The following is a 72,089-nucleotide window of genomic DNA, read 5'->3' as shown; positions in this document are numbered from 1 at the left end:
AAACAATAGGAAGGACTGGACCCCTTTTGTTATCACTCGTTTTATTTAACAATCGTATCAACAAATTCCTTAAAAAACACAATTTTTAAATCCTGATTACCTTACGTAATAAGAATAGTAAGTCACAAGAATTTAGTGAATCAACTACCATGGCCTTTTAGGAAACAAAGTCTATCTCATGTATAAGAAAATTTTAAAACCACTGACAATTATGCGCCTGACGGTTTAAATTAAGACCACAACATTTCTGACTAGTCTTCGGACACTGAGAACTGATGTTTTCAAAACATTTACCTTAATAACAACCTGCCAGTGATGCACCCAATAAATAGCAGGATGAAGTTAATACAGAGGCACTTGTTTCACAGGCAAGAGTCAATCAATATCACTAAGGCTTACTAAGGTTTGCAACTTTGGCTTCAAGGCCCAATAACACTATTAGTCATCTCAAACTCTTACTAAGAGTAGCACGGCAACAACCTTTCACAATTGTATGTTGCTCTTGAGACAAGGTTTAATAAACACAGGGTGGTCAGAAATTCCCGTTACAGACTTCTAGGACTTATAGAGGGGAGGGAGTACATCGTATTTTGAATAGGAACCCATGTCCGGAAACGTCATCCAACGAGACTACGGAGCGTCAAAGTTATAGGTTCGGTCGTCCGTAAATGTACGCATACATGGGGAGATTCCGTGATGGTGTTACGGACTTTCTGGGATGATGGAGAACGATAAATGTATTAATTTGAAGTAAGGATCCCTGTACCGGAAACGAATGAGTCGAAAGCTACAAACGAAAGCCGTTCTGACTCTTCTGAGAGTTGAATACATGTACCGGTTCTTGTGTTGCGAAGAGTGTAGCGTTGGGAACTTTCAGTCGTGATAGTGTGGACAAAAACGAGAAAAAATGTCCAGTAAACGTGTCTTAACAGCTATGAACACTTGCTAAGTAGAGGAGATGTGTTTCACAATAGCGAAGATGAACGAATGGTCATAGCTCCTCAGGTACGCAATTTAGAGCCCACGTTTATTGGACATTTTTTCTCGTTTTTGTCCACACTACCACTACTGAAAGTCACCAACCCTACACTCTTCGCAACACAAGGACCGATACATGTATTCAACTGTCAGAGGTATCAGAACGGTTTGCGTTGGTAACTTTCGACACGTTGTAAGTAGGCTGTTTAAGTTTTAGTATTGGCAACGTTACGTAGCGCTCTGTATGAAAATCACTGGCTGTGCTGTGTGCAGTCTGTGGCTAGTTTGCATTGTTGTCTGCCATTGTAGTGTTGGGCAGTGGCAGTTGGCTGTTAGCAGCGCATAGCGTTGCGCAGTTGGAGGTGAGCTGCCAGCAGTGGTGGATGTGGGGAGAGAGATGGCGGAGATTTGAAATTTGTAAGACTGGATGTCATGAACTGCTATATATATTATGACTATTAAGGTAAATACATTGTTTGTTCTCTATTAAAATCTTTCATTTGCTATCACTATCAGTAGTTAGTGCCTTCCGTAGTTTGAATCTTTTATTTAGCTGGCAGTAGTGGCGCTCGCTGTATTGCAGAAGTTCGAGTAACGAAGATTTTTGTGAGGTAAGTGATTTGTGAAAGGTATAGGTTAATGTTAGTCAGGGCCATTATTTTGTAGGGATTACTGAAAGTCAGATTGCGTTGCGCTAAAAAAAATATTGTGTGTCAGTTTAAGCACAGTCATATATAATTGTTCAAAGGGGACGTTACAACGTTCGTTTCCGGTACAGGGATCCTTACTTCAAATTAATACATTTATCGTGCTCCATCATCCGAGAAAGTCCGTAACACCATCACGGAATCTGCCCGTGTACACGTACATTTACAGACGACCGAACCTATAACTTTGACGCTCTGTAGTCTCGTTGGATGACGGTTCTGGACATGGGTTCCTATTCAAACTACGATGTACTCACTCCCCTTTATAAGTCCTAGATGTCTGTAACGGGAGTTTCCAACCATCCTGTATAATAAATACCCAAGTAAATATAATTAGCGCCAGAAATAATTAGCGAACAGTGGCGCCAGGTCGCTCGACGGTAGAACGAAAACTTAACTTGGAGAAGCCAAGGCCAAAGGTAGAAGGCGGCAGTTCGTACAAGACTCACTTCTCGAGCTTCGACCCGGAATCACCTCCCAAAACCCAGGATTTCACAGCTCCAGTACCCATAGATGGAAATGTAGCACTTACTCCAAACCACCAGCCAGCCAGCTGTAACATTTAATAAGCTCACAGAACAGGTCAGCAGGGACAATGTAAGCAACCACCAAAAGATATTAAATAACAGGTTAAATTATTCACTAATGAAACGGCACACTGCCTTTGCCCCACTACGGATGAACTACACAGGCAAGGTACAACCAACAGCGCAAATCTTCTCAATAACCTTAAGGAGAATTGCCTGCTATTAGTAGATATACACTCCTGGAAATTGAAATAAGAACACCGTGAATTCATTGTCCCAGGAAGGGGAAACTTTATTGACACATTCCTGGGGTCAGATACATCACACGATCACACTGACAGAACCACAGGCACATAGACACAGGCAACAGAGCATGCACAATGTCGGCACTAGTACAGTGTATATCCACCTTTCGCAGCAATGCAGGCTGCTATTCTCCCATGGAGACGATCGTAGAGATGCTGGATGTAGTCCTGTGGAACGGCTTGCCATGCCATTTCCACCTGGCGCCTCAGTTGGACCAGCGTTCGTGCTGTACGTGCAGACCGCGTGAGACGACGCTTCATCCAGTCCCAAACACGCTCAATGAAGGACAGATCCAGAGATCTTGCTGGTCAGGGTAGTTGACTTACACCTTCTAGAGCACGTTGGGTGGCACGGGATACATGCGGACGTGCATTGTCCTGTTGGAACAGCAAGTTCCCTTGCCGGTCTAGGAATGGTAGAACGATGGGTTCGATGACGGTTTGGATGTACCGTGTACTATTCAGTGTCCCCTCGACGATCACCAGTGGTGTGCGGCCAGTGTAGGAGATCGCTCCCCACACCATGATGCCGGGTGTTGGCCCTGTGTGCCTCGGTCGTATGCAGTCCTGATTGTGGCGCTCACCTGCACGGCGCCAAACACGCATACGACCATCATTGGCACCAAGGCAGAAGCGACTCTCATCGCTGAAGACGACACGTCTCCATTCGTCCATCCATTCACGCCTGTCGCGACACCACTGGAGGCGGGCTGCACGATGTTGGGGCGTGAGCGGAAGACGGCCTAACGGTGTGCGGGACCGTAGCCCAGCCTCATGGAGACAGTTGCGAATGGTCCTCGCCGATACCCCAGGAGCAACAGTGTCCCTAATTTGCTGGGAAGTGGCGGTGCGGTCCCCTACGGCACTGCGTAGGATCCTACGGTCTTGGCGTGCATCCGTGCGTCGCTGCGGTCCGGTCCCAGGTCGACGGGCACGTGCACCTTCCGCCGACCACTGGCGACAACATCGATGTACTGTGGAGACCTCACGCCCCACGTGTTGAGCAATTCGGCGGTACGTCCACCCGGCCTCCCGCATGCCCACTATACGCCCTCGCTCAAAGTCCGTCAACTGCACATACGGTTCACGTCCACGCTGTCGCGGCATGCTACCAGTGTTAAAGACTGCGATGGAGCTCCGTATGCCACGGCAAACTGGCTGACACTGACGGCGGCGGTGCACAAATGCTGCTCAGCTAGCGCCATTCGACGGCCAACACCGCGGTTCCTGGTGTGTCCGCTGTGCCGTGCGTGTGATCATTGCTTGTACAGCCCTCTCGCAGTGTCCGGAGCAAGTATGGTGGGTCTGACACACCGGTGTCAATGTGTTCTTTTTTTCCATTTCCAGGAGTGTATATATATAAAAAATTCAATTACTGGCAAGGCCAGCGGGCACTCCAGTCTTAGTCACAATTAAATTACATGAACTCTCATGCCCCACTGTTCAGTGAAAACCGTAACGAGCACGATTCTGAAAATTTCACTTCAAGCTTTACTGGGGCTCAATGCGCTAAGGCCACCAGTATATCTGATGAACAGATTACGGCCTTGCAACTGATTACGTATTACATCAAACAACAATTACCCACGAGCTGGAAGAGGCACGCTCGTGGTTCAAAAGTGGCTCTGACCACTAAGGGACTCTACTGCTGAGGTCATCAGTCCCCTAGAACTGAGAACTACTTAAACCTAACTAACCTAAGGACATTACACACATCCATGCCCGAGGCAGGAATCGAACCTGCAACCGGAGCGGTCGCGCGGTTCCAGACTGTAGCGCCTACAACCGCTCGGCCACTCCGGCCGGCGCACGCCCGTGCATTATATTAATATTTAACATCTGTCTTAAACACCATGAACTCTTCATCGGCACACCATTACTTCCATTGTAGCACCCATACGCTTACGGTTACCAGAAGTGAGGTAGCAGCCCTCAACACTTTTACACTCATGCCCTAAGTACAATTTCACTAAACTTTTCGCTGGACGTCCGATATGGCTTGCGTCGGGCACAGCAGGCGACAATGAGGCAGCGGACGACCGTAGACAGCCGAGTCCGGGACTAGCAGCACGCAACTTAAGGCAGCAACAAGCCTACTCAAAGGCGACAGGAAAGGCTCTCCACCAAGCTGCCCCACACACGTGGCCGGTTCCCCCTCCACTACAAGCGTACCCCGGCCTTAGGTAACATCGAACGCCAACTGTCCACGTCCTTGGCGAGAGCCTCCAGATAACTTCTCCAGCAAAGATAACGCAGCGAAGACTCAGTACGTACCACAAGCAAAGATGAGAGCGCCAAGGCGAGGTACTTGCAAATACGCTGGCGCGCCTGCAAAACGCCACGGCTCACCCTTGTATATATCAAAATGAACTGTGTGTTAAAATCTCACTTACTGTCAATGTAGGAGGACAACAAAGCTTTTATGGAAATAACAACCAGTTCATCGTTCGAAGGAAAATTTAATTCAATATAATTACCAGACTTACCGTTAAGTTTAATATGTGAATAACTACACTATCACACGAAGTCATTTTGATACTTTTAGTTCTGAGCATGTATGTCGACAAGAAATTAATATCGCAGAAGACTTAATGAAAACCCTGTGGTGACATTCAACTTTCATCCGTATAGCATATATAACAGTATCAACGGTTCTTAGTTTAAACTTAGGTTACTTCAAGAACTTTTACATTCATTTATAAACATTTCTCGTAGTAGATAAATGTTATTTAAAATAATCGTGACTAATGTCACAAATAATCCATTTACAGGATGTTGAAAAAAGCAGGACATTATAAAGAGGTGTAAGAAACACTGCTCTGAAGTATATACTTTGAGAGGTATACTGGCTGATTCTGTAACGTTTTGCGTCAGAGCTGTTTGATTCATGTGTTAAATCAGTGTCTATTGACGAAGTTACCGACTAATCATCTATTGAAAATAAGTTTAAAGCTAAGAATAAGGTGTGTGATGAGAATCCTATTTATATTGGTGCTGCGGTTAGAGGCTGTGAACGTAAAGCTACCGATGCAGCACAAAGTGAAGAGAAATATGTTCCGTAGAAGATGAGAATATTGTTGATTTAACAATTTGTAAAAGGAAAGGGGGGGTAACATTTTCAATTAAGGTGTATTGTTACAACATATGTCTACGTTTGCGATTATTTACCAGAAAAAGGAACACATGAGATACTACCATGGCTCCTTACGATTTGCATACCTACAACCAGATACAGATGCAACAATAGATGAGCTAGCCATAACATTCTACTGAAATAAGATCAACGCATCAGCCGCCATTACTGTATTAGAAGAACTATTATGAGACTAATGTCAATGACTTCAAACGTCGGTATAGGGTAGCATATAGAGACTATGGTTTTATGCCAAATGGAATAAGGTGTGGAATCCGGTATTTTGATATTAGGTAAATGTACAGACCTCTCTGGTATGTGTATTACATCTTCAGTAATACAAGCACCTCAAAAATCCTGAGTCACATATGTTGCCATTCTAAAAATACTTCTTTAAAGAGGACACAGTTTGCAAACCGCCCCTTTAAGGCAGCAATGTTTCTGACGCGGTTTCATGTTATTTGTTGCTACAAAAACACAGGCTTCTGTTAATAGTGTTCTTCGGTTGATTATCGAATCAGATGTTCTTTGCGAAAAGTGTTAGATACTGCGTCACTAGTTTCCGGTGCCGCAAGGTCTAACAGTCTCAAACAAACGCGAGGTCAGCTCCGCACTGTACTGCGAGCAGGTAGGAGGTGCTTCGGTCCTGGGGACCATCTCGGCTTCTGTAGTTTGTGGATCCAATTCCCGGAATGTCCAATTCCTCTTGCTCGGCGGCAGGGGAACGGGGTCGCCTCCCAGAAGGAACTGCAGTGTCCAGGCGGCGGTCACCGCCTCTTGTTATCACCGCAACACGCGCCGCGTTCACTCCTCGGGTGCCTGAATGTGGTTAGTTTCGCAGAACATGTTGCTAACATAAGGCGCCTTACGCATTCCATTGTATTAAATTACATATGCAGCTCACCTTTCCCGACGGCGCAGAACATAAATTACGTTCCTAATCCTGACAGCCATGAATTTCTGCACTTACCGGCTTCTGAAATAAGCACCATAAGTGCGAATCGTTTCGAGACTGTATTAATAAAAAATAGGTGGGAAGCTAAATTGGATGTTTCAATGTAACGGGTGTTCCACGTAATCACCCCCTCCTCACACACACACACCTCACCTATCACTTACACACAATGCACAGAACATCCATATACCCATTTTCAACTGTCAGGGAAGTCCTTCCTTAGGATTTAGTTGAACTGGCACAATTCATTATTTCGGTATCGGTTACGTAGTTAAGTCCTTGCCCCTTCACGTAAATTTCTGCACACTGTTGTTTTGTGGCAGGTTAGTATTGATAACACCAAGTCTCGTCAACCGAGAAGATTTTTCAGAAAAGAGTTCCCCGTGTTTTGCATTTTCATGAAGTCACTGCAGGTGTCCGCGCGTCGCTCTTGTTCGGGAGTCAAGATGTGCAGGATAAATTTTGCGCACCCTTTTCCTTCCTCAAAGCATTCCGGAGAAGGTCATGAAAACTTCATTTAGAGATGTTGCTCTATTGCAGTTTGTGACACAACAGCGTTGAGACACTATGGTCGCAGGTGCACCACTCAACACCGCCTGCTCATAAATGACTAATCGAATTCATGTTTGTTGTTACATGCCTTAGTTTAAGCTGCCACCATAGCTAGCGCGCTGACGTCGCTCATACTCAAATAATGAAATAGCTCTCGGGACCTTTTGAACGGACAATAAGTTGAATGATACACCATAATGATTGAAATGGTCGGGAGGCCCCTTGCGGGGCAGGTCCGGCCGCCTTGGTGGAGGTCTTATTATATTCGACGCCACATTGGGCGACCTGCGAGCCGGATGGGGACGAAATTATGATGAAGTCAACACAACACCCAGTCCCTGAGCGAAGAAAATCCCGGACCCATCCGGAAATCGAACCCTTGCCCGTAACACGGCAATCCGTCAATCTGACCACTCAGCTATCGAGGCGGACATGATTGTAATGAAGATACGGCAATCAATCTCAAATATCTTTTTTCATAAATCTGTTAATTGCCTTGCTCATGTATATCCGTACATATTATAAAATGTATTTATGTACGTATGTTCGTACATACGTATGTACGTACTAAGTTCTACATCTCCTCCTTAACAACTAGGCCGATTCCAACCAAATATGGTACACGTCTCACTTACTGTGTGGATTGAATCGCTGGGGCTGGGTGGGGTGTGGCGGGGGGGGGGGGGGGGTTAAAGCAGTTTACCTAGGAAAGGGGCGGATGTGGGGTTCCAACTTGGTGTAGATCACAATGAACTTTTTGCAACTGTTAGCGAATGATCGCACTTAGTGACTTACAACAAACTTCAAAAATAATTTCAAACTTTTACGAAACTTTTCCCACTGACAACCTCTACAAAAAAGTATAGGGAGGAAGCCTGTTGCTTGCTACATTTTCGTTGCTCATGCAATGAAACTGCCACACCAGGCAGCACGTCTTAATTTATTACATTTTTACTAACAAGTCTATTCGCAACAGATTTCCTAGACTGTATAAAAATATACTACCGAATATATCTGCAAAATTTCATCATTTTTCGGCACGTTGTTAAGGAAATATGTCATAGAAAATTGGCTGCGCGAAATCGTAGCTATAGGATTAAATTCTCTACAGTTTCCGGTTGAAAAGTGCTTACAGTTATGAGTATATGGCTGTGAGCACTATGGGACTTAACATCTGAGGTCATCAGTCCCCTAGAACTTAGAACTACTTGAACCTAACTAACCTATGGACATCACGCACATCCTTGGCCGATGCGTGATTCGAACCTGCGACCGCAGCAGTCGCGCGGTTCCGTACTGAATCGCCTAGAACCTCTCGGTTACAGCGGCCGGCACAGTTATGAGTGAAGTACGTCAAATATATGTAACATGTGCGTATTCTGGCGGATAAATCTCCTCCTCAACCCTGAGATCATATCTACCAAATATGGTACACATATTACTATCTCTAAAGAAATACTGTGAGGCTAAGAACCAGTAACTTCATTTTGGGGTGGAGGTGATAAAGTGGAGAGAGGAGAGGAGACGAAGAGATGAACAGAGAGGGGGAAGGCCGGCCAGTGTGGCGGAGCGGATCTAGGGGCTTTAGTTTGGAACCGTGCGACCACTATGGTCACAGGTTCGAATCCTGACTCGGGCATGGATGTGTGTGATGTCCTTAAATTAGTTAGGTTTAAGTGGTTCTAAGTTCTAGGGGACTGATGACCTCATATGTTTTGTCCCATAGTGCTCAGAGCCATTTGAACCATAGAGAGAGGGAAGGAGGGCGTGGTCACAGGCTGGAGAGGGGAGGAGGTGGGGGGGGTGGGAGACTTGGACAGAGAAATGAATGACATTTACTGAGAGAGAAGGAGGAGGAGGTAGGGGAGGGGGAAAACAGAGAAAGCGAAGAGTGGATGAACAGAGTGAGGGGGAGGACGAGATAAACACAGAAACGGGGTGGGGGAGAGGAGGAGATGGACAGAGAGAGGGGGCAGGACGAATTGATGGGAATGTGGGACTTCAAATCTCCCGACCATTCTGGACTCTGTACCAGACAGGAATAATTGATTTAATAGTGGAGAGCTACACGTCTCGTATGAGGTTATTTGGTAAAAACAGAGGCGTCGCAGAAATGGTCATCTAACTACAGTGGCAGACTCCACAGGACAGGCATTGTGCTTCACAGTGTGGTTTACTGTTTAAGTTCCGAGATCGTTCGTTCCCATTAGGGTTAACCAATACTGAGACAGCATTTTCTCCATCGTTTGTCGCGAAATTACCGTAATGCCAACACTAGACAGTTTCGAGCTTACACGGCGGCTTACCAAAAATCATTCTTCCATTGGACCAGTTGCGACTGCAATAGTAAAGGTTGGTAGTGACGCAAACACCATTAGTTAGGTTGCGGACAATTGCTGTAAGTGTTTGATTGGACGTAGTTTAATCAGTATTTGTAGGTAAACCCACGATTTTGAGATGAGCTTAGAGAACATTTATTCACACTGCAACTCTACATAAGACACGGACCATTAAAACGTAAGCGTAATGATATAAACCGCTTTACAGAAGATCTAATGGGGCTAACAAGTGTGCCTAAGATAGTTCCCGTTGCCTTTTAAACAGTTTCTCTCCGTTATCCTCAAGTACTTGTGCAGCAATAAATTGACTGCAGACCTCTGAAGTTTAGAAAGAAGGAGAGGTAGAAGTAAAGCTGCGACTCTAGGTCATGTTCAAAATGTTCAAATGTGTGTGAAATCTTATGGGACTTAACTGCTAAAGTCATCAGTCCCTAAGCTTGCACACTACTTAACCTAAATTATCCTAAGAACAAACACACACCACCCATGCCCGAGGGAGGACTCAAACCTCCGCCGGGATCAGCCGCACAGTCCATGACTGCAACGCCTTTGACCGCTAGGTCATGAATATTGTCTCAAAATCTCATTCGATAAAGGCAGAAGGAAAATTACGCTTTAAATTCTAGATGTGGCTCAATGTGTTAACCTGCCAGTAAATTATCTATTTATTCCATGGGATATATAATCGTCGGATGGATTTAATTTCCGGGGCAAGTAAATAGTTTGCATATTGGTCTCACACATGTTCTGTCGAGAATGGCTAAGGGGATCTTGCTGGCCAAGGAAACAAATGAACATCTATCAGACAATTCATAGAGACACGTGTAACGCTTGAACGAGCGTTGTCCTGTTGAAAAACTGCAGATTATACTTTCACTTGAGAGGTAATTGACGATGGTGCAGGATACCATGAAGTGCCATTGGTCGTCAGCTTTCGCTCAGCCACTAGGACCCGTGAAATCAAGTCACACATACTGGACCTCACATCAGGACACCAGTAGTAACAGCGCGGTGGCTCTCCATAAGCGCGGGATCTCTGTCCAAGTCGCCGCCATAATTGCAGACGATGGTCGTGCGCGGTAGTGCAGAACCGCGATTCATCACTGAACACACTGCGACGCAGGACATGAGCGGCTCGTGTTTGCCGGTCACGGTACCACTTCTAAAGCAGCAGTTTGTGTTGTGTTAACGGCAGCCTACGCACTGGTCGATAATTCCCGTACGGCGGCTCGTAGCGACCGACCAATGAATGGGTGGGATGACATATGAATTGCAGGTCGTCCATTACCTGATGCCAGGAGGCAGGCGCATATGCGAATGACTGCGATCCTCTCCTGTCGCGGTCACATGTCGTCGATCGAATCCTTACAGATTGGTATGCCTGCCTGTACTGTCACATCTAAATGTACCTTAGATCTCGATCCTGTACATAGCGGCCAGTCAACCCAATAGGCATCCATTATGAGCTTCCTTTAGAAGTCTAGGAGGTGCTGATAACGCTGTCCCAAACGTGTACGTAGTACATTTTATATTTTAATTAACCTATTTAATTATTTAAGAAATTTTGTTTATGAAAATGCTCTGCTTTTTATCTAGTTTTTGGTATTTTTAGTTATGATTTCCACCGGTATTATTTAGGTTTCAGCTTCAGTCTTTTAACAGCTAAAGAATATATGTCGTTGGTTTTAAATACCACGGGAAAGCTTGATTATAAGTCCGGCAGCGTCGATCTCACAGACACTCCTCGTAGGAACTGCTCCACCTGATATCTCTAAATTGTCTATTTCGCTACGAAGATCATACGGCGCAACTAGGCGCTATGTCGTATGATGCGTATCTATTTTTTACCAACAAAAAGTTTATTGCTTCTGAGATATTCTCTCGGAGAATATTGACCGTGAAAAGATGTAGGCTCGCAGTATCATTCCACACTGCACTTGCGATCGATCTACGTCAAGTGATATCTGGAGAATTTTTTTCAAATCTTTTATAAATTGATAAATACACACCTTCAATACGTATTATTTTCTTGAATTTGTTTATTGTGCCATCGACTAACTAAACATTCACAATGGAGGTTAATAGACTCGCACAACAATGGCAAATCTCTCCAACGTAAAACACGTCCGATCTCTGTAATCGCTTCACACAGAATCCTCAAATATACATATTTCGTTACTTATTCTAGAGAGATGCGTCCGTAGCACGAAAACTCCTCGCAAGCTGTTTATACTACTCCCGGCATTAATAATTCGTCGCACAAAATGCTTAGTTATTCACCATTTATGATCTATTACAACATGTTAGGCCTTTGAAGAAACCATTGAACACGTGACGCATATCACGGCCCTCAAATACCCAGCCATGAGTGTAGTGTTAACAACACGAAACATGCACGACAGTGATGTAACTTGGTAACTGCTTTGTATCAAAGAATTTTTTCCTCCATTTACTTACACATCTGCTGAATTGGTCTACGTGTACGAATCTACATTAATATTTGATTAGGTTTTCTGGGTGCTTCACGTTTTCTGTCAAGCAGCGGAATTACTTACCATTCGTCCCCATATACCGGTTCTCTAAATTTATCCAACGGGGTTCAGGAGAACAACGCGTTTCTACCAGAGAGTCCATTGAAGTTTCATTGCATGAGTGTTTCACTTACATGTGAGCTGTTCTGACCTGTTATGATCCCAGGGTCTTCTACATCTACATACATACTCTTCAACCCACCATACGGTGCGTGGCGGAGGGTACCTCGTACAACAACTAGCATCTTCTCTCCCTGTTCCACTCCCAAACAGAGCGAGGGAAAAATGACTGCCCATATGCATCTGTACGAGCCCTAATCTCTCTTATCTTATCTTTGTGGTCTTTCCGCGAAATGTAAGTTGGCGCCAGTAAAATTATACTGCAGTCAGCCTCTAATGCTGGTTCTCCAAATTTACTCAGTAGTGATTTACGAAAAGAACGGCTCCTTTCCTCTAGAGACCGAGTTCCTGAAGCATTTCCGTAACACTCGCGTGATGATCAAACCTACCAGTAACAAATCTAGCAGCATGGCTCTGCATTGCCTCTATGTTCTCCCTCAATCCCACCTCATAGTGTTCCCAAACGCTAGAGCAGTACTCATGAGAGTAGGCTCTCAGAGACCAGTGTGGCCTGAGCTCCCAGTTGGTGCACATCGACAGCGCAGAAAGATACGTATATAGCTTCTTTTCTGTGTTTACTTCGTAGATTCTTACTTACATTGCGTGTGAGTTTCGTATAGGAGGTGTAATTTCGAGTTTTAGTTACTGTAATCGTAAATTTAGGCAGATTATAGCGCAGTCGTTAGGCATTTGTATAGGTTAGTTCATACAGTCTTTGCGTGTTTCCCTTGCGTTATCTAGGCACGGATGGACTCGTGTTTCAGTAATTCTTGTTCAACATCGATTAGAATGGACAGGCACTGTGATTCCTGTGTTCGGATGAGGGCTGAGTTGGCATCCCTTCGCTCACAGCTGCAGGCAGCGCTGACTTCGGCCGCGCAGCTTGAGGCCTTTGCCAAATGGTCACCACTGTGGGGAGCCGCACTTGGGTGTCACGGGGATGTCAACCTCGTCCCGTCTGTCCTCAGATCGGTCTGCCGCTGTGGTTGTCCCGGTTGCTGCCCGCATGGAGCTGAGCCCTCGCCTGTGGTTGATTGGGAGGTCGTTCCAAGGCGTGGCAGGCAGCGAAAGACGTCCCCAGAGGCTGATCAGAAAGCCTCCCTGGTGCGTCTGACGAACAGGTTTCAGGTGCTGTCTCTGGCTGAGCCAGATGCAGCTGCCTGCCCTGTTTCAGAGGATGATTCTCAGCCTTCTAGGTTTGGGCAATCGCAGAGGCTGGGCTTATAGGTAGTTGGGAACTACAATGTTAGGCAAGTAATGGGGCCCCTTAGGTATATAGCGGCTAAGGAGGACAAGAAATCCAGTGTGCACTCCGTGTGCATTCCGGATGGAGTCATTCCTGATGTGGAAAGGGTCCTTTCGGATGCCATGAAGAGCACAGGGTGCAGCCAGCTGCAGGTGGTGGCACATGCCGGCACTAATGACGTGTGTCGCTCTCGATCTGAGGAAATTCTCTCTGGATTCCAGCGGATATCTGATTTGGTGAAGGCTGCCTGTCTTCCTTACGAGATGAAGGCAGAGCTCACCATCTGCAGCATTGTTGACAGAACCGACTGCGGACCTTTGGTGGAGAGCTGGATGGACGGTCTGAATCAGAGGCTCAGACGGTTTTGCGACCGTGTTGGCTGCAGATTCCTTGACTTGCGCAATAGGGTGGTGGGGTTTCGGGTTCCGCTGAATAGGTCAGGAGTTCACTACACTCAGCTGGCGGCTACACGGGTAGCGTAGGCTGTGTGGCGTGGACTGGTCGGTTTTTTTAAGTTAGAAGGCCTCTGGAGAGTACGAGGTGGGCTACAATCTCAAATGGTGCATGGCAAATACAGGACGTGCTTGGATCAAGGAACAGTCGGAATTGTAGTTGTAAATTGTTGTAGTTGTGCTGGGAAAGTCCCTGAGCTTCAAGTGCTAATAGAAAACACATAAGCTGAAATAGTTATAGGTACAGAAAGCTGGCTAAAGCCTGAAGTAAGTTCTACAGAAACTTTTACGAGGTCTCAGACGGTGTTCAGGAAAGATAGATTAGGTAGAATTGGTGGTGAAGTGTTTGTGTGTGTCAGTAGTGGTTTATCTTGTAGTGAAGTCGAAGTAGATACTCTGTGCGAATTGGTATGGGTGGAGGTTATACTTAACAGCCGAACTAAGTTAATAATTGGCTCCTTCTAACGACCTCCAGACTCCGATGATATAGTTGCTAAACAGTTCAGAGAAAATTTGAGTCTCGTAACAAATAAATACCCCACTCATACGGTTATAGTTGGTGGGGACTTGAACCTTACCTCGATATGTTGACAAAAATACTTGTTCAAAACCGGTGGTAGGCAGAAAACATCTTCCGAGATTGTTCTAAATGCTTTCTCCGAAAATTATTTCGAGCAGTTGGTTCACGAACTCACGCGAATTGTACATGGTTGCGAAAACACACTTGACCTCTTAGCCACAAACAATCCAGAGCTAATAGAGAGCATCATCACTGATACAGGGATTAGTGATCACAAGGTCGTTGTACCTAGGCTCAATACCGTTTCTTCCAAATTCACCAGAAACAAACGCAAAATAATTTTATTTAATAAAGTGGATAAAGTGTCACTAGAAGCCTTCCTAAGAGACAATCCCCATTCCTACCGAACTGACTATGCAAATGTAGACGAGATGTGGCTCAAATTCAAAGATATAGTAGCAACAGCAATTGAGAGATTCATACTTTATAAATTAATAAGAGATGGAACCGATCCCCCATGGTACACAAAACAGGTCCGAACGCTGTTGCGAGAGGCAACGGAAAAAGCATGCGAAGTTCAGAAGAACGCGAAATCCCGAAGATTGGCTAAAATTTTTCAGACGCGCGAAATTTGGCACGGACTTCAATGCGAGATGCCTTTAATAGGTTCCACAACGAAACTTTGTCTCGACATGTGGTAGAAAATACGGAGAAATTCTGGTCGTATGTAAAGTACACAAGCGGCAAGACGCAGTCAATACCATCGCAGCGCAGTGGCGATGGTACTGTTACCGACGACTGTGCCGCTAAAGCGGAGTTATTGAACGCAGTTTTCCGAAATTACATCACCAGGGCAGACGAATGGAATATTCCAGTATTTGAAACACGAACAGCCGCTAACATGAGTTTCATATAAGTAGATACCTTAGGGGTTGCGAAGCTACTCAAATCGCTTGTTACGGGCAAGTCCTCAGGTCCAGATTGTATACCAATTAGGTTCCTTTCAGATTACGCTGATAAAATAGCTCCCTACTTAGCAATCATATACAACCGCTTGCTCACCGATAGATCTGTACCTACAGATTGGAAAATTGCGCAGGTCCCACCAGTGTTTAAGAAGGGTAGTAGGAGTAATCCATCGAACTACAGACCTATATCATTGACGTCGGTTTGCAGTAGGGTTTTGGAGCATATACTGTATTCAAACATTATGAATCGCCTCGAAGGGAACGATCTATTAATTCGTAATTAGCATGGTTTCAGAAAACATCGTTCTTGTGCAACACAGGTAGCTCTTTATTCTCACGACGTAATGGCTGCTATCGACAGGGGATCTCAAGTTGATTCCGTATTTCTAGATTTCCGGAAAGCTTTCGACAACGTTCCTCACAAGCGACTTCTAATGAAGCTGCGGGCCTATGGGGTATCGTCTCAGTTGTGCGACTGGATTCGTGATTTTCTGTCAGGAAGGTCGCAGTTCGTAGTAATAGACGGCAAATCATCGAGTAAAACTGAAGTGATATCAGGTGTTCCCCAGGGAAGCGTCCTGGGACCTCTGCTATTCCTGATCTACATAAATGACCTGGGTGACAATCTGAGCAGTTCTCTTAGGTTGTTCGCAGATGATGCTGTAATTTGCCGTTTAGTAAGGTCATCCGAAGACCAGTATCAGTTGCAAAGCGATTTAGAAAAGATTGCTGTATAGTGTGGCAGGTGGCAGTTGACGCTAAATAACGAAAAGTCTGAGGTGATCCACATGAGTTCCAAAAGAAATCCGTTAGTATTTCATTACTCGATAAATAGTACAATTCTCAAGGCTGTCAATTCAACTAAGTAACTGGGTGTTAAAATTACGAACCACTTCAATTGGAAAGACCACAGAGATAGTATTGTGGGGAAGGCTAGCCAAAGGTTCTGTTTTATTGGCAGGACACTTCGAAGATGCAACAAGTCCACTAAAGAGACAGCTTACACTACACTCGTTCGCCCTCTGTTAGAATATTGCTGCGCGGTGTGGGATCCTTACCAGGTCGGTTTGACGGAGGACATCGAAAGGGTGCAAAAAAGGGCAGCTCGTTTTGTATTATCACGTAATAGGGGAGAAAGTGTGGCAGATATGATACGCGAGTTGGGATGGAAGTCATCAAAGCAAAGAAGTTTTTCGTCGCGGCGAGATCTATTTACGAAATTTCAGTCACCAACTTTCTCTTCCGAATGCGAAAATATTTTGTTGAGCCCAACCTACATAGGTAGGAATGATCATCAAAATAAAATAAGAGAAATCAGAGCTCGAACAGAAGGGTTTGGGTGTTCGTTTTTCCCGCGCGCTGTTCGGGAGTGGAATGGTAGAGAGATAGTATGATTGTGGTCCGATGAACCTTCTGCCAAGCACTTAAATGTGAATTGCAGAGTAATCATGTAGATGTAGATGTAGAAGAATAGGTCGTATTAGTGTTTTATAAGCGGTCTCCTTTACAGATGAAGCACATCTTCCCAAAATTCTACCAATGAACCGAAGACAACTATCCGCCTTCCCCACAACTGCCATTACATGCTTTTCCCACTTCATATCTCTCTGCAATGTTACGCCCAAATATTTAATCGACGTGACTGTGTCAAGAGCTACACTACTGATGGAGTATTCAAACATTACGGGATTCTTTTTCCTATTCATCTGCATTAATTTACATTTATGTATATTTAGAGGTTGCTGTCATTCTTTACACCAATCATAAATCCAGTCCAAGTCATCTTGTATCCTCCTACAGTCACGCAACGACGACACTTTCCCGTACACCACAGCATCATCAGCAAACAGCCGCACATTGCTATCCACCCTATCCAAAAGATCATTTATGTAGATAGAAAACAACAGCGGACCTACCACACTTCCCTGGGGCACTCCAGATGATACCCTCACCTCCGATGAATACTCACCATCAAGGACAACGTACTGGGTTGCATTACTTAAGAAGTCTTCGAGCCACTCACATATTTGGGAACCAATCCCATATGCTCGTACCTTAGTTAGGAGTGGGGCACCGAATCAAACGCTTTCCGGAAGTCAAGGGATATGGCATCCGTCTGATACCCTTCATCCATGGTTCGCAAGATATCATGTGAAAAAAGGGCCAGTTGCGTTTCATAGGAGCGATGCTTTCTAAAGCCGTGCTGATGCATTGACAGCAACTTCTCTGTCTCAAGGAAATTCATTATATTGGAACTGACAATATGTTCGAGAATCCTGCAACAAACCGATACTGAGGATATTGGTCTGTAATTTTGAGGATCCGTCCTTCCACCGTTCTTATATACATGCGTCACTTGCGCTTTTTTCAGTCACTCGGGACTTTACGTTGGGCAAGTGATTCGTGATAAATGCAAGCTAAGGAGCCAATGCAGTAGAGTACTCTCTGTAAAACCGAATTGGAATCCCATCTGGACCCTTCTCTTGCAACTCTCTCGTTGTCTCTTGTTATTTCGTCTTGTCCATGACTTCTAATATTGTCGGAGTATTGCTGAATTGGTCACCCTATCTTCTACCGCGCAAATTTCTGAGAACACTTCAAACATACATAGGCCTGCCATTCACATTCCCTTCTACAGATTTCGTGTACCGTACTCGTCCCATTTCATATTGCTTCTTAGTCCTATCCCAAGTTATTTAAGCGATTTGACGTGTTTCAGACGTTCAAGACTGATCAAGTATTCAATGGTTCCCGTCTCTTTGTTATTAGCCTTCTCCTTCTCTTATCTACATTTTGAGGTAATTGAAATTCATTACGCCAAGCGAAAACTAAAATAAGGTCCAAATTAGTGCAGTTTCCTAACTCACAGTGCCAGCGAAGTAATCAAAGTAGATCTCACCTTACTATGATAAAGAGGGAGTGTCGATGACTGCAAAACATCACCCAGTTCAGATCTGATCTCTTATATGGGCGTTCTATTTGATAGCTCTCCATTTAACCTTTGTATCTGATGGCGACAACAACCCCGAAATAAAATTAGATTCCCTTCTCGTTTAAAATTTATGACAGATTTTATAACTTCGGACTTGGAAACGAATTCGTATTATATGCTTTTGTCACAGCAATCACCGAATCAGGAGTTGGAAATGGGCCACTGCTTTTACATATCACCAGGATTCAGGCTGATCCGCAGTTTGTCTGGCAGCAAGCTGACAGCTTTATCTCATACTAATCTGTCAATGTTTCAAGTCGGCAAACTTCTTAGTTCCTTGAGTAGGTCCGTTGTCATATCTGATGATATTTAATACTTGTTTGTACGAGAAACTTTAAAATTTGAGTATACCTTTGAGAGGCACCCACATGGCTTGCTCATACTGTAGCATCAAGCAGTCAGGCCTGCTAGATGAGTGGTCTGCCAAACGAGTGGATTCATTCTTATTTATCGAGTAAATGAGCTCTAGTACTCATTCTTAGTTACAAATTATTCTCCTGTTTGAATAATACGCAACGGAAACGGATAACGCACATTTGACTATCAGTAATTTACACAACTCTGACTGTTCACTACGCACTGGCAATACCACATTTTCTTTCATACCCAACGGCTTTGATCAACACGTGGCCATCGCACTGAATATGAATGGCGCACACATTATAAATTCTGGATATCATGACAACATACTATTCGAAGGAAAAGGCCACCAATCTTTTTCTTCTCACTATCATTTTTATTCCATTACATTTTCTACAACAATTACACATGAGATACTCCGCCCAGTGGGCATGGCTTTGCATTGGTGAATCTCTATCTTATGGTCTTGTAATTATGTAACACTACAGTGCACTTTCTGGATAGGATGGTGGATCTTTTGCTATATCTCACACTTCGACTCTCACACCCATCATCACGAAAATTTCCTCCAGACCGAGCAGTACAAAAAGGAACATGCATAACCCACTGTCTCTGAACCTATCTTGCTACTTTCCCATGCAAACCACACTTACTTAAAATGCATGAAATACACCACACTGACAACATGGTATACAACACAAGGAATAGTCACAACGTTATAATCACATCACTTTCAGCTTTCCACTTCCATTAGTATTCGTCCCAGTTTCACACGACACTGTCCCACTTCGTAACTTTTCTTTCCTACTTTGAACTCTGGAGGATATATGCACTTCTTCCTGTGCAATGCAAGCCAAGTGGCGTTGCTGGATAGACGGCTGACTCACCTTGCTTCACTCTCAGAGTATTATAGTTTGAATCAAGCGTCCCACGGAAACATAACACGCAAAGTAATGTTAAGAACTTATTCGTCACACACGCGAGTCCTCAACTGATACCATGGACGAGTACTTCTCCTTATCATTTGTCTCATACACAGATTCAGACTCACACAGTACTCACCACGTGGAAGTACTTGTCTCCAATTTCAAGTCCTGCACACGCCATTTCCTAAATATTTCCAACTTATAGTACACACGCCAGTAATTCAGCTTAACTTTAGTACTCGGCAATATTTCAACTTATTGCTACACGTGGTTTCATTGTGACCGTTGGTCACTTCCGAAGATTACTACGATCCCCTTACTATTACCTGCATGTCATTTAATGCTCCCCCCTAAAGTTCCTGAAACAGAGAAATAATTATTCCAAACTAGTGTTAAGTATTTCACATGCATACCATGTCTCCACTCTTTTGTCTTTATGGAGCACACCTAAGACGAGTCTTACCAACACAAGATCCAGCGCCAGAGTGCTGAAGGATGGCCGTTCTTCAGGTCAGCTCGCACCTCCGTCGAGGTGTGGGCGCACCGTGTTATCTTATTGGTCAGCCACATTTCAGGCGCTCAGGTAAATTTCATCTCTTTGGTCCACCAAAGGTGACCAAAGGACCGTCTCAAAGATGATCATATATTGCCCATTCACTATCTGTGGTTAGCAGACGACCATACATTCATTCATTTCGCAGATCTCACCAAATAGGATATAGGGATTTATTTTGTGGGACTGCACATGTGATCAATTAAATAAATAAATTGTCATTCTTTCCCACACTGGTATCCAGTTTTGGTGTATTAAGTGAAATTGAGTTATTATTACAAAAAATATGTTGTTCTGACAAGAATAGCGAAGAAAGTTGTACCTATTTGCAATGTCGGGCGGTACTGTACCCTTTCACCTGTAATGTTTCATTATTTATTCATATAACTGCATCTTCTTACAAAATTTCGTGGCTTTTATTACAACAGTGACTTTCTGGATAGCATGGTGGATCTTTTGCTATACCTCACACTTCGACACTCACACCCATCATCAACGTGCTTTGTTGATTCCTTACTTCGTTTAATTATGTATTACATTTTGCAATGAAATCAGACCAAGGTCTTGTTCGTTTTATCATCTGCAATAATTGTATCTAGTGAAATGAGCTCAGACTGAAACCAAATAAAATGAAATGCTCTTAAGACCACCACCTCTGCCACTATTAAAAGGTCCTAGTTCTACCTGGATGATACTATGTTTGCCAGACACGGTGGCCGAGCGGTTCTAGGCGCTCCAGTCCGGAACCGCGCGACTGCTACGGTCACAGGTTCGAATTCTGCCCCAGGCATGGATGTGTATGATGTCCTTAGGTTAGTTAGGTTTAAGTAGTTCTAAGTTCTAGGGGACTAATTACCTCAGATGTTAAGTCCCATAGTGCTCAGAGCCATTTGAACCATTTGATACTATGTTTAACGGATCTATGTCTAGTATACATTTTAGCATTTAAGCAGCAGTAGCCGACCGCGACAGACGCAGCAACAGATAAGTAACCACATTTGTCGTTTATGAGTTCCTTACCAGGAGCGAATTTTATTATATCATCTGTGTGCTTTAATACTTTAGTTTCTTGAGTTTCTTTCTTAACTAATAGCCACAGTTCTCTCATTTTTGTTTGCGTAAGAAAGAAAACCGATTTTGTGACATATAGTTCCAAATCAGGGTCAAATTATTTAGTTTCACCTGAGTGCTTCGATAGTTAGGTTTTTTAATATCTGCGTATTACTAGACACAGTTCGTGCGTTTTCATCAGGTTCTACAGAAGAGTTGCGCTGCACGTGCTGATAGTCCGTTTATCTGCATAGTTTAGTTTTTACGGTCTTTAGTATGGACAGGGACTGCGATTGTTTTGTGCGGATGCGAGCCGAATTGGTGACACTTCGCTCTCAGCCTCAGGCTGTGATGGCTTCGGTTACACAGCTTGTGGCTGCAGTGGATGGGCACCACTGTTATGGGCCGGCCGTGAGTATCCAAGAAACGTCTGAGCGTCAGAGTCATCTGATCGGTCCTCACCGGTGGCCAACCAAGTTACTGCTCGCACTGAGGCTGACCCCTCACCTGTGGTCGAGTGGGAGGTCGCCCGAGGGCAAAGCAGGTGGTGAAATACTTCTCAGGTGGCCGCACATAAGGCCTCCTCGGTTTGTCAGACAAACGGGTTCCAGATGCTGTCTGTGGCTGACATTGTTGCTGAGCCAGATGCTGTCGCCTGTACTGTTTCAGAGGAAACGACTCAACCTGCAAGATCTGGGCAATCGCAGAAGGTGGGATTGTTGGTAGTTGGGAGCTCCAGCGTTAGGCGCGTTATGGGGCCCCTCAGCGACATGGCTGACAAGAAGCGTAAGAAATACCGGGTGGAGTCATTCCAGATGTGGAAAGGGTCCTCCCGGATGCCATGAAGAGCACAGGGTGCAGCCAACTGCAGGTGGTGGTTCACGTCGGTGCCAATGATGTGTGTCGCTTTGGATCAGAAGAGATTCTCTATGGTTTCGAGCGGCTAACAGAAGTGGTAAAGGCTGCCAGTCTTGCTTGTAAGATGAAAGCAGAGCTGACCATTTGGAGCATAGTCGACAGACCCGGCTGCGGACCTCTGGTTCAGAGCCGAGTGGAGAGTCTGAATCAGAGACTCAGACGGTTCTGCGACAGTGTAGGCTGCAGATTCCTCGACTTGCACCAACGTGTGGCTGGGTTTCGCGTTCCGCTGAAAAGGGTCAGGTGTCCACTATACGCAGGAGGCGCCTACACGGGTAGCAGGGGCTGTGTGACGTGGACTGGGCGGTTTCCTAGGTTAGAGGGTCTCGATAAAACACAATAAGGGCTTCAGTAACAAAGGGTGCAGGCCGAACACAGGAGGAACGTAGATACAGGAACCATTGGTATAAGAGTTGTAAATTGCCGTAGCTGTGTTGGGAAAGTACCAGAGCTCATAGCGCTAATACAAAGCACTGATGCTCAAATCATTATAGGCAATGAAAACTGGCTAAAGCCGGATATAATCTCAGCCAAATTTTTGCGAAGAACCTAACGGTGTTTCGAAAGGATAGACTAAACACGGTTGGCGGAGGCGTGTTTGTTGCTGTCAGAAGTAGTTTAACTTGTCGCGAAATTGAAGTAGGTGCTGCCTGTGAGTTAGTATGGTCAGTGTTCATTGTTGGCAACCGGAATAACATAATAATTGGGTCCTTTTACTGACCTCCCAATTCAGATGATACAGTTGCTGAAAGGTTCAAAGAAAACTCGAGTTTGATTTCAAACACGGACCCGACTCAGACAATAATAGTTGGTTGTTGTTGTTGTCGTGGTCTTCAGTCCTGAGACTGGTTTGATGCAGCTCTCCATGCTAATATATTCTGTGCAGTACCTACTGCTACCTACATCCTTCTGAATCTGCTTAGTGTATTCATCTCTTGGTCTCCCTTTACGATTTTTACCTTCCACGCTGCCCTCCAATGCCAAATTTGTGATCCCTTGATGCCTCAGGACATGCCTTACCAACCGATCCCTTCTCCTAGTCAAGTTGTGCCACAAACTTCCTTCTCCCCAATCCTATTCAATACCTCCTCATTAGTTACGTGATCTGCCCACCTAATCTTCAACATTCTTCTGTAGCACCACGAGCTTGCAGTGGTACGGAACAGTGCTGTATCAGTAAAGAGACGGACGGGAAAGAGACCTGATGCGAAGATCGTGTATGTAGTGAAAGCCTGAACTACACAGAGCTTGGCTTTACTGTTCCATGTAGTGTTTTCGTCTTTATTTATCTCGACAAGCATCATGTGTTATCGACTAGGCGCTCACTTTAGTAATTTTATCTCTGCCGTCTTCTCATTTCGATTTTTCTTCATATAAATGGAAAGAATGTGAGGCAGATGTTGTTAGTCTTCCCGTGGGAGTTGTGCTGTGGAATTGACGTAAGGAGTTGCGCTCTCACATTTTTGTAACAGATTTGCTAAAATGAATGATGAGTTTCAAAATATGTTGGCACGGACGGCACTATTCCTTAACATGTTGTTGAGGTCACCACTCCTGAGACAGGTTTGATGCAGCTCTCCATGCTACTCTATCCTGTAGAAGCTTCTTCATGTCCCAGTACCTACTGTAACCTACATCCTTCTGAATCTGCTTGGTGTATTCATCTTTGGTTTCCCTCTACGATTTTTACCCTCCACGATACCCTCCTATACTATATTGGTGATCCCTTGATGCCTCAGAACATGTCCTAGCAACCGGTCCCTTCTTCAAGTCAAGTTGTGCCACAAACTTCACTTCTCCCTAATACTCTTCAACACCTCCTCATTAGTTATGTGATCTATCCATATAACCTTCAGCATTCTTCTGTAGCACCAGATTTCGAAAGCTTCTATTCTCTTCTTGACTAAACTATTTATCGTCCATGTCTCACTTTCACACATGGCTACACTCCATACAAATACTTTCAGAAACCACTTCCCGACACTTAAATCTATACTCGATGTTAACAAATGTCTCTTCTTCAGAAACGCTTTCCTTGCCATTGCCAGTCTACATTTTATATCCTCTCTACTTCGACCATCATCAGTTATTTTGCTCCCCCAATAGCAAAACTCCTTTACTACTTTAAGTGTCTCATTTCCTACTCTAATACCCTCAGCATCACCCGACTTAATTCGACTACATTCCATTATCCTCGTTTTGCTTTTGTTGATGTTGATCTTATATCCTTGTTTCAAGACACTATCCATTCCGTTCAACTGCTCTTCCAAGTTCTTTGCTGTTTCTGACAGAATTACAATGTCATCGGCGAACCTCAAAGTTTTTATTTCTTCTCCCTGGATTTTAATACCTACTTCCAATTTTTCTTTTGTTTCCTTTACTGCGTGCTCAATATACAGATTGAATAACATCGGGGAGAGGCTACAACCCTGTCTCACTCCCATCCCAACCACTGCTTCCCTTTCATACCCCTCGACTCTTATAACTGCCATCTGGTTTCTGTACAAATTGTAAATAGCCTTTCGCTCCCTGTATTTTCCCCTGCCACCTTTAGAATTTGAAAGAGAGTATTCCAGTCAACATTGTCAAAAGCTTCTCTAAGTGTACAAATGCTATGAACGTAGTTTTGCCTTTCTTTAATCTTTCTTCTAAGATAAGTCGTAAGGTCAGTATTGCCTCACGTGTTCCAACATTTCTGCGGAATCCAAACAGATCTTCCCCGAGTTCGGCTTCTACCAGTTTTCATTCGTCTGTAAATAATTCGCGTTAGTATTTTGCAGCTGTGACTTATTAAACTGATAGTTCGGTAATTATGACATCTGTCAACACCTGCTTTCTTTGGGACTGGAATTATTATATTCTTTTTGAAGTCTGAGGGAATTTCGCCTGTCTCATACATCTTGCTCACCAGATGGTAGAGTTTTTTCAGGACTGGCTCCCCCAAGGCTGTCAGTAGTTCTAATGGAATGTTGTCTGCTCCCAGGGCCTTGTTTCGACTCAGGTGTTTCAGTGCTCTATCAAACTCATCACGCAGTATCGTATCTCCCATTTCATCTTCATCTACATCCTCTTCCATTTCCATAATATTGTCCTCAAGTACATCGCCCTTGTATAGACCCTCTATATACTCCTTCCACCTTTCTGCTTTCCCCTCTTTGCTTAGAACTAGGTTTCCATCTGAGCTCTTGATATTCATACAAGTGGCTCTCTTTTCTCCAAAGGTCTCTTTAATTTTCCTGTAGGCAGTATCTATCTTACCCCTAGTGAGATAAGCCTCTACATCCTTACATTTGTCCTCTAGTCATGCCTGCTTAGCCATTTTGCACTCCTGTCGATCTCATTTTTGAGACGTTGAAAGGTGGCTACACTGAGCCACTGCGCCAGAGATTGCGCCAAAGAGTATTATTAAGCCGCCTCCACAGTGCTTGGAGAGAACTCGTAGTAGTCAGTGCCTGTTAAGAACTCGTAGAAGTCAGTGCTTGTCGAGGATTCGTAGTAGTCAGTTCGCTTTGAGATGTGCTAGTGGGCAAGGCTTGTCGAGATGTTGTAGTAAGGAGTGCTTGTTCCATGTTTTATGCAGTTGTTTGATGGGATAGACAGCAGATGGTTCGAATGGAAATACTGTAACGATCAGAGTGCTTTTCGTCAATATATATGAAGGTAAAATATTGCGTGATTTTTTTTATTATTTCCATGTTTTAAATAATGCGTCATGACAGGTTCAGTCAACAAAGCATCTGGCGTGTGTTGTTGTATTAGAGTGTAATTCTACTTTCCTTGAGCAATTATAGTATTTCTAATTTTCTTTTATCACGTCAGTATAATTGGTATTTAAAAAAATTCTCGTCTTGTTGGAGAAGAACCGTGTCAGATGTGTACGTTGAGTCACACTCCCACATACAGAACAGTTATACTTGTGCTTTGGTTTTGTAGGTTTTATAGTTGCTGGGGACTTAATTAATTAATTGTGTTAACCAAAATTTTCATTTCATTATTTGTTGTTGTTCTTTGCAGTCAGATAGCGTAATAATACTAGTCAGGGCCAACCGTTTACGAGACACAGCGTAATCGGACATACAGCTACTAAAAACTAAAAGTATTTTCAAATTTATTTAATTAAGCCCCCATGCAGGTGGCGACCGCTGCTTCGGATCGTCCCTTGGATTCTACTGATTGTAAAAATAGTAGATGGTAGTATTGTTGTAGTAATTTGTAGTTAGTAATTGTAGTCTATTTTGCATGTGTAGATTTGGTGATTGTCATTCTTCTAATGGTATTTTTTTCTCAGAATTTGATTTGTTGTCTTGTTTACGCGTTTGACAATCTAGTGCAATTATGTCAATTGTTTGTTAATCGTGTTTGAGGGAAACATTTCATGTGAATGGTATTGTTGGAGATAAGGAGTCATTGTGTGTAATTTTCGAACAGTGACGAATTTTTTATGTTTTGTAAATGATTACGCGATCAATGAAAAAGGCGAAAATGATGGATAGTGAGAATGACGAAATTGTTAACATGGCGAACTCGCCAACAGAGAAAAACAGTATGATGGATAATGAAGTGGAAAACAATGTAATAAGTCGGGAAAATAGTCCGGAACCATTTCAAAATTTTTCTCAATCAGAAAATTCACAGAATCTGAGATTAACGACAGACGATTCTGGAATAGTATTGAACACAGATAGCCTTATGGCTATGCAGAAGGAAGTTAGTTTTGTGGGAAATGTTAGTGGCGAAAAGAATTTCGAACAAGTTAATATGGAGCAGTTGATGAGTGTAATATTAAATTTTCAATCTGAATTTAAAACAGAGATAGGAACAATTAAAACTGAGATGGGAACAATTAAAACTGAGATGGGAACAATTAAAACTGATATGGGAACAATGGAAACACGGTTAGACTCACTTGGATCGCAGTTAGGATCTGAATTAAAAACAGAGATAGGGACAATTAAAACTGAGATGGGAACAATGGAAACACGGTTAGACTCACGAATAGGGACATGTTTCAAAAACATGAAAGATGAATTAAAGAAAGAAATCAGAGAAGAAGTACAACCGATTTTGAATGCTCACAATAATAGATTAGTTGCAGTAGAGATTAGACAAAGGGAACAGGATAGAAATTTTCAGAGTTAAATTTACAACGTGCAAAAATAAGGAAGAAATATTTGAGAGAATCGAGGAATCCGTACCAAATGACAGATTAAATAACCTAACACAACAGTATGAACAGTTAACTAGTAAATGTGTTAATACTGAAACGCGAGTCGCGACACTTACAGAAGATGTAAATAAACAGAAAGAACAAATAAGTGACTTATCGGAAAGAGTTGAGGAAATTTCAGATAAACTGACAAATCTTAGTTTACATGGGGACAGAGATTCGGATGATACAGCTCCATTACCATTTGCAGAAACCGAAGAGTACCAGAACATAAATAGGCATGTTGAAAATCAGGGAAAATTTAATGAACGCGTGAAAAGGGAATTTGAGGCATTAAAAAAGCAAGTCAAACAAATTGAAGGCGAAATTATAGGAAAAGACAGTAGAAGAAATTTAGAATCACAGATACCAGAGGGGTTTGAAGAAAATAATTTGTTTCATTTACGGGATGTAACAAGAGAGCGCCAGGCGCGTGAAATTAACAATAATCGTCATTGTGACTGGGACAGACGCGGTAGGTCTTTGTCGCCACGAGGCGAAAACTTTGACTATAAACACTTTTTGACTGTTCGGAAATTTAAGATCTTCCGCAATTCGAAGAATGACATACATCCATGTGCATGGTTAGATCAATTTATGTACGCACTTCCACCAAATTGGCCACTAAGTCACAAACTGGAATTTATGTGTGGATATTTAGAAAACGACCCGGCGACGCTGATGCGCGCACTCATTAGAGATTGTAATAATCTGAATGATTTTTATCATGCATTTCTATCGGCATATTGGTCCGAAAACACACAAGACAGAGTCAAACATAGTCTGATTATGTAGCGTAACTTTAAACAGTCTGAGTTCCGCACGCCAGCGGAATATTTTGAAGACATGATTCGAAAGAATCAGTTCCTTTCCAACCCTTACAGCCCGACTGAATTAATTCGCATTTGTTTAACTAAGCTGCCACAATCCATAAGACAAATTGCTTTAGCCGGAAGATGTAAAGACGACATTGAGACTTTTAAGACTTTGTTGCAAGAACTTGAGTATGACAACGATGACGGGACCTCTTGTAACTTTTTCAGTAACAGTAATTACAATGGATTTTCAGAGAAAAGGGATAGTGGTCGGAACGGACGTTATAGCGGTAATTTTGAGAATGACAGACGTAACAGACAGGACAACAGATACCAGCCTTATGACAATAACAGACGTTCTAACAGAAATTACACAGACAATAGCGGTAACTCGTACCGGAATGATCAATCATACGGAAAAAGTAATCGGTATCATCAGGACAGAAATTATTCATACAGTAATAGAAATTCTTACTACAGAAATAACCAGGGTAGTAGATACAACAATAATTTCAGAAGTGACAGTCGAAATTACACAAGAAGTAGTTATGCAGACAGACAGGAAAACAGAAATTTTAATAACAGACACAACCAAGAATTTGCATCTAACAGACAGGAGGGACCTAATTGGCATCCTCCACGTGACAGAACTTCAGAGAGACAGGTGCTAATAGTAGAAATTGATCCGCGAAACGACGCGAATACTCAAAGACGTGACGCAAACAATCGAAAATGACTTGCAGCTTCGGCTTCTGGCAGCAATATAGACGGTTCAGAAAGTAATGACACTACGACTTTACACTATGCACGCCTGGAAGACATGAGAGACATTTTGTTAGATGAAAAGGAAAATAATGTAGACGCATTTTTACATCCTGTTATTGAAGTATGTGTGGGTAAGAATAAGTTCACTGCAGTTTTAGATTCTGGGAGCCCATTGAATGTCATTAGTGAATCAGTTTTTCGTATATGTGAAAGAACTATTGCTTGTCCTGTGTTACCTATTTCTAAAACTACAATTCGAGGTGCGATTTCTGGAAAAAGTGTGGAAGTCAAACAACAGACCAATTTAAATTTCATTTGTCAAGGATACGAATTTTCTGCTAATTTTATTATTGTTCCATTACTCAGTACCCAAATTATATTAGGTATGGAGTTTCTTAACGCACATAAGGCAATTTTGAACTTTAAGGAAGGAAGTGTTAATTTGACTGTTGCCGGAATGCCGAAAAGTTTGAAATTTTTCGAGTGTTTAACAAGATCTGAGTCAGATACAAAATGTTTAAGGTTTCTTACTTCTGATGTTTTCGTTGAGCATTATGACGACAATGTGTTCATTCATGACAATGACAATAGATACAGGGACGCGATGGACGATATAATTAATAGCGAAGAATTAATTAATGAAAAGGTTAAGAAAGCTGAAGTGCCAGATGACGTTGCAAGAGAAGAGTTGCGCCAAATTTTGACTTCACATGCTACAGTGTTTAGTCATCACACAGGAACTATACAAGGCTTACAATATTTATTTAAAGTAAAAGAACACACACCATTTCGCGGGAAAACGTACGCTATTCCTTTGGCTTACAGAGACAAGGTTAAGAATGAACTTCAGTACATGTTAGATCAGGGCATTATTGAGCCTGCAGTCAGTCCTTATACTAGCCCATTACACGTTGTTCTTAAAAAGGATGGGTCAGTTCGTTTGGTTTTGGATTCCAGACAGATAAATAATATCATCATTCCTGAAACTGACCGTCCACAAAATTTAGATGAACTTCTTCAACATTTTCATGGAATTAAAGTTTTATCCACGAGTGATATGCGCGCAAGTTTTTGGCAAATAGAACTCCACCCTGATTGTAGAAAATATACTGCCTTTTTAGCCTTTGGTAACTGTTACCAGTTTCGGAAATTACCGTTTGGACTTACTGTATCTTCAGCAGCATTCATTCGTAGTTTACATGAAATTTTACCTGTTTATCTTCGTGACAATATTACTTCATATGTTGACGATATTCTTATTGCTAAGCATTCTTGGAGTGAGCACAACAAAATTTTGGATTCATTATTACGTATTTTTGCACGAGTTGGCATTACAGTGAACTTGGAAAAATCTGAATTTGGCCGTTCTCAGGTGAAATTTCTCGGTCACATTATTTCTACAGAAGGTATTCTTCCTGATCCAGAAAAATTAGACGCTATTCGTAATTATGCTGTTCCTACTACAAAACGTGATGTTCGTAGTTTCCTTGGTGTCTGTAATTTTCTTCGACGCTTTGTTAAATTGGACGATTTCGCCACACCTCGTTTATGTGAACTATCTGGAAAGAAATCTAATTGGTGTTGGGATGAGGAAGCTCAGTCAGAATTTGAACAGCTTCGTGATGCTTTAGTTGCTGCTCCACTTCTTTCACATCCGGATTTATCTAAAGAATTTTGTTTGGCGACGGACTCATCATACAAGGGCCTAGGGGCACACTTATTTCAAGAGATAGAAGAAAACGGCGTTGTAGTACAGAAAACTATTGCATTTGGAAGTCGTGTCCTCTCTAAAACAGAAAAGAATTATTCGATTACGGAACTTGAAGCTTTGGCTGTTGTATGGGCTTTTACAAAATTTCGGACATTTTTGTTTGGCAGACATACTAAGGTTTACACCGATCATCGAGCTCTGGAATTTCTTATGTCGACAAAATTAACTCATGGCAGATTGTCACGATGGGCGTTGTATCTACAGGAGTTTGATTTTAGTATTGTCTACATACAGGGTTCTTCAAATATTGTTGCTGATGCTTTATCACGTGCACCTATGGGTTTGAAACAAAGTGCCGAAGAGGACTGCAAAGAATACAATTATTGTTTGATGTATATTCAAGGTGTTGCGTTTGAGAACTTTATTTCGTCTTCGCTCCAGGACATCGCTAAGGAGCAAAATAAGGATCCAATCTGGAAGGACATTAAGGAGAAGTGGAGGAGAAAGGAAAGCGTAGCGAGTAGACAGCATTATGTATGTTTTACACCTTTACGCAAAGCAACAGCTCGTTCAGTATCTAACGCTTTCATCAAAAATTTTCTTAAAGAAGTTGGTCATGTTGATAAGGTTATATCAGATAATGGATCACAGTTTCGTTCTAAAATTTGGCTTCGTACTCTACAGCGTCGTAAAATTAAACCAATTTTCATTTCACTTTTTCACCCTCAATCTAACGCTGCAGAGAGATGGATGAAGGAAATCAATAAATTGTGTCGGCTTTATTGTCATCAGAATCACAGAACTTGGGATCAGTATCTTCATATTTTTCAAAACATTCTGAATGAACTCTCTAATGATTCAACTTCTTTACCGCCTATACTGGTATTAAAAAATAAAGCTCCGACAAATCGCATATCTGAAATCGTTCCTTTTCCGCCTTCACGGAAACTGCGGCATTCTGAAGTCGTCAACCTGGCTCTACAAAATATTGCATCTGCGGCTGCTAGAAGAGAGAGATCAGCTAAGCGACCTGGTCGTTTAAAAATCTTGTCAGTTGGTCAAAAAGTGTTAAGTCTCACCGTTTGTCTCACAAAGGAAAGGGCTTGTGTCGCAAATTTTTTCTGCTTTATAACGGTCCATATAGAATTCGTAAAATTATTCATAATAACACTGTCGAAGTAGAAACTCTTAAATCACGACGCTCTAAGGGAATACATCATATATCAAACGTAAAAATATTTGTGGAATGATATACTTTTGAAAAATTTTTGTAGAATGACATACTTGTGAGAAACTAACAGCTACATGTAAACATGCGGAGAGTACAAGGATACCGGGCGGTGTTTTGGCGGCGGCACATACTCAAAGCAACAGTCAAGTCTGCGCGCCGCACAAGGCAGTCGTTGACCGCGAACAATTGCTTCCTACGTCACGCGCCTACAGCTGATCGAGCGCTCAGTGCGAATGCACTGACAGCCGTAAACAAATACACAGTTTAATTTCTCCGTTTAAATTCAGTATAAAGCTATAGTGACTTGATGAATTCTGTTATTAACATTCAGTATTTTTCAGGATACGGTTGTATAAAATATTTAACAACTTCAGGTAAATTCTGTGCGTGTCCGACGTTAAGACGACTTGCTATCGAGAAATTTTCAGAAAGAATGTAATTTCCAAGAAGAAACTAATAAACTAAAAAGGTAACTATTAATTGAGTTTATTTTTTCAGGTAACATATTTCCACTTAGGTACGTACTTTAGACGTAATTTGCTGCTCGCGATTACGTGATTCATACTTTGTGCTAATTTCATGTTCTATGAATTTACGTGTGAAGCGACGTGCTTGCGTACATTTGCTGATTTTTGTCAATGTTTATTAATGAACAGGATTGTTATTTGTATATATTATGCATCGCTTGGCTGCACTGATTTTTCACTGATGTCATATTTTTTTATTATGTGCCTGCTGTGCTTATTTATTTATATTATAATTGTAACCTGATTTATTGTGCTGATGTGGTTAGGTATGTAAGTTATACTTTGTGATTTATCTGCTTGCGCCTTCATGTTTACTTATTAGGATGATATATGAACATTTATTTGCTTATGCTGATTTGATGCTAATGACGTGTTTGCTGCTATGCGTATGGATTGCATATTTATACATTTCTGTTTGTTGTCATAATTACTCTTTAATTTGGTATATAGAAATGCTGATATAAGGTGTACAAACATAGAGTTTAGGTCACACTATGGTATTAATTATAGATTGTTCGCTTGGCAGAGCCTCGTTGTAGGAATTGTGCTGCATCCACTGGTTGACATTCTGTTCTCTACTGGTATATTTACTCGCTATTGCTTGTTTTGCTTACGCTCAGTGCCTTATATTTTTAAGATAAGAAAATGAACTGCTATAATTCGACGAACGACATTAGTATAAGAAACTTCATAGAAGTCACATGAGCTGGAGGTTTTATGAAAGCTGTATCAATTTATGCTAATAGGAAGGAAGCTAACGACATGACATACCATTACTAGGTTTAGACCATTAACAATTATTACACTGCATTCTTCGTGAGCAATTGAAATAGGAAGTGACACTTGATACAAGAAATACTCCACATGTTTGCTTCTGCCATAATTCTTGAAGTGGTGTACACACTGTGAAATATTATGATTATTCACACTCCGTAATCGTACTTAATTACTGAGAGTTATTCGAACTAAGTCTGTTAGAGGTCATGTATGCATTTCTTTTGTTTATAATTCATAATGAGCAGAAGATTTGGGTCAGATGGATTACACAGAGGTTGTGTGTTGACAATGTGTCTTCGGATTGTATGGGATGATGAGGTTTGCATTAGGATTTTATCTGCACTTGTTCGGGGAGACTGACTAGAGGAAAGAGTTGTTATGGAAGTGAAATGATATTGGTAATAAGGTTTATATGTATCGACGCATTGAAGAGGTATTATTGAGGTATTATTGAGATTATGTGAAGTTGATGATTATTGGAGTTTTGGTGGACAAGAGGTAAGGTAAATGCTATTAATGATGAGGTTTATATGTATCGACGTATTGAAGAGGTATTATTGAGATTATGTGATGCTGATGCTTATTGGAGAGGTAAAGTAAGTGAGGAACATATTTTTTTTTTGTTGGTCTTATGGAACAAGGAGGATGAAGATAGCAGACTAGTACACTAAAGTAGAAGGAAGATAGTCTATACACACACTTTGTTAAATCACTAAGCAGTATATACTCTTTTTTGAAGAGAGGAAGTAATTGCATATCTTGGCTCACTGACAGTTGTTCAACAACAGTACATTTGATCTGGCTTGGCAAACATTGGTCTTGACGTGATGACTATGACGTTGACTTAACTATTATTGACTGTTATACATTGCTGCCACTACTACTTGATACACATGTCGAACATCAAACCTTTGACAGAATTGCATTTACACAGTTAACACTATTAAATTACACAGTAGTACTTAATGTGGATGAAATATGAGTGAGTGTGTTTTGTGTTTTTTCCTTTCCTAATCCTACCCACCTATCTCGTAAATATTATTTTATTTGTTTGTAGTGGCTTGCACTGACACCCATAAATATTATAGGTTTACTGATATTTGAGTATTTGTAATAGTTAATATGACAATTATCTGACATCATTTGTGTGTTTATTAGAATTTGTATGTTTAGTGTAAGAGCATTGTAAAAGCATTTGTATGTGCATTCAAACTATTGTTCATGCCTGAACTGTCTAATTAGTGATGGTGAATATTATGGACTGTTACCTGCATTTTTCAACGTTATGTGTGACACTTAGGAATGATTAATTTCTGCTGATGAACTGAGTGATCAGTGATAGTGAATATTATGGACTGTTACTTGTACTTTTTTACATTATTGGTGCCACTAGGACATGTTTAATTTCTGCTGATGAGCAGTGTGATTAGTATGTGTATTCAAACTATTGTTCATGCTTGAACTGTGTGATCAGTGATAGTGAATATCATGGACCGCTCTCTGGACCTGCTCATCATTGCTAGGTGCAACTGATGGACTACTTGTATGGAAATGAAGTCACTTCTTGCTGTCTGCACCTACTCAACATTGCTAGGTGCCACTGACGAACTGCTTCTACTGAGATGATGTCACTTGTTGGTGTCTGCACCTGCTCAACATTGCTGGGTGCAACTGATGGACTGCTTCTACTGAAATGATGTCACTTGTTGGTGTCTGCACCTGCTCAACATTGCTGGGTGCAACTGATGGACTGCTTCTACTGAAATGAGTCCCTTGTCGGTGTCTGCACCTGCTCAAAATTGCTGGGTGCAACTGATGGACTGCTTCTACTGAAATGATGTCACTTGTTGGTGTCTGCACCTGCTCAACATTGCTGGGTGCAACTGATGGACTGCTTCTACTGAAATGATGTCACTTGTTGGTGTCTGCACCTGCTCAACATTGCTGGGTGCAACTGATGGACTGCTTCTACTGAAATGATGTCACTTGTTGCTGTCTGCACCTACTCAACATTGCTGGGTGCCACTAATGGAACTGCTTCTACTGAACTAATGTGACTTGTTGCTGTGTGTACCTCTTCAACTTTACTGGGTGCCACAGATGGAACTGCTTCTACTGAAATGATGTCACTTGTTGGTGTCTGCACCTGCTCAACATTGCTGGGTGCAACTGATGAACTGTTTCTACTGAAATGAAGTCACTTGTTGCTGTCTGCACCTACTCAACATTGCTGGGTGCCTCTGATGGATTGCTTCTACTGAACTAATGTGACTTGTTGCTGGGTGTACCTGCTAAACTTTACTGGGTGCCACTGATGGACTGCTTCTACTGAAAAGATGTCACCTGTTGTGTCTTTTTTTTGGATAAACTAATCATTGAAAGCATTTTATGTGAACATTTGTATAAACTGATTTTTTGTGTATTGTGTGAACTCTTATGTAAAGTCACATGTATGAAAAGTAGTTGTATTGCCTACTGTATTTTATATATTAGGTTATTGAAAGGTCAGTGCAAAGCCAAAATTTTAACTAATTATGTGATATTTAGGTATTAATATTATCTTTTATTTTTGTCTGTATTTTTTCTGGACGAATTTGGTGGTATTTTCACCACCAATGCTGGCAAAAATACCATCAAATTCTGGCCTGTGGAGGAGGGGCATATGAAAGGTGGCTACACTGAGCCACTGCGCCAGAGATTGCGCCAAAGAGTATTATTAAGCCGCCTCCACAGTGCTTGGAGAGAACTCGTAGTAGTCAGTGCCTGTTAAGAACTCGTAGAAGTCAGTGCTTGTCGAGTATTCGTAGTAGTCAGTTCGTTTTGAGATGTGCTAGTGGGCAAGGCTTGTCGAGATGTTGTAGTAAGGAGTGCTTGTTCCATGTTTTATGCAGTTGTTTGATGGGATAGACAGCAGATGGTTCGAATGGAAATACTGTAACGATTAGAGTGCTTTTCGTCAACATATATGAAGGTAAAATATTGCGTGATTTTTTTTATTATTTCCATGTTTTAAATAATGCGTCATGACAGGTTCAGTCAACAAAGCATCTGGCTTGTGTTCTTGTATTAGAGAGTAATTCTGGTTTTCCTGAGTAATTATGGTATTTTTATTTCCTTTAGTTACTTCTGTATAAATGGTATTTAAAATTTCTTGTCTTGTTGAAGAAGAACCGTGCCAGATGTGTACGTTGAGTCACACTCCCACACACAGAACAATTACATTTGGGCTTTGGTTTTGTAGGTTTTATAGTTGCTGGGGACTTAATTAATTAACTGTGTTTATGAAAATTTTCATTTCATTCTTTGTTGTTGTTCTTTGCAGTCAGATAGCGTAATAATACTAGTCAGGGCCAACCGTTTACGAGAATAGCGTAATCGGACAGACAGCTACTAAAAAGCTAAAAATATTTTCAATCATATTTTAATTAAGCCCCCATGCAACGTTTGTATACCTTTTTGCCTGCTTCATTTAGTGCATTTTTATATTTTCTCCTTTCATCAATTAAATTCAGTATTTCTTCTGTTACCCAAGGATTTCTACTAGCCCTCGTCTTTTTACCTACTTGATCCTCCGCTGCCTTCACTACTTCATCCCTCAGAGCTACCCACTCTTCTTCTACTGTATTTCTTTGCCCCATTCCTGTCAATTGTTCCTTTATGCTGTCCCTGAAACTCTGTACAACCTCTGGTTTAGTCAGTTTATCCAGGTCACACCTCCTTAAATTCCCACCGTTTTACAATTTCTTCAGTTTTAATCTACAGTTCGTAACCAATAGATTGTGGTCAGAGTCCACATCTGCCCCTGGAAATGTCCTACAATTTAATACCTGGTTCCTAAATCTCTGTCTTACCATTATATAATCTATCTGATACCTTTTAGTATCTCCGGGATTCTTCCATGTATACTACCTTCTTTAATGATTCTTGAACCAAGTGTTAGCTATGATTAAGTTATGCTCTGTGCAAAATTCTAACAGACGGCTTCCACTTTCATTTCTTAGCCCCAATCCATATTCGCCTACTATGTTTCCTTCTCTCCCTTTTCCTACTGTCGAATTCCAGTCACCCATGACTATTAAATTTTCGTCTCCCTTCACTACCTGAATGATTTCTTTTATCTCATCATACATTTCTTCAATTTCTTCGTCATCTGCAGAGCTAGTTGTCATATAAACTTGTACTACTGTAGTAGGTATGGGCTTCGTGTCTATCTTGGCCACAATAATACGTTCACTATGCTGTTTGTAGTAGCTTACCCGCACTCCTATTTCTTTATTCATTATGAAACCTACTCCTGCATTACCCCTATTTGATTCTGTATTTATAACCCTGTATTCACCTGACTAGAAGTCTTGTTTCTCCTGCCACCGAATTTCACTAATTCCCACCATATCTAACTTTAACATATCCATTTCTCTTTTTAAATTTTCTAACCTACCTGTCCGATTAAGGGATCTGACATTCCACGCTCCGATCCGTAGAATGTCAGTTTTCTTTCTCCTGATAACGATGTCCTCTTGAGTAGTCCCCGCCCGGAGATCCGAATGGGGGACAATTTTACCTCCGGAATATTTTACCCAAGAGGACGCCACCATCATTTAACCATTCAGTAAAGCTGCATGCCCTCGGGAAAAATTACGGCTGTAGTTTCCCCTTGCTTTCAGCCGTTCGCAGTACCAGCACAGCAAGGCCGTTTTGGTTAGTGTTACAAGGCCAGATCAGTCAATCATCCAGACTGTTGCCCCTGCAACTACTGAAAAGGCTGCTGCCCCTCTTCGGGAACCAAACGATTGTCTGGCCTCTCAACAGATACCCCTCCGTTGTGGTTGCACCTACGGTACGGCTATCTGTATCGTTGAGGCACGCAAGCCTCCCCACCAACGGCAAGGTCCATGGTTCATGGACTTTAATTTACCCTCGATATGTTGGTGAAAATACATGATTAATTCCGGAGGTAGGCATAAAATATGATCCGAAATTGTGCTAAACGCGTTCTCTGAAAATCATCTCGAGCAATTAGTTCATGAGCCCATGCGAGTAGTAAACGGTTGTGGAAACACACTTGAACTCTTAGCAACAAATAATCCTGAGTTAATAACGAGCATCAAAACCGATTCAGGAATCAGTGAACACAGGGCTGTCGTAGCAAGATTGAATATTGTAATCCCCAAATTCCCGAAAAATAAGCGAAAAATGTACCTATTCAAAAAAGCAGATAAAAATTCACTTGACGCCTTCCTGAGAGACAATCTCCACTCATTCCAAATCAATAATGTAAACGTAGACCAGATGTGTCTTAAATTAAAAGAAATATTATCGACAGCAATTGAGTGATTTGTACCAAATAAATTATCAAGCGAAGGAGCTGATCCTTCTTGCTAGACAAAACGGGTTAGAACACTGTTGCAGAAACAACGAAACAACATGCTAAATTTAAACACGCAAAATCCCCAAGATTGGCAATCTTTTACAGAAGCTCGAAATTCAGCGCGGACTTCAATGCAAGATGCTTATAACTTTGTCTCGAAACCTGGCAGAAAATCCAAAGCAATTCTGGTCGTATGTGAAATATGTTAGCAGCAAGAAACAATCAATGCCTTCTTTCCGCGATAGCAATGGAGATACTATCGAACACAGTGCTGCCACAGCAGAGTTACTTAACACAGCCGTCCGAAATACCTTCACAAAAGAAGACGAAGTAAATACTCCAGAATACGAATCCAGAACAGCCGCCAACATGAGTAATGTAAAAGTAAATATTCTCGGAGTAGTGAAGTAACTTAAATCAATAAGAGCTAGTCTTCTGGCCAAGACTGTATACCAATTAGGTTCCTTTCGGAGTATGCTGATGCATTAGCTCCATACTTAACAGTCATATACAAACGTTCACTCGACGAAAGATCCGTACCCATAGACTGGAAAGTTGCATAGGTAACACCAATATTCAAGAAAGATAGTAGGAGTAATCAACTAAATTACAGTTCCATATCGCTAACGTCAGTATGCAGCAGGATTTTAGAACATATATTGTGTTCGAACATAATGAGTTACCTCGAAGAAAACGGTCTATTGACACAAAGTCAACAAGGGTTCAGAAAACATCACTCTTGTGAAACACAACTAACTCTTTATTCACATGAAGCGTTGAGTGCTATTGATAAGGGATTTCAGATCGATTCCGTATTTCTGGATTTGCGAAAGACTTTTGACACGGTACCACACAAGCGACCCATAGTGAAATTGCGTACTTATGGAATATCGTCTGAGTTATGTGACTGGATCTGTGATTTCATGTCAGAGAGGTCGCAGTTAGTTGTAACTGACGGAAAGTAATCGAGTAAAACAGAAGCGATTTCTGGCGTTCCCCAAGGTAGTGCTATAGGCCCTCTGCTGTTCCTTACCTATATAAACGATTTGGGAGACATCTTGAGCAGCCGTCTTCGGTTGTTTGCAGATGACGCTGTCGTTTATCGACTAATAAAGTCACCAGAAGATCAAAACAAACTGCAAAACGATTTAGAAGAAATATCGGAATGGTGCGAAAAGTGGCAGTTGACCTTAAATGACTAAAAGTGTGAGGTCATCCACATGAGTGCTAAAAGGAACGCGTTAAACTTCGGTTACACGATAAATCAGTTTAATCTAAAAGCCTTAAATTCAACTAAATACCTAGGTATTACAATTACGAACAGTTTAATTTGGAAGGAACACATAGAAAATGCTGTGGGGAAGGCTAACCAAAGACTGCGTTCATTGGCAGGACACTTTGAAAATGTAACAGACCTACTACGGAGACTGCCTACACTACGCTTGTCCGTCCTCTTTTAGAATACTGTTGCGCGGTGTGGGATCCTTACCAGATAGGACAGACTGAGTACAACGAAAAAGTTCAAAGAAAAGCAGCACGTTTTCTATTATCGCGAAATATGGGAGAGGGTGTCACAGAAATGATACAGGATTTGGGATGGACATCATTAAAAGAAAGGTGTTCTTCGTTGCGATGGAATCTTCTCATGAAATTTCCATCAGCAACTTTCTCCTCCGAATGTAAAAACATTTTGTTGACACCGACTTACATAGGGAGGAACGATCACCAAGATAAAATGAGGGAAATTAGAGCTCGTACGGAAAGATATAGGTGTTCATTCTTTCCGCACGCTATACGCGATTGGAATAATAGAGAATTGTGAAGGTGGTTCGATGAACCCTCTGCCAGGCGCTTAAATGTGATTTACAGAGTATCCATGTAGATGTAAGAGGTCAATGAGTGTGTTCACCAGTGTCAAAACTCATTTTCGGAAAAGGCTGCTTGCTTCGAGTGAAGCAGATCAATTTTCGTAGAAACTGATCTAACTTGTACCGTTGAAGCTGTATCAACATCTCATAAGAACCGTTCATTTTTGTTTTACTTGCAAATATTACGTCGAACATGTCGGTTACTAATTTAATCAGTTCACATTTGCAGCTTATGCAGTACTGCGTGGGTATAGTGTACCGTAATTTTAGTTTCTTGACCTGTGCTTTCACCAAACGTTGCGCTTCAGAATTACGATGCTGAATATTATGAGCGTCTGGCAGAGCTTATATTTACATCCTCGTTACTGTTGCTCCGTTGGAAAAAAATCCATGTGTCTTGCAAAGGTGATTTCGTAGCAATTTCAACACCAAGGAGTTCCCATACTTCCCTTTCACAGTCCCCTATGTTGGTTTGATACAAACGAAATTTTGAATGATATGTCATTCGGAAGCACCACTTACAATGATCAGTTCGACACAGTCTGGATTGTATTCTCATCATTTTTTTCCCGAGAGATCCCTTGTCAGTGCCATTATCAAGTATTTGACGTTTCCATGTTAAAATTAAGCTGTTGCATCTAATTTTGCGATTAGCTAACGCACCTCAGTAACTAATTTCATGTATCTGGGACAAAGTTTCAAACCGCAAAAAATTAGTGTTAATAAACCGTTATTTTTAACTGTTTCCATCACAGGTCATTATCAAGTGTATTGTTAGAAATAGACTGAGTTGAGCATTGAAGCTCTAAAGATACTTCCGTTTGTTGATAAATAATCAGACCAACAAGTTATGAATACCCATTGTATTCTGCATTTGCCCTCAGTTATTTTCCTGTCCTCTAGGCGTTCTTGAAAATTTCTGTCATTTCAATAGTTATTAATATATCTCGACCCGAAATAGATCCAGAACTAACCGCCAGGATTTCCTTTTTCCTGAGTTAACGACATATTTTCGTTACGGTAACTATTTACACAGATCGCGGGTGCTACCTACTCCACGCTACGTTTTAGCACATGCTTATGAATTGACTATAATATATATTTATAATTTAAACATCAAGAGCTCAGATGGCAACCCAGTTCTAAGCAAAGAAGGGAAAGCAGAAAGGTGGAAGGAGTATATAGAGGGTCTATACAAGGGCGATGTACTTGAGGACAATATTATGGAAATGGAAGAGGATGTAGATGAAGATGAAATGGGAGATACGATACTGCGTGAAGAGTTTGACAGAGCACTGAAAGACCTGAGTCGAAACAAGGCCCCCGGAGTAGACAACATTCCATTGGAACTACTGACGGCCTTGGGAGAGCCAGTCCTGACAAAACTCTACCATCTGGTGAGCAAGATGTACAAGACAGGCGAAATACCCTCAGACTTCAAGAAGAATATAGTAATTCCAATCCCAAAGAATGCAGGTGTTGACAGATTTGAGAATTACCGAACAATCAGTTTAATAAGCCACAGCTGCAAAATACTAACACAACTTCTTTACAGACGAATGGAAAAACTAGTAGAAGCTGACCTCGGGGAAGATCAGTTTGGATTCCGTAGAAATACTGAAACACGTGAGGCAATACTGACCTTACGACTTATCTTAGAAGAAAGATTAAGGAAATGCAAACCTACGTTTCTAGCATTTGTAGACTTAGAGAAAGCTTTTGACAATGTTGACTGGAATACTCTCTTTCAAATTCTAAAGGTGGCAGGGGTAAAATACAGGGAGCGAAAGGCTATTTACAATTTGTACAGAAACCAGAGGGCAGTTATAAGAGTCGAGGGACATGAAAGGGAAGCAGTTGTCGGGAAGGGAGTAAGACAGGGTTGTAGCCTCTCCCCAATGTTATTCAATCTGTATATTGAGCAAGCAGTACAGGAAACAAAAGAAAAATTCGGAGTAGCTATTAAAATCCATGGAGAAGAAATAAAAACTTTGAGGTTCGCCGATGACATTGTAATTCTGTCAGAGACAGCGAAGGACTTGGAAAAGCAGTTGAACAGAATGGATTGTGTCTTGAAGGGAGGATATAAGATGAACATCAACAAAAGCAAAACGAAGATAATGGAATGTAGTCGAATTAAGTCGGGTGATGCTGAGGGTATTAGATTAGGAAATGAGACACTTAAAGTAGTAAAGGAGTTTTGCTATTTGGGGAGCAAAATAACTGATGATGGTCGAAGTAGGGAGGATATAAAATGTAGACTGAAATGGCAAGGAAAGCGTGTCTCAAGAAGGAAAATTTGTTAACATCGAGTATAGATTTAAATGTCAGGAAGTCATTTCTGAAAGTATTTGTATGGAGTGTAGCCATGTATGGAAGTGAAACATGGACGGTAAATAGTTTGGACAAGAAGAGAATAGAAGCTTTCGAAATGTGTTGCTACAGAAGAATGCTGAAGATTAGATGGGTAGATCACATAACTAATGAGGAGCTACTGAATAGGATTGGGGAGAAGAGGAGTTTGTGGCACCACTTGACCAGAAGAAGGGATCGGTTGGTAGGACATGTTCTGAGGCATCAAGGGATCACCAATTTAGTATTGGAGGGCAGCGTGGAGGGTAAAAATCGTAGAGGGAGACCAAGAGATGAATACACTAAACAGTTTCAGAAGGATGTAGGTTGCAGTTGGTACTGGGAGATGAATAAGCTTGCACAGGATAGAGTAGCATGGAGAGCTGCATCAAACCAGTCTCAGGACTGAAGACCACAACAACAACAACCATTTAAATATATAACAAAAATCAATATTTAAATTATAAAAATGCGTATCAACGCCTCTTTAATGTAACTTAGGTTTTTGAGACTTACCGGCTGTGTTGCTAATGTATGTATGCTACACAACTCTCTATTTTATCTTGCCTGTTAGGTATTTTCTGCTTGGAATGGCACCCGAAGTATTTTCTGTAGCGAGACCTAACAGTAGAATTTTCAATCTCTCTGCAAAAGAAGGCTTCTAAAATATTTTTGATCAAGAATAATTATCTTATACACTCGTTAGTACAGAAATACGGAAGGAAGGAGGTAGAAGATAAGATTAAATAACCCGCACGTTACGAGACCATTAGAGGCCTAGTTGGATTCCTATTAACGAAAGGATGTCGTTTGCAGAGTAATCACCCGGGAATTGGCCTTTTGCGGTTAAGGGGAACTATGGACAGCCCAAATCTGGATGGTTGGAAAGAGAACTGAACCACTGCGCCAGCTCGATCGGTACCACGCACATCTAAGAATAATATTTTTTAATGAAATGAAGGAAAATTACCACCACTGAAGTTTGGCAGAACATTTTTCTGCTATGAGCAACGGCACAGCTCTATGTTCCCACTCATTTTATCCTCAATTAAATATTACTGGAAAAGAAAACAAGAGCACCCCGCGATAGGAATTCTACTTCTAGTCCATAACTGGAGGTAATTTCACGATGGTGTTTGTTATGCCAGTTAGATCAAAGCCGATTGCCAGGACCGAAAGAGTTATGCGCGAAAATTGAAAGAGCAGCGTCTAATATACTCTGATAAGCCTAAGCATTATGACCACTGCCCACTGCGTCGTTGGATGCCACCTCGTTTTGTTGCGGGCACGCGAGGCTGTAAGAAAAGTATGTATGCGCAGCTGGTACGAACGGGGATGACCCTGGCGAAGATGGAGGCTATAAACTGGGAAATCCATTCAGATAAGTGACTTTGACAGAGGGCAAATTATTATTACGCAGAGCCTGCGAACAAGTGTCTCGAAAACGGCGAAACTGATCGAATGTTCACGTGAGCATCTGTGAGAATAGATGGTAATCCGTTGCTGGTGTACGCACAACTGTTTCGGAGCAAATCGTTCATCGTACGCTGTTGAACGTAGAGCTCAGCAGCAGACACATACGTGTTCATATGTTGACCAAGCGACATCATTTGAGATTGCAGTGGGCACGAGACCATCGGGGCTCAACCGTCAGTGAACGGGATCGTGTCGTCTATCCGGGTGTATCACATTTTCGCTACACTGGGTCCCTGGTCGTCTCCACAACCGCCATCATCGAGATGGACGGCTGCTCGAAACGTACAGCGCGCCGTGGATGCAGCTCGTTGGAGCAGTTTTATGCTGTGGGAAACATTCTCCTGCACTTGCAAGGGACCTGTGGTAGTAATCGAAGACACGCTCACAATTGCGAACCAGCTGCATCTTTTCATGCATGTCTTTCCCGACAGCAGTGAATTGACCGTGTCTCGGCGCCAGAACAGTGGGTTGAGGAGCATTGCAGTCAACTACCGTTGATATCTCGGCGTCCATATTCGCCTGATGTGAGTCCTGTGGAACTCATCTGGGTCGGTATCGAGCGTCATCACCGCGTTCGCGGATCAGAGGCTCGTTATTTACGCAAACTACATGACCTGAGCGTAGACGTCTAATGCCACATACCTCCAAAAACCCACCAACAAACTGTTGGATCCGTGATCTCCAGAATCAATGATGTATTTCTTTTCATAGGCGGACAAAAATGCTGATGAGCAGTTGGTCATAACGTTTTGGCTCATCAGTGCAAATTTGCGACTGAGAGTGGATACGATCTGTTTCTTTGTCCTTCAGCACAGACATAACAATATTAACTACAATTATGGTGAGGAATCCATGGAGAAGAAATAAAAACTTTGAGGTTCGCCGATGACATTGTAATTCTGTCAGAGACAGCAAAGGACTTGGAAGAGCAGTTGAACGGAATGGATAGTGTCTTGAAAGGAGGATATAAGATGGACATCAACAAAAGCAAAACGGGGATAATGGAATGTAGTCGAATTAAGTCGGGTGATGCTGAGGGTATTAGAGTAGGAAATGAGACACTTAAAGTACTAAGGGAGTTTTGCTATTTGGGGAGCAAAATAACTGATGATGGTCGAAGTAGAGAGGACATAAAATGTAGACTGGCAATGGCAAGGAAAGCGTTTCTGAAGAAGAGACATTTGTTAACATCGAGTATAGATTTAAGTGTCGGGAAGTGGTTTCTGAAAGTATTTGTATGGAGTGTAGCCATGTGTGAAAGTGAAACATGGACGATAAATAGTTTAGTCAAGAAGAGAATAGAAGCTTTCGAAACGTAGTGCTACAGAAGAACGCTGAAGATTATATGGATAGATCACATAACTAATGAGGATGTGTTGAAGTGGATTAGGGAGAAGAGAAATTTGTGGCACAACTTGACTAGAAGAATGGATCGGTTGGTAGGACATGTTCTGAGGCATCAAGGGATCACCAATTAAGTATAGGAGGGCAGCGTGGAGGGTAAAAATCGTAGAGGGAGACCAAGAGATGTATACACCAAGCAGATTCAGAAGGATGTAGGTTGCAGTAGGTACTGGGAGATGAAGAAGCTTCTACAGGATAGAGTAGCATGGAGAGCTGCATCAAACCAGTCTCAGGACTGATGACCACAACAACATGTTGAGGAATAGTGCCGTCCATGCCAACATATTTTGAAACTCATCATTCATTTCAGCAAATCTGTTACAAAAATGTGAGAGCGCAACTCCTTACGTCAATTCCACAGCACAACTCCCACGGGAAGACTAACAACATCTGCCTCACATTATTTCCATTTATATGAAGAAAAATCGAAATGAGAAGACGGCAGAGATAAAATTACTAAAGTGAGCGCCTAGTCGATAACACATGATGCTTGTCGAGACGAAAACACTACATCGAACAGCAAAGCCAAGCGGAGAGAGTAGGTCCCAGCCAGGGGAGTTGTGTGATACATCAAAACCGCTCTGTGTGGTTCAGGCTTTCACTACATACACGATCTTCGCATTAGGTCTCTTTCCCGTCCCTGTCTTTACTGATACAGCACAGTTCCGTACCACTGCAAGTTGGTCACTGTCAGGAGCGAGTATCCAAGATAAAGTAGCAAGCATTATTTAGAGAATTTTCGTAGATAGTTCTGGGAAAACGTGAAATCATTCAGGCCCACCGCGATTACTAAAACTGTTCAGTACACATCTACAATTAACAATAACAGCATACTGACTTCGTTATTACTGTTTCACTCGAATAACAGAAATGTATTTATCAATAAATTTAAGATTTACTTAAAATGTTAACCTCGACTTTCGGGAAACAGTTTAGGAGAGGACAAGCGATACAACAGATTTCCTGACGCCGTGAGGCCTCTCACGAGTTGACTCGTTACTGTAACGTTTTTGTAATGTTCTTGTTCGTCGTTCAGAAGTTTATAACGTAAATTTTATAAGTCGATAGTTATGGGTTTTTGCAGGAGTAATTGTTCTTTGCGTATTTCAATTTGTATGGATTTAGGCGGTAGACGATTAAAAACTGTTTTAGTATATTTCCAATTTCATGTTAAGGCAATAAATTATTGTCTACGGGCACGGTCATTACGAGCGCAAGTAACATTTAAATTTGTTAGTACTACGCACAAACAGTATGGCATTTTGTTAATTCTTTAATTCATGGGGAACATTTTGGCAAAGTTTCGGGATTAGACCGTATCCCAATCTCTAATCCGAAGGGTAACTGCGACGTCATGCAACGTTTCTGGTCTTTCCATTGGAGAAACTGTACGATAACGTTACAGAAGTAGGAATCAGAGTCGATATGGTCGATAAAGGGGTCCGGTAGAAGAGACAGACGTCAACACAGCTTTGGGCAACTTGCGATCAAATAAGGCGAAAAGCATGTTCAATACTCCTTCGGTACTTGTAAAATTGTTGAGGGAAGTGGAACTCAAAAAACTATTTACATTGGATTGTAGAATCTATATGACTGAAGGTATACCATTAGACTTTCGAAAAGACATCATACAGGCAATCCGGATTATAGCTAGGGCAGTTATGGAAGAAGCGACAAAGAAACTGCTGTAGGCATGCATATTCAAATACAGAGACATGTAGACAGGTAGAATACGGCGCTGCGGTCGGCAACGCCTCTGTAAGACAAGTGTCTGGCGCGGTTCTTAGATCGGTTACCGTTGCTATAATGGCAGGTTATCATGATTTAAGTGATTTAACTAACCTAAGGACATCACACACATCCTAGCCCGAGGCAGGATTCGAACCTGCGCCCGTAGCATCGCGCGGTTCCGGACTGAAGCGTCTAGAAACTCTCGGCCACAACGGCCGGCTAAAACATCAGATCTTCTGTATCGCTGTGGCCGCAAAAAGATCCTGCAAGAACGGGACCAATGACGACAGAACAACGTGACAGAAGTCTTACAGATTTCAATTATGGGCCATCAACAAGTGTCAGAGTGGGAACCACTCAACGAAACATCACCGATATGGGCTTGTAAAGGCGAAGGCCCACCCGTGTACCATTCATGACTGCACGACACAAAGCTATACGGCTCGTCTGGGCCTGTCAACACCGACATTGGACTGTTGATGACTGGAAACATGTTGCATACTCGGACGAGTCTCGTTTCAAATTGTACCGAGCAGATGGACGTGTACGTCTGTGGAGACAAACTCATAAATCCATGGATCCGGCATATCAGCAGGGGACTGTTCAAGCTGGTGAAGGGTCAGTAATGTTGTGGGGCATGTGTAGTTGGAGTGATATGGGACTCCTGATACGTCTAGATACTACTCTAACAGGAGACACGTACGTAAGCATCCTGTTTGAGCGCCGGCATCGATTCATATCAAATGTGGATTCCGACGGATGTGGGCAATTCCAGCTGCCCATTGCGATACCCCACACATCCAGCGAGGCTCCAGGAACACTGTTCTGAATTTAAACACTTCCACTGGACACCAAACTTCCCACATATTAATCTTACTGAGCATATTTGCGATGCCTTTCAACGTGATGTTCAGAAGAGATCTCCAGCCCCTCGTCCTGTTACGGATTTGAGGACAGCCCTGCACGATTCATTGTTTCGGATCCCTCCAGTACTACTTCAGATATTAACCGAGTCCATTTCACGTAGTGTTGCGGCGCTTCTGTATGCTCACGGGGACCCTACACGATATTAGCCAGGTGTAGCAGTTTCTTTGGTTCTTCAGTGTAATACTGCTTCGGTTCTTATAAAATTGCTGAGGGAAGTGTAACTCAAAAAACAATTGAAATTGTATTGTAGAATCTATAAGACTGGAAGTAAACGACCAGACTTCCGGAAAAACAGAAACACACAATACTGATTACAGCTAGGGCAGATTGTGGAAGAACTACCGCGCAATTAGCTTAATATTTCACGTATCGACGTTGACACCTAAAATAGTACATGGTAGAATGGAAATGGAAATTGTGCGCGTCTTAGATGTCTATTAGTTTATATGTAGGGAAGATTAAGGCATAAGACAGAGTAGTATCCACCTTTAGAATGGCATATTTTCTGTCTAAGTGTCAATAATATAGACTCCATACTAAAGAAGGAGAGGAATTGATTTTCTTTTACCACTCCTCCAGTTTAGTGATTTTTTTTCGAGGGAAAGAAGTATCCATTAACACATGTCTTAAATTAACCTATAGCAGGCTTTCCACTTACAGATAATTCAAGAGAGTCGATGTTATACGCTTCCAATTGTCAAACTGTAATAGGCGGTAGTTCCTAGTGGGTGTCATCCATTAAGGCTTCTATGATCCAAATAGCAGACCACAAGCTTTCACCAAACCGTACTTAGGTCAGCATTCTGCAGTTTCGTGTGGAATGAAGAGAAGAATTTTAGTGCTAAGTGTCTTTAAATGAACTCACTCATATCTCAGCTGTGCGAAACATACGATATGTCACGTATCTGCAGCATCCGGATATCTTCATTACATGAGCTAATAACACACCGCAGATTGAGTTTGATTTCTATTGGAAATTTCTGCTTCCCAGGCTGATGCAGCGACTATAAAATTGCCTGCGACCGTGGGAAGAAAACGCTAGCCGCCCGGTGAATCTTCGCTCATTTCGGTAATTACATTCCATAACTCTGGTGAGATTTTGTCCTCTTCAAGAAAATTAATATTTTTTTTTGGAATATAATTATTATTGTAGTTATTTGAATGTTAGACCTCTATATTTGCCTGTTACCTGTTAATACATTTAAGTTAATATGTTTGAATAATATGTGATTTCTTGGTTATTACATTAATTTGTTGTTATCTTTCACTGTAAGGTTGACTAGTTAACCCTTTTAGTAACTTTTGGTTATTATTATTGTAAATTCTTGTTGAAATACGTAAGGCTTGGTTCGAGCTTGGGGCCAGGATCACACTGAGTTTCTTGTCTTAGTCTGACTATTTTCGTACGTTCCATGATTACTATGCATGAATTATATGTTAACTCGTTTGCTCTCGGTTTTCCGAGCTGTTTGCAGCTCTGGAGGCAATGCCTCGGGGTGTTATCAGTTACCCGCCGGTTCAACGGTCGTAGCCTGTAGGTGTCGGCTGTGTACGTGCGCACGTACACAGCCGTAGCCTCTGAGACGTTGCGGCCTCCTCGCCTGCTACGGCATCACACATAAGTTGAGTTTATATCTCGTAGCAATTGGGTGTTAAGAGCAGTACCTTTTACTCTAGACTATCTTACTCAGACCTGGCCTACCTCTTTCATATTTTCCTTGTTTGAAGTTTTGTTGGAACGTAATAGTTTCAATATTGATATAATAATCAATTTGTTAAATAGTGTTTTATTATTTTTCCACGTCAGTATCATGAATATGCCAAAGAGCCTTCTCTGACTGATCAAATATGGATATCCACGTTGGTACCAGACTCGTGTAATTTTATGTTACTACGCTTCTTGCAAGTTATATTCACTTCACTAATGTCAATCACCCCGTCTGGCCAGCCAAATGTTGGAATTGTAACTTTTCGCTTTATTGCTCTCATTGTTTGCCCAGCGCTAAGCGTGTGTTACACACACACACACACACACACACACACACACACACACATATATATATATATATATATATATATATATATATATATATATATATGACCGTACTATTTACTCTTTAGCCCTTCTTATACTGGTGCATTTTAGTCGTTTAAATTTCATAATTAATCAGCAGTTGGTTCAATTGAAAGAATATTGGTGTAACTGCTTGATTCGTTTCTATTTAATTAGTGTTTTTAGTATCTGGTCAATAAAAGATTCTTGGGCCTTTGTGAAGTAACAAATGACTAGTGATACATGGCCTAGACCTTTTCCATGCCAGTTTAGTTTTTTCCTATCCTGCGGCGTCCACTGATGCTTCGGCAGGATTCTGGCGCGAAAGGCTTCCGAGATATCGTGTTTGGAATGTTCGCACATCGACACTTGTAAGATACCTGTGGTAGCACACACTAAATAATAATGCAAGGGCATACAACAGTTATGTGGATTCTGAGCGGTAGAGAGACAATTGACCGTCAAAAGTTGTGTTGAACAGGACCACAGGCAGCACCAATACACGCTTCTCTTGTGGTATGGAACAAATGCTTCACACGTGCTAGTATTTCAGCGGAGACGTTCGAGCAGGCTGAAATAACACGTTGTTGCATATCATCATGTACAGTTGGTATGTCCTTGCAGACAGTGTCTTTCAGCTTTCTCCAAAGAAAAAAGTCTTCTGGCATCATATGCAGGGAACGAGCCAGTCAACGTACAAGTCCTCTGCGTCCAATCAAACGATAAGGAAACAACCCTTGGAATCAAGCTGTGGTACTTCGTGTACTACGGGCTGGATAGCCATCATGTTGGTACCGCGTGCTCCTCCTGGTCTTCTAGCATGTGTGGAAGATTGTCTGTTTGGAGGCTAGTACAACTGTGCGCATTCACTTTTCTGTACCTATGAGTTCACTATCCCAAAGCGCCGGTCGGTGTGGCCGAATGGTTTTGGCGCTTCAGTCTGGAACCACGCAACCGCTACGATCGCAGGTTCAAATCCTGCGTCGGGCATGGGTGTGTGTGATGTCCTTAGGTTAGTTAGGTTTAAGTAGTTCTAAGTTCTAGGGAACTGATGACCTCAGATGTTAAGTACCACTGTGCTCACAGCCAATTGAATCATATCTCAAACCTCACGGTTACACTCCAAGGACACTGACGTTGCACTTTGCGGCGCATTACCTGACCATTGTAGATAAACGTGGATTCATCATTAAACAGGATACATGCTACATATGGAGTATCTTAATGTCAGTGTACAGAAGTTAACACGATTCTTATAATCGTTTCCATGCAGCTCTTGATGGAGAGAGATGTTATACGGATGGAATATATGTCGATGTAAAATCAGTATGACACTTGCTTGACTCAAGCCAATTCCTCGTGCGATTGCGGGGGAGATATCGTGCGGATCAACTGCAACAGCCATTCGGGAGGATGACGGTTCAATCCCGTCTCCGGCCATCCTGATTTAGGTTTTCCGTGATTTCCATAAATCGCTTCAGGGAAATGCCGGGATGGTTCCTTTGAAAGGGCACGGCCGATTTCCTTCCCCATCCTTCCCTCACCCGAGCTTGCGCTCCATCTCTAATGACGTTAAACACTAATCTCCTCCTCCTCCTCCAACTGCAACAGCAGCAAGAACATTAATTTGCCCCTCTTCTGTCGTCACTTCTTTCTTTCTCTCACGTCGTTTCACGTAACTGGTTGAAGAGTTTTATAACTGCAAGGGTTGGAACCTTAATAGTGGCAACTATTTATTTACAGCTCGTACATAATAGATACGTGTTTCAAAGATTTACTGGCCTTCAAAGTAATCACCAGCATTGTGTATAACCCGCGGCCGGCGATGTGGAAGTCGTAGGATACTCTTACCGGTTCCATTTGTGTTGACAGTTCGAGCGGCGAAGTCTTCTAGTGCACGACGAATTTGTAATAGTTCTGAAGCTAATGCCGTGAAGTGTTTCTTTCAGTTTATAAATCGAGTTGAATTCACGAGGGCTTCAGTCAGGGTGAGTGGAGAAGGTGGTATAGCACTTAGCAGCCACAACAAACAAATCTGTAACAGCTTGCACTGTACGTTCTTGAGCATTGTCCTATAAAATGAGGGTCAAGTCCTGCAGAAAGTGTCATCACTTCTGTCTCTAAGCTGGTCGTAGGCTGTGTTCCAAAAATGAACAGCATAAAGAAAGAAGTGATGACACTTTCTGCAGGACTTCACCATCATTTTGCAGGACAATGCTCAAGCACGTACAGTGAAAGCTGTTACAGATTTGTTTGACTGATGGGGCTGCTAAGGGCTATACCACCTACTGCACTCCCCTGACTTAAGCCCTCGTGAATTCAACTCGATTTCTAAACTGAAGGAAACACTTCACGGCATTCGCTTCAGAACTGTGAAAGGTGGCTACACTGTGCCACTGCGCCAGAGATTGCGCCAAAGAGTACTATTAAGCCGCCTCCACAGTGCGTGTTAAGATCTCATGGCAGTCAGTGGTTGTTGAGAGTTCGTAGAGGACAGTGTGTGTTAAGAGCTGGTGGTTGTCGTGAAGTTGGAGTAAGATGTTGTAGTAAAGAGTGTTGTTCCATGTTTTATGCAGTTATTTGATGGGAGAGATAGCAGATGTTATTGTGTGCATTTCGTCAATATATATGAAGGTAAAACTTACAATGCTCTTTTATTAATTGTGTATCTGAAATAATGCGTCACTACAGGTTCAGTCAACAAAGCATCTGGCTTGTGTTCTTGTATTAGAGTGAATTCTGGTTTTCTTACGCAATTACAGTTTTTCTAAATTTCTTTTGTCACGTCAGCATAGTTGGTATTTAAAAAAATTCTTGTCTTGTTGGAAAAGAACCGTGCCAGATGTGGACGTTGAGTCACACTCCCACATACAGAACAGTTACATTTGTGCTTGGATTTTGTAGGTTTTATAGTTGCTGGGGACTTAATTAATTAACTGTATTTACGAAAATTTTCTTACATTGTTTGTTGCAGTCAGATAGCGTAATAATACTAGTCAGGGCCAACCGTTTACGAGACTTACGTAATCGGACAGACAGTTACTAAAAACTAAAAACATTTTCAATTAATAATTTATTTAATTAAGCCCCCATGCACGAGGCGACCGCTGCTTCGGATCGTCCCTTGGAATTGTTCTGATTGTGAAATAGTAGACTGTAGTATTGTTGTAGTAATTTGTAGTTAGTAATTGTAGTCTATTTTGCATGTGTAGATTTGGTAATTGTCATTCTTCTAATGGTATTTTTTTTTCTCTCAGAATTAAATTTGTTGTCTTGTCAACGGTTTGACAATTTAGTGCAATTATTTCAATTGTTCGATTGATCGTGTTTGAGGGAAACATCTAGTGTGAATAGTGTTGTTGGAGATAAAGAGTCACGGTGTGTAATTTTCGTACAGTGACGAATCTTTCGTATATTTTGTAAATGATTACGCGATCGATGAAAAAGACAAAAATGATGAATAGTGAGAACGAAATTGTTGACATGGCGAACTCGCCAACACAGGACAACTGTATGATGAATAATGGAGTTGAAAATAATTTAATAAGTCGGGAAGACAGTCCGGAACCATTTCAAAATTTTTCTCAATCGGAAAATTCAGAGAATCTGAGATTAACGACAGAAGATTCTGAAATAGTATCGAACACAGATAGCCTTACAGCTGTGACGAAGGAAGTTAGTTTTGCGGGAGATGTTAGGGGCGAAAAGAATTCTGAACAATTTAATATGGAGCAGTTGATGAGTGTACTATTAAATTTTCAATCTGAATTAAAAACTGATATGGGAACAAAGTTAGACTCACTGGGATCACAGATGCGAACAATTAAAACTGAGATGGGAACTTTACGGGCTGAATTAAAAACTGATATGGGAACAATGGAAACTCGGTTAGCATCTGAATTTAAAACAGAGATGGGAACTTTGGAAACGCGGATAGATTCACGAATAGGGACATGTTTCAAAAATATGAAAGATGAATTAAAGAAAGAAATCAGGGAAGAAGTACAACCGATTCTGAATTCTCACAATAATAGATTAATTGCAGTGGAAATCAGACAAAGGGAACAGGATAGAGAACAGGAAGAAAGAGATCGCGTGATAGTACAGAATTTTTCAGAGTTAAATTTACAACGTGCAAAGGATAAGGAAGAAATATTTGAAAGAATCGAGGAATCCGTACCAAATGACAGAATAAATAATCTAACACGACAATATGAACAGTTAACTACCAAATGTGTCAATACTGAAACCCGAGTCGCGACACTTACGGAAGATGTAAACAAACAGAAAGAAAAAATAGGTGACTTATCGGAAAGAGTTGAGGAAATTTCAGATAAATTGACAAATCTTAGTTTACATGGGGACAGAGATTCGGATGATACAGCCCCATTACCATTTGCAGAAACCGAAGAGTATCAGAACATAAATAAGCATGTTGAGAATCAGGGAAAATTTAATGAACGCGTGAAAAGGGAATTTGAGGCATTACGGAAGCAAGTCAAGCAGATCGAAGGCGAAATTGTAGGAAAAGATAGCAGAAGAAATTTAGAATCACAGGTAGCAGAGGGGTTTGAAGAAAGCAATTTATTTCATTTACGGGATGCAGTAAGAGAGCGCGAGGCGCGTGAATTTAACAATAATCGACATTCGGACTGGGACAGACGCGGTAGGTCTTTGTCGCCACGAGGTGCAAACATTGACTATAAACACTTCTTAACTGTTCGGAAGATTAAGATATTTTGCAATTCGAAGAACGACATACATCCATGTGTATGGCAAGATCAATTTACGTACGCACTTCCGCCAGATGTGCCACAAAGTCACAAACTGGAAATTATGTGCAGTTATTAAGTCCTCAGGGGATTCACTACTCTAAGTGAATATGTGCCGTAGCGAGCATAGGGCCCCGAGCTGTAGTGGTGCTATTTCTCTTTTAGTTTTCTGGACCGCTACCTACTCTTTTACTATTCTTTGCATCTGTCAAACCAGCTCTTCGACTATCAATCTATCTAGACAGTAGATAAACAATAACCGGATTTGACCAATTTACCCAAAAGTGATTTCGGAAATTGCCATGTGGAGTTACTGTACCTTCAGCAGCATTCATTCGTAGTTAAATGAAATTTTACCTGTTTATCTTCGTGACAATATTACTTCATATGTTGATGATTTTCTTATTGCTAAACGTTCTTGGAGTGAGCACAACAAAATTTTGGATTCATTGTTACGTATTTTTGCACGAGTTGGCATTACAGTGAACTTAGAAAAATCTGAATTTGGTCGTTCTCAGGTGAAATTTCTCGGTCACATTATTTCTACAGAGGGTATTCTTCCTGATCCAGAGAAATTAGATGCTATTCGTAATTATGCTGTTCCTAGCACAAAACGTGACGTTCGTAGTTTCCTTGGTGTCTGTAATTTTCTTCGACGCTTTGTCAGATTGGACGATTTGGCCACACCTCGTTTTTGCGATCTATCTGGAAAGTTCTTTTTAAACGAAAATCGGTCGACAACTCCGTTTGGTTAATTTGTATTCCTGATGAGTGGGTCAATAAATTGATTTGGTATACGCATTTCAGTTATGCACACTTTGGTCCCCGAAAATGCTTTCATAAATTACGAGAAAATTGCTACTTCAGTAATATGGAAAAACGTATTCGATCTGTTCTTGCCAAATGTAAATTATGTCAAATGGCTAAGCCTCCAACGATTTCTCACAGAGCACCGTTGTTTCCTGTCATTCCAGCGAAATTAAAGGAGATGGCTGCAGTCGATTTCTTTGGTCCAGTGGTTCGTTCTTCTAATGGTTTTGCGTACATTTTCGTAGCAGTGGAGTTGACGTCAAAATATGTGTGTTTTACACCTTTACGAAAAGCAACAGCTCGTTCAGTATCTAACGCTTTTATCAAACATTTTCTTAAAGAAGTTGGTCATGTTGATAAGGTTATATCAGATAATGGATCACAGTTTCGTTCTAAAATTTGGCTTCGTACTCTACAGCGTCGTAAAATTAAACCAATCTTCATTTCACTTTTTCACCCTCAATCTAACGCTTCAGAGAGATGGATGAAGGAAATCAATAAATTGTGCCGTCTTTATTGTCATCAGAATCACAGAACTTGGGATCAGTACCTTCATACTTTTCAAAACACTCTGAATGATCTCCCTAATGATTCAACTTCTTTACCGCCTCTATTGATATTAAAAAATAAAGCACCGACAAATCGCGTATCTGAAATCGTTCCTTTTCCGCCTTCACGGAAACTACGGCATTCTGAAGTTGTCAACCTGGCTCTACAAAATATTGCATCTGCGGCTGCTAGAAGAGAGAAATCAGCTAGACGTCCTGGTCGTTCAAAAATTTTTTCAGTTGGTCAAAAGGTATTAATTAAGTCCCACCGTTTGTCTCATAAAGGAAAAGGCTTATGTCGCAAATTTTTTCTGCTTTATAACGGTCCATATAGAATTCGTAAAATTATTCATGATAACATTGTCGAAGTAGAAACTCTTAAATCACGACGCTCTAAGGGAATACATCACATATCAAACGTTAAAATTTTTGTGGAATAACATACTTTAGAGAAATTAACAGCTATATGTAAACATGCGGAGAGTACAAGGATACCGCGCTGTGTTTTGGCGGCGGCACATACTCAAAGCAACAGTCAAGTCTGCGCGCCGCACAAGGCAGTCGTTGACCGCGAACAATTGCTTCCTACGTCACGCGCCTACAGCTGATCGAGCGGTCAGTGCGAATGCACTGACAGCCGTAAACAAACACACAGTTTAATTTCTCCGACTAAATTCAGTATAAAGCTATAGTGACTTGATGAATTGTGTTATTAACATTCAGTATTTTTCAGGATACGGTTGTATAAAATATTTAAGAACTACAGGTAAATTCTGTGTGTCTCCGACGTTAAGACGACTTGCTATCGAGAAAATTTCAGAAAGAATGTAATTTCGAAGAAGAAACTAATAAACTAAAAAAGGTAACTGTTAATTGAGTTCATTTTTCAGGTAACATGTTTCCACTTAGGTACGTACTTTAGACGTAATTTGCTGCTCGCGATTACGTGATTCATGCCTTGTGCTAAATTTTATGTTCTATGAAATTACTTGTGAAGCGACGTGCTTGCGTACGTTAACTGATTTTGACAATGATTATTAATGAACTGGGTTGTGACTTGTATATATTATACATCGCTTGGCTACACTGCTTTTTCACTGATGTCATTTTTTTTTTAATTATGTGCCTGCTGTGCTTATTTATTTGAATTATAATTGTAACCTGATTTATTGTGCTGATGTGATTAGGTACGTAAGTTATACTTTGTGATTTATCTGCTTGCGCCTTCATGTTTATTTATTAGGATGACATATGAACATTTATTTGCTTATGCTGATATGATGCTAATGACTTGTTTATTACGTAAGATATATGTTTGCTGCTTTTTGCATGGATTACATATTTACACATTTCTGTTTTGTTGCCATAACTGCTCTTTAATTTGGTATATAGAAATGCTGATATACTGTGTATGAACATAGAGTTTAGGTCACATTACTGTATTAATTATAGATTGTTCGCTTGGCAGAGCCTCGTTGTAGGAATTGTGCTGCATCCACTTGTTGACATTCTGTTCTTTACTGGTCTATTTACTCGCTATTGCTTGTTTTGCTTACGCTCAGTGCCTTATATTTTTAAGATAAGAAAATTCACTGCTATAATTCGACGAACGACATTAGTACAAGAAAGTCATTGAAGTCACATGAGCTGAGGTTTTATGGAAGCTGTATAAATTTATGCAAATAGGAAGGAGGCTAACGACATGACAGACCGAAATTAGGTTTAGACCATTAACAATTATTAGACTGCATTTTTCGTAAGCAATTGAAATAGGAAGTGACACTTGACACAAAAAATACTCCACATGTTTGCTTCTGCTATGATTCTTGAAGTGGTGTACACACTGTGAAATATTATGATCATTCACACTCCGTAATCGTACTTAATTACTGAGAGTTATTCGAACTAAGTCTGTTAGAGGTCAGGTATGCATTTCTTTTATTTAATGATGGACTAGGAACCAAAATGTATCTTATAATTTATAATGAGTAGAAAATTTGGGTCAGAGGTTGTGTGTTGACAATGTGTCTTCGGATTGTATGAGATGATGAGGTTTGCATTAGGATTTTATCTGTACTTGTTCAAGGAGACTGACTAGAGGAAAGAGTTGTTATGGAAGTGAAATGATATTGGTGCTGAGGTTTATATGTAGCGACGTATTATTGAGGTATTGAGAGTATATTAAGTTGTTGATTATTGGAGTTTTTGTGGACAAGAGGTAAGGTAAATGATATTGATGATAAGACGTATTGAAGAGGTATTATTGAGGTATTATTGAGATTGTGTGAAGCTGATGATTATTGGAGTTTTGGTGTATAAGAGGTAAAGTAAGTGAGGAGCATATTTTTTTTTTTTTTTTGTTGGTCTTATGGAACAAGGAGGATGAAGATAGCAGACTAGAACACTAAAATAGAAGGAAGATTGTCTATACACACTTTGTTAAATCAATAAGCAGTATATACTTTTTTTTGGAGAGAGGAAGTAATTGCATATCTTGGCTCACTGACAGTTGTTCAACAACAGTACATTTTGATCTGGCTTGGCAAACATTGGTCTTGACATGATGACTATGACGTTGACTTAACTATTATTGACTGTTATACATTGCTGCCAGTACTACTTGATACACATGATGAACATCAGATTTAGACAGAATTTCATTTACACAATTAACACTATTCAATTACACAGTAGTATTTAATGTGGATGAGAGATGCGTGAGTGTGTTTTGTGTGTTTTCCTTTCCTAATCCTACCCACCTATCTCCTAAATATTATTTTATTTGTTGGTAGTGGCTTGCACTGACACCCATGAATATTATAGGTTTACTGGTATTTGTGTATTGTAATAGTTAATAGGACAATTATCTGACATAATTTGTGTGTTTGTTATGATTTGTATGTTACTGTAAAAGCATTTGTATGTGCATTCAAACTATTGTTCATGCCTGAACTGTCTGATTAGTGAAGATAAATATTCTGAACTGTTACCTGCACTTTTCAACATGATGTGTGACATTTAGTCATGTTCAATTTCTGCTGATGAACTGTGTGATCAGTGATTGTAAAAAAAAAATATGGACTGTTACTTGTACCTTTCCTTCATGATTGGTGCCACTAGGACATGTTTAATTTCTGCTCATAAACTCTGATGAACAGTGTGATCAGTGCTAGTGAATTTTATCGAACTGCTTCTGCTGAGAGAGGTGACTTTTTGCTGTCTGCACCTACTCAACATTGCTGGGTGCCTCTGATGGACTGCTTCTACTGAAATAATGTCACTTGTTGCTGTCTGCACCTGCTCAACATTGCTGGGTGCAACTGATGGACTACTCCTACTGAAATGGTGTCACTTGTTGGTGTCTGCACCTGCACTCAACATTGCTGGGTGCAACTGATGAACTGTTTCTACTGAAATAATGTCACTTGTTGCTGTCTGCACCTGCTCAACATTGCTGGGTGCAACTGATGGACTACTCCTACTGAAATGGTGTCACTTGTTGGTGTCTGCACCTGCACTCAACATTGCTGGGTGCAACTGATGAACTGTTTCTACTGAAATGAAGTCACTTGTTGCTGTTTGCACCTGCTCAACATTGCTTGGTGCAACTGATGAACTGTTTTTACTGAAATGAAGTCACTTGTTGCTGTCTGCACCTACTCAACATTGCTGGGTGCCTCTGATGGACTGCTTCTACTGAAATGATGTCACTTGTTGGTGTCTGCACCTACTCAACATTGCTGGGTGCCTCTGATGGACTGCTTCTACTGAACTAATGTGACTTGTTGCTGTGTGTACCTCTTGAACTTTACTGAGTGCCACTGTTAGAACTGTTTCTACTGAAATGATGTTACTTTTTGCTGTCTGCACCTACTCAACATTGCTGGGTGCCACAGATGGACTGTTTTTACTGAAATGGTATTACTTGTTGGTGTCTGCACCTGCTCTCAACATTGCTGGGTGCAACTGGTGAACTGCTTTTACTGAAATGAAGTCACTTGTTGCTGTCTGCACCAACTCAACATTGCTGGGTGCCACTGATGAACTGCTTCTACTGAACTAATGTGACTTGTTGCTGGGTGTACCTGCTAAACTTTACTGGGTGCAACTGATGGACTGCTTCTACTGAAAAGATGTCACCTGTTAGTATCTTTTTTTTGTATAATTAATCATTGAGAGCATTTTATGTGAACATTTGTATAAACTGATTTTTTGTATATTGTGTAAACTATTATGTAAAGCCACATGCATGAAAAGAAGTTGTATTGCTTACTGTATTTCATATATTAGGTTAGTAAAAGGTCAGTGCAAAGCCAAAATTTTAACTAATTATGTGATATTTAGGTATTAATATTATCTTTTATTTTTGTCTGTATTTTTCTGGACGAATTTGGTGGTATTTTCACCACCAATGCTGGCAAAAATACCATCAAATTCTGGCCTGTGGAGGAGGGGCATATGAAAGGTGGCTACACTGTGCCACTGCGCCAGAGATTGCGCCAAAGAGTACTATTAAGCCGCCTCCACAGTGCGTGTTAAGATCTCATGGCAGTCAGTGGTTGTTGAGAGTTCGTAGAGGACAGTGTGTGTTAAGAGCTGGTGGTTGTCGTGAAGTTGGAGTAAGATGTTGTAGTAAAGAGTGTTGTTCCATGTTTTATGCAGTTATTTGATGGGAGAGATAGCAGATGTTATTGTGTGCATTTCGTCAATATATATGAAGGTAAAACTTACAATGCTCTTTTATTAATTGTGTATCTGAAATAATGCGTCACTACAGGTTCAGTCAACAAAGCATCTGGCTTGTGTTCTTGTATTAGAGTGAATTCTGGTTTTCTTACGCAATTACAGTTTTTCTAAATTTCTTTTGTCACGTCAGCATAGTTGGTATTTAAAAAAATTCTTGTCTTGTTGGAAAAGAACCGTGCCAGATGTGGACGTTGAGTCACACTCCCACATACAGAACAGTTACATTTGTGCTTGGATTTTGTAGGTTTTATAGTTGCTGGGGACTTAATTAATTAACTGTATTTACGAAAATTTTCTTACATTGTTTGTTGCAGTCAGATAGCGTAATAATACTAGTCAGGGCCAACCGATTACGAGACACTGCGTAATCGGACATACAGCAACATAAAATAAAAAAAAACATTTTCAATCATATATATTTAAGAAAGCCCCCATGCAACTGCTACAAATTCGTCGGGCAGTAGACCGCGCTGCTCGAAATGTTAAGACAACTGGCATTGCTAAAAGATTCCTACGACTTCCACATCGTTGGCAACGGGTTATACACAATGCTGGTGACTACTTGGAAGATCAGTAAAACTTTGAAACACGTATCTATTTTGTAGCAGCTGTAAATAAATAGTTGCCCCTTTTAAATTTCCAACCCTGGTATTTGCCGAGATGGTTGACGTCTGTTGTGTCTCTTCACGTACACTGTACAGAAGTGAACTAAATTCTTCCTACACTCTCCATACTCCATGACCATGTCGGCTTTATCTGCATAGGTAAAGTTGCGCGGAGTGGCCGCTCGGTTATAGAGTCCATGTCTCGGATGGCGCTGCCCCTCCCTCCTCGGGCATGGATGTGTGTGTTGTTCTTGGCATAAGTTAGTTACAGGTAGTTTAAGTAGTATGTAAGTCTAGAGACCGATGACCTCAGCAGTCTGGTCCCTTAGGAATTCACACACATCTGAACATTTTTTTTTGCATTTGTAAATCTCACCGTCCACTCACAAGCGACTACTTTGACTATCTATCACAAACTCACTTACAAGGAAGTCGCAATGGACAAGGGACACACAAGCACACTGTAAGCAAATGTAGCTACACACGGCAGAAAAATTGTCGGAGAGGAAACTTTTCAAATTACGATATGTCATAATGGACTCGCGCTAGAATGCTCCAACAAACATCTTTGACGTTCTAGTTTCTCCTGATTTTAGTTGCATTTTTCTATTCAATAACTGTATGTTTGCACAAAAAATAAGTTTTCTAAGTATTATTGCCTTCTGTTGATTGTCTATCAATAGCAGCCTCACGCTGCAAATCCATTCTGCGAAAACCGCACGTCAATAGTACTTTCCATTTCCGCAATATTTGCGCTGCAATTTTAGGTGATTTAATCTGTATTGCTAATGGCTTGCGTTACATAAATGAGACAATAAACACTGCATATTTATACTATGAGGAAAATAAAGCCGGAACGCTAGTTTGGAAAAAACAACGTTGACATTGTTTTACACATTACTTACATGACGCTAACAAGCTGCACCGTGCTGGCTGCACTATAGCTACCACATGTATATACAGATCGCCATCTACGAACAACAGAGCGGTTTCTGTTCCTCCGTTTTTCATCTATTTGAAGCCTAATATCACCTTATTTCACTTTCTTTAGTTCTGTACCTTTGACTGTGCTTATTTTCGATGTGTTTTATTTACTTCGTTAACGGTAATTGTCCTGGTTACCAGTTACTTATCTTTGCTCGCAAAACGCAAGTTTCAGTTAGATGTATTTTAACGGCTGCATAAAGTGAATTTGTATCGTTGTGCATCTATCTGAAGTACGCGTTTCTAATTGCAAGTGCAATTGATATCAAGCGTATTTACCATTTCTGTGTGTGTGTAATGGTGGGTAGGTGGGCGGGTGATAGTGTAGGAACCATCTGGTGGCACAACGAAGTCGCACAATGGACTTGGCGTTTATTCTGTGAATAATGTTATTTACGATGTGTTTATTCTTTGATTTTGTTCTAGCGCTATTCCATTTCTTTTTATATATCTTGACTTTGGTATTGTTCCTGTGTTCAACGACATGCAAGAATAACGTTATATTCCTGAATGCATTACTCTCTCTCGAAAATAATTATTAATTAGCCTCAGTGGCTTTAGTGGTGACCTCAAACATTGAACATAAAGAAAGCAGCCCTACGGAAAACAACACAGCACGTAAAAATTCGAACACCGCAGTTCCTGTCTGACAAACTGCAGCTGTGGTTTGCAATGATTGAGCTCACATTTGCCCAAAGCAAGATCGATGATGAGCAGACGAAGTTCGCGGTAACTGTGAGTGCGCTGCATACTAGAGCAGCAACCGCAACAGAAGACGTAATACTCCGGCCTGCAGCAGAACGCCCGTACGCGGCGTTGAAAAATGTATTACCAGAATGCGTAAACCGTTAAATCATCGCATACGGCAGGTGCTTAAAGAAGGAGCTATAGGTGACAGTACACCGTCGGAATTTTGGAAGCTTTTGCGCGGTATCGTCAACGCAAAATAAATGTGTGAAATCCTATGGGACTCAACTGCTATGGTCATCAGTTCCTAAGCTTACACACTGCTTAACCTAAATTATCCTAAGGACAAATACACACACCCATGCCCGAGGGAGGACTCGAAACTCTGCCGGGACCAGCCGCACAGTCCGTGACTGCAGCGCCTTAGAGCGCTCGGCTAATCCCGCGAGGCTTAACGCAGAAGGATTGTCAGATGCGACGCTCAAACACATCTGGCTAGATTAATTATCAAGCACGGTAAAAGCCGCACTAGTAACTCGTGAAAAAGTCAACATGCAGAACCTCTTGGAGATAGCAAAGTCCATGCGACCATAGACAATCCACTGATGGCTGGCGTGGCTATCTTTAACAGGGAAGAATCGTCAGAAGTGAAAGGAACAACACAGAAGACTCAGCATACGGACGACAACAAACTAATGCAAGAACTAATACGACAGATGACATTACCGCAGAAACAGATCTCACAATTGTTACAGCAAGGCCAACAGCGAAATTCAAGGACGGATATGTTGGTACCATCAAAGCTTCGCGGATACAGCAACAAAGTATTCGAAGCCATGTGGGTACCCAAACGTGAGCGGCGGCCTGCAGTAGGCGCAGCGGGCCGCGGTAGCACAGAAGAGCGCCTGCAACAACGAGGTGAGATCGACGCAAGCTACGGACAGGTGGGTAACGTCAATAATTTTCTTACAACCTCCAAAGTCGAACCGTTGCTACCTACACTCCTGGAAATGGAAAAAAGAACACATTGACACCGGTGTGTCAGACCCACCATACTTGCTCCGGACACTGCGAGAGGGCTGTACAAGCAATGATCACACGCACGGCACAGCGGACACACCAGGAACCGCGGTGTTGGCCGTCGAATGGCGCTAGCTGCGCAGCATTTGTGCACCGCCGCCGTCAGTGTCAGCCAGTTTGCCGTGGCATACGGAGCTCCATCGCAGTCTTTAACACTGGTAGCATGCCGCGACAGCGTGGACGTGAACCGTATGTGCAGTTGACGGACTTTGAGCGAGGGCGTATAGTGGGCATGCGGGAGGCCGGGTGGACGTACCGCCGAATTGCTCAACACGTGGGGCGTGAGGTCTCCACAGTACATCGGTGTTGTCGCCAGTGGTCGGCGGAAGGTGCACGTGCCCGTCGACCTGGGACCTGACCGCAGCGACGCACGGATGCACGCCAAGACCGTAGGATCCTACGCAGTGCCGTAGGGGACCGCACCGCCACTTCCCAGCAAATTAGGGACACTGTTGCTCCTGGGGTATCGGCGAGGACCATTCGCAACCGTCTCCATGAAGCTGGGCTACGGTCCCGCACACCGTTAGGCCGTCTTCCGCTCACGCCCCAACATCGTGCAGCCCGCCTCCAGTGGTGTCGCGACAGGCGTGAATGGAGGGACGAATGGAGACGTGTCGTCTTCAGCGATGAGAGTCGCTTCTGCCTTGGTGCCAATGATGGTCGTATGCGTGTTTGGCGCCGTGCAGGTGAGCGCCACAATCAGGACTGCATACGACCGAGGCACACAGGGCCAACACCCGGCATCATGGTGTGGGGAGCGATCTCCTACACTGGCCGTACACCACTGGTGATCGTCGAGGGGACACTGAATAGTGCACGGTACATCCAAACCGTCATCGAACCCATCGTTCTACCATTCCTAGACCGGCAAGGGAACTTGCTGTTCCAACAGGACAATGCACGTCCGCATGTATTCCGTGCCACCCAACGTGCTCTAGAAGGTGTAAGTCAACTACCCTGGCCAGCGAGATCTCCGGATCTGTCCCCCATTGAGCATGTTTGGGACTGGATGAAGCGTCGTCTCACGCGGTCTGCACGTCCAGCACGAACGCTGGTCCAACTGAGGCGCCAGGTGGAAATGGCATGGCAAGCCGTTCCACAGGACTACATCCAGCATCTCTACGATCGTCTCCATGGGAGAATAGCAGCCTGCATTGCTGCGAAAGGTGGATATACACTGTACTAGTGCCGACATTGTGCATGCTCTGTTGCCTGTGTCTATGTGCCTGTGGTTCTGTCAGTGTGATCATGTGATGTATCTGACCTCAGGAATGTGTCAATAAATTCACGGTGTTCTTATTTCAATTTCCAGGAGTGTAATAGACTCGGGATCCGATGTGAGTGTGCTCCCCTTTACTGACTGTCAAGGAACGGATGGCATTCCACTGATGCAATTAACCGCAGCGAACAAGTCGCCTATTGTTGATCATGGCACACGTAAAATCGAAGTCGCTTTAGGGGATTCTGGTAAAGCTGTCAGTGGACATTCATTCTGGCAGAGGTGTCAGAGGCGATACCTGATGCAGATTTTCTTTGTGATATGCACATTACCGTGGATCTTGTTAATGCACAGATTAAACGAAATCAAGAGACAGTAGATGGCATCACGGAACGCGACACTTACCACGCTGGCAAGCATAACTGTGACGCGGTGTCACAAGCCGTAAATGATAACACGGTTGCACAAAAATCCGCGGTAACTCACAAAGCATTACACCGCATTTACACCACGCCCGGTCAGCCAATACATCATCGACCGCGCAGGTTAGCACCCAATCGGTTCGTGGCAGCAAAAACAAAATTCGAGGCATTACTGGCATCAGGTGTCATACGTAGATCGGACAGCCCGTGGGCGTCACCCATACATTTGGTAAAGAAAAAAGGTGAGTCGTGGAGACCATGTGGCGATTACAGGAAGTTAAACGCTACACCAGATCGTTACCTAGTGCCTAATATTCGCGATTTCACAAATCAATTAGCTGGGGCAACGGTCTTTAGCATTATTGATTGTAAAAAAGCTTATCAGCAGGTACCGGTCTCAGAAGAAGACATACCGAAAACAGCAGTTACAACACCTTTCAGTGTATTCGAATATGTCCGAATGCTTTTTGGGTTAAAGAACGTAGCTCAAACATGGCAAAGATTTATTGATGAAGTTTTGCGCGTTTTGAAAGGATGCTTCGCGTATCTTGATGACATATTAATGGCAAAAGCACACGAGAAACAACTGCCCACAGTGCTCGCCCGCATAAACCAATTCGGAATAATAGTCAACAAAGCAAATTGCGAACTGTGAAAACGGTAAGTGACGTTTCTAGGATATGAAGTTTTGGCCGAGGGCATACGCCCACGAGAGGACAAGGTAGCAGTAATTGACAACAGGAACCGCCCCGAGACTTAACGAACAACTAGAAAATTTTTAGGTGCGGTAAATTTCTATAGACAGCATTTGCCGCGAGCTGCACTAGTACAAGCGCCATTGACAGACGCTCTCGCAGGTAAAAATGCAAATGGCATACGACCGTTGCAATGGAACGTGGACATGGAGAGAGCATTTTAACACATAAAGGCTGACTCACGAAAAGCAATACTCATTACTCATCCGGTACCAAAAGCACCTCTGTCAATAGTAGTCGATGCAAGTCAAGACAAGTTGGGAGCCGCACTGTACCAGAAAGTAAACGACAAATTATAACCTTTGGAATATTTTTCACGAAAACTTACAGATCCACAAAGGAGATGGAGCGCATACGACAGAAAACTATTAGCGATGTATGAAGCTATCCGGTACTTTCGCCCGTATGTAGAGGCAAGAGCATTTATTTAATACACCGACCACAACCCAATAACCTTTGCATTCAGTAAGTCCAAGGATAACTGTTCTCCACGTCAATTTCGCCACTTACAATACATCAGTCAATTTACTACAGATAGCTAGCATATCAAGGGAGCCGAAAACCACAGACTACGATAAATTAGCCGCAGCACAAGCTAATGACACACAACTCCTACAGTACTTATAGGATGTAACAACCGAACTTCAATTAAAATTAATCCAGCCGGCGGGCGCGAATATGATGCGGCATAGCAAATAACAAACCCGCGCCTTTCATCCCAAGGCAACTACGGAAAGAGGTTTTCGACAGCATATACGGACTCAGTCATCCGGGTAGTAGAGCAACTATCAAACTACTAACGGAACGTTTTGTCTGGCCGAATATAAGGAAGGATTGCCGCGGTTGGGTAACAAAATGGTTCAAATGGAACTTAACATCTGAGGTCATCAGTCCCCTAGAACTTAGAACTACTTAAACCTAACTAACAGAAGGATATCACACATATCCATGCCCGAGGCAGGATTCGAACCTGCGACTGTATCAGTCGCACGGTTCCGGGCTGAAGCGCCTAGAACCGCTCGGCCACCACGGCCGGCGGTTGGGTAACAACATGCATGCTGTGCCAAAGGAACAAGATTGGACGGCATATACATATAGTAGTTGGAGATTTTCCCCCGGTAACAAAGAGGTTCTCCCATGTTCACTTGGACATTGTCGGCCCTCGGCAACCTTCGGATGCCTACAAGTATTTGTTGATATCGGTGGACCGGTATACAAAATGGGCAGAAGCTTCTCCACTGTCGGTCATTTCAGCAGAAACTGTAGCTCGAGTATTTTTGACTTCTTGGATCTCCAGTTTCGGATGTCCACTATACGTGACAACCGATCGAGGACGACAATTTGAATCCACTTTGTTCCAACAATTTGCCAAGCTCTGTGGATTCCCCCATCACCGAGCCACAGCTTATCACCCAGCGAGCAATCGAATGGTTGAGCTGCTAGGTCTCCGAACTGCCTGCAAGTCAGACCTAGGTGTATCCACGGCTGAAATGGTTTACGGAGAGTCCCTCAGGCTGCCGGCAGAATTGTTAGTTTAATCGACGGAAGCGACAGCGGACGACAAGCCTTACGTCTTACCACCGGTCCGCACCACATGGCACGGCTACGACCGACACCTGGTTCTCGACATGACACCAACACGCCATTCGTTCAGCTCAGCGATTGCCCTTATGTGTGGCTGAAGACAGACGCTGTACGAACACTTCTTCAGCCGCCATATACTGGGCCGTATAAAGTACTCGCGAGAGATGAACATACGCTGCAGGTAAATCATGACAGGAAGCGACAAACAGTTTCCATTGAGAGAGTTGAACCGGCGCACATGTGGCCACCAGCTGACGAAGAAATTAAAGATACCAGTGAAGGACCGCCGCCTACACAATATGACGAAGAGGTGTTGCCCGCAGTGAGCAACACGCCAAGCCAGAAGCAGGAAACCACACCGGAAGACCAACCGTTCCCAGAGAAGCGCTCTAGGGTGGGCAGAATTACAAAATACAAGTATCCTTATGTGTCTGGAGCACCAGTCTACAAAGGGGGGCTGCGTAGGAACCGCCTGGTGACACAACGTAATCACACAGTGGACTTCGTGGTTTATTCTGTGAAGAATGTTATTTACGATGTGTTTAATTTTTGATTCTGTTCTAGCGCTATGCCCTCTCTTTTCATACATCTTGGCTTTGGTATTGTTCCTGTGTTCGACGACATGCAAAAATAAAGTTATAGTCTTGAACGCATTACTCTCGCTAGAAAATAATTATTAATTAGCCTCAGTGGCTTTAAGAGAAAGATGTGGTTATTTATACAGCGGTTCTGTTGTGGAAAATGGTAGACACAACTTGTTGCAGAGTGATCTGTTTTCATTACATACTTTTACCATGTTGTATTGAGATTTGTATATGATAATTCCATTTTATTGTTAATTTTGGTTAAAGCTATTGCTAGTTCTAAGAATTTTCAAATCGGTTTCTGTGTCTGTTGGGTTGTGATTCTGGGCCATTACGTGGTCTGTGACCGTTAAGTGGGAGCTATTGCTTTTAATATCCTTATATGTGCTGCATAACTAGTTTGAATTTATAACATGTTCGGCCAAGATACACAAATTGCAGCAATTTCCACTTGATTAGCAGGTATCAGATTATCAGTATTTTTCAGCGTATGAGGTGTTAGTCTGTATATGTGGGCCAAACGCGTAGGAGCTCCAGAATCAAAAATTCAGAACGTTTAACGACCGTGGACACCGATTTGATAATTTTAAAAACTAACAACAGCTGCAAAAGCTGGCAACAAGTACTAAGATAAGTAGGGAATCATTATATACAAAAATCAGTAACGCAGGGAAAACATACTCCATGAATACACATCGCTTTGCAACAGAACACTATTTGCCACAACAGAGCAACTGTATAAATAATTAGCCCTTCTCCACTACTATGCAGTCACACACACACACACACACACACACACACACACACACACACACACAGTAGTTATCCTGAATGACAATGACGTTTCGTAACTCGTGCGCCACGCTTCAAATAAACTCGCGACGAAACAAATAAACATCGTACATCGCGGCACATGAGAATTTAAACATTGTGTTTTGTAGCTTCCGTTAACAAAGAACATAGGTGTTTTAACACACAAAAAATTTCGACAAACAGGGATTCACAATCAAAAACCGCACGTAATTCACATAATAAGATGGCTTTCGGCCTGGAATAGATGAAAAACAGATCAATAAAATGAGTTTTGTTGTTTTCAGAAGAAAGGATATAAAAACTGTGGTTGTTGTAACGTTACCAGTACAAAATAATTTGGTGACATCATGCAACACATGTTTAAAGCTACATAAGTATTGGTTTCCGAATTAGGGATCCAGGCACAATTTTCGCCTTAATGCAAACTTCGCAACAGTTTCTGTCGAAGTTATGTAACATATGTCATTAACTATATATGTAAATCAACGAAAAATTTGGCACTTCCTAATTATCACTCACTTACGTACGTGAATAACTTTAAGCTCAAAGCCAACTGTTTCTATTACACGGTGATATCCAGACTTTGCAACAGAAAAATATTTCACTGAGAATAGCACAAAAATTGCTGACACATATTTGGGTAACGAAAAACTAAACCAAATTTCTCTTGCCTACTATGGAATATTTTTTTCTCAGCAAGCTCGAAGAGAGTGATGAATATTAGCAATCAAAAGAGGATTGATCGTTTGAAGCTTGTAACTAATAGCTACGGCACCGGCATCATCCTTTCCCTTCTGTTAACCTATACCAACGCAGACAACTTTTACTCGTAACAGACATTCATAACCCTCTTGCTCTCATGTCGCAATATATTACGGTTGGTGGACGATAACGACAAAACACCTACACCACGACCTAGCTTAGGATCGCATTGCATTATTCTTTAATCTCCTCCAGACATGACTTTGACTGACATAAAAGTGGATCTCATTCCCGTCACGTATAAATCTTTGGGATGACGACACTGAAGTAATAGATGTTAATCACATGTTGCAACAGTTCTCACACGTTTGGAAATGAATTTTTCCACTTAGCAGCAGAGAATGTATTAGTTACAAAATCAGTTCTGCCAGTTCCAAAATGAAAATTTAGAAGGGAGTTTAACAACCCGTCGACAACGGTGTCATTAGAAACGGAGCACATACTCGGATAGGGAAGGGAATCAGAGGGAAGGAACTATCCCAGAATCTGCTTGTAGTGATGTAGGGAACTCAGAGAAAGATAAATCTGTCAATTTTATTGTAATAATGTGTAAAAGAGTGGCACTGTGGATATCAGGAAATATTATATACACACATCCCAGAACTCCTGAAGACAGACGTTGACTGTGGATATTGTACCACAGACACAGTCCCTTTGACTGTTCCGAGATGTCACTAAATCCACCAAAAGATGAAAAAACCGTTCATGAGCAGTGCCTATTAGACGGAGGGTTTCCGACAGCCAATCAGTTCCAGTCATTCCACAAGGAAAGAGGTACGCAGCTCGTGTTGTCTGTAGTTCAAGCACGCTTAGACTGTCAATACCACGGTTCGATCGCATCCGTATTGTTACTTTGTGCCAGGAAGGGCACTTAACAAGGGAAGTGTCCAGGCATCTCTGAGTGAACCAAAGTGATGTTGCTCGGACATGGAGGAATACAGAGAGACAGGAACTGTCGATGACATGCCTCGCTCAGGTCGCCCAAGGGCTACAACTGCAGTGGATGGCCGCTACCTACGGATTATAGGTCGGAGGAACCCTAACAGCAACCCCCCATGTTGAATAATGCTTTTCGTGCAGCCACCGGACGTCGTGTTACGACTCAAACAGTGCGCAATAGGCTGCATGGTGGGCAACTTCACTTCCGACGTCCTTGGCGAGCTCCATCTTTGAAACCACGGCACCATGCTACACGGTACAGATGGGCCCAGGAACATGCCGAATGGACCACTCAGGACTGGCATCACGTCCTCTTCACCGATGAGTATCACATATGCCTTCAACCAGACAATCGTCGGAGACGTGTTTGGAGTTAACCCGGTCAGGCTGAACGCCTCAGACACACTGTCCAGCGACTGCAGCAAGGTGGAGGTTC

This window comes from Schistocerca piceifrons, chromosome 7 (assembly GCF_021461385.2).
Source record: "Schistocerca piceifrons isolate TAMUIC-IGC-003096 chromosome 7, iqSchPice1.1, whole genome shotgun sequence".
Classification (NCBI taxonomy): domain Eukaryota; kingdom Metazoa; phylum Arthropoda; class Insecta; order Orthoptera; family Acrididae; genus Schistocerca; species Schistocerca piceifrons.
Note: the sequence above shows the minus strand (reverse complement) of the source record.